A 72,089-nucleotide genomic window follows, 5' to 3' on the forward strand; every position below is an offset into this window, starting at 1 on the left:
GTGAGTCTCGCTGAGAAGAATTTTTCAATGGATTTGGCCCTTAGGTCAATCTCTGTGTCACAGGAAATAATACCCCAAATTTGCTGCTTGAAGATGGTTACATAACCTGCTTCATGGTCAGGTTGCTTCAGGTGACTAGGGCTTTAATCCAATACCCTCTTACCTGAGAGTAAGCCCTACTGAACTTGGTTGGATTTACTTCTGAACAGACATGCATAGGAGTCTTCTGTAAATATATTTGTGCTACTGACTGTACAACTCCAATGGACTGACCCAAGAGAGAGTGGAAGGGAGGATCTCTGACCTGGTTTGGCAACTGGACCTAGGGTGGGGGCCATGGAGAGATGGGCCCACACAAGCAGTGCTGTGTCTCCATGGAGAGCCACGCAGCGACGGCTGATTTCCTGACCACCCGCCCTCCCCTTCTGCTGCTTGTTTCCACCAGCTTCACCTGCTGTACACCACACATAAATGAAAAAAACACACGTGTGATTCAGGTTTTTCTTTATTAATGCATCGGGGGCAAAGAAGTCAGGTCACAAATTGTTGTAACACATTTACAGTGAATATTCATGCCTTCTCAGAAAAGCACAGTTCAGCAGTGTTTGTTTATGCTTTGATACGAGGTCCCCCCATCATCACTTTCAGCAAGATACGTTGAATAATGTACTGAAAACAGTTCCGATATTGCACACAAACGAATATTTCAACTTCTTGTGCTTGACTAACCCATGGAGAGAGGTTGTGATGCTCAGAGACATCGTTCTACTCCTGGCATAAAAGAAATAATGGTTTGGCGTAACTGAGAGGATGTGGGAGAGCTATTGAATATAGTAACCTCTGAGCTCTGCTTTAATTATGTTTTCTTCAAGAGGTTCATAATAGACATGGAGTATTGGAGCACTGAGGGTAGATCAGTAACGTTAATTGTGTTGTTTAGAGAAGTTGGCTTCTGGGGCTACTCTTGTGTTCAGTTTTTCATCTGATAACAAATAAGATGCTTCCAATAATAATGTAACATCCTTGCAAGAGTCATTGGGCTTTTCTTTAGAATTGAGGAGCCTTAAGATCAGCCTTGCCCAACATGGTGACCTCCAAATGTTGTTGGACTACAACTCCCAATAGCCTCAGCCAGAATGAGTCAGTGATGATGGGAGTTGTACTGCAAAACATCTGGGGGACACCAGATATGGGGAAGCTGCTTAAGACAATGGCCAACTGCTGCCTAGAAAATAGTTGGGCTTGCAAACAGCCTGGTCAGAGTTATATCTATGGTTTGCTAGTTCAGTCTCCAGGCCAAAGACTGGTGCTGGTTTGCATGTTTGTTTCCTGACTTTCTGGAGTAAAGAAAGTGCTTTGTCCCTTTTACTATTAGTACTGAAACTTGTCTTTTTCCACCTGTAGAGCCCTATCCCCTAACTGTAAGAAACTGGGCCTGGTTTGCATTGTAGATGGTAGGACTCTTTCTTCCCATATATCAGGAATTGGCTGAACTAGGGTGAACCAGCTCACATCTGTGCAAGGAAAACTTTTACATGTTGATTCTCAAAAGCCAGATTTGAGGATGCAGATGCATACTGTGCTGGGCACTTTACAAACATACTTAAATTAGCTTTAATCCAGGGACTGACTTGCCTGGATTCTGTCTGCGAGGGATTGCAGTGTTTCAGTAGGTCTAATTAGGAGGCCAAGAGTGATGTAAAACAATTTACAGAGAGATCAGCAGCAGCCTAGTTCTCATCAGCTGTATACACAACTGGTTTGCTGTACAGTATTTGTTTGTTATTATCCTGCCTTTCCACCAGATGGTGCCCAGGCAGTCTCCTTGTTGCTGATGGCTGCCCTTTGCTCGCATACTTTGCTGTTAGGAATATAGGAACATAGGAATATAGGAACATATTTAGTCAGGCAATTGGTCCATCAAGTACAATACTGCCTGCACTGCCTGGCAACAGCTCTCCGTGGTTTCAGGAAGGCAGGTCTACCTGGAAATATCTGGGAGCTTCTGCATGCAATACTTTCCCACTAAGCTACAAACCTCCATGTTGTTTGATATTTTATGGAAGATCACATTTTGTCCAATGCATCGCTGAACATGTGACCTTGGACTTCTTCTTGGCATAGATGGGAAAAGTTCTTCTGAAGCTCTTCTGCTAAGAGGACTGCCATTTTTAAAATTATTATTTTTTTGCTTGCTCTGACCTGGCCTAACCATCAGTCTTGGGACTAATCCAGATCTTAACCTGAGCAAAATTATTTTCTTTCTGATTGAGAATGCTCTTTCCTGACCTTGGATTGGTGCTCAGTCCAATACCTAGGATCCTATGGACTCTTGGTCCAGAGCCTGCACACCTGTCCCAAAACAGGTCCATTCCTGTGAATTGCTCTTTGATGTTAGGCACAAATCACACTTTGCAGGGCAAATGGCTTGTTGCCCCCAGTGAACACCTGGAATGCTTGAAGAGAAGGAATGGTGTCTGTAAACATGCAGTTGACATTCACCATGGCCAAACCATAATTTTTGCATTTGTGCGTCCCTGTGTGCTTATTATAGCCACATGCCCCCACTGTTAAATAAATGTTCTCAAGAGGACCTTTATAAACATGGACCTTGGTCTCCATTTTAATTTTGCTTTCTGGGATTCATCCAGACCGTTCCTCACTTAGCATGCTCCTCAACAACCTACTAGGTAGTATGCTGTTTTTGCAAAATCTTTCCCAGCTTCCTTTGATGCCGCTGCTTGCAACAGCAATATGTCCCAGTGAGGACACCCCACACAGAGAAAATGCAGAGATTTGTAGGCAGTTGAGAGCCTTTCCTGCTTGATCTACAATCTAGATGAACCAATACTGAGTGATAAAGGATGAAGCCTTGTGTTGTACATACTAACACACTTGTATGCATAGGCAGGCCTTTTGTTTGGGGGGGGGAGGAGAACCTCACTTTGCTGTGTATTTTTATTGATTTTTATTAATTTAGTGGGGGTAGCTGCCCCTCCCTGCCCCCCCCCCCAGATATGCCCATGTGCACAGGTGACAGAAAACACTATAGAATTAACTGTTGCCTTGATGGGTGGGTTTTAGGCCAGTATATCTAAATAATGCATAATCCCAGTGTAAAAAAATAAAATAAAATAGGGAATCTCTAAGTTACTGACCTGCTTCCTGTTGAAGACACTCCCCCCCCCCATTTCTTTCTCCCTCCACCCTTCCTTAGATTTTACCACTCTTTTCTCTCTTTCTTCCTTTGAAGGTTGATTTGAGCCTAGTAGCTTTGATGGTTGGTTAGGTGGGTAACTTCTAAAAATGAAAGGTTGGGATGGTGTTCAGCTAAGTTTTAGTCTGAGTGAACCCACTGAAATTTCAGTGGGTTTACTCTGAGTAATACTCAATTCACCACCAGTAAGAGCCAGTGGTTGGGGGAATGATTTGGTGCAATGCATTATTTTGTGTCAAAATCGGGAAACAGTTAGTAACATCAACCTGCACGATACATTTCAAAAAAACTGGTTCACCAAAGGCTGAAGCTAGCAAAAAAGCATGATTTCAAAAGAGAATTAGGATGCAAGAGAAAAATAAGGCACTTTTTCATACATGTTTTTACATAATCATGTACACGTGGATACAAAAAACTAAGGTAACTTGATCTCACTTTTAAAAGTAACTGAACTTCATCATCTCAGTCAGGATGAAGAGCAGACTTCCTTTTTTACACACTAAGCAGATACCACTTCCACAACTGAGCAGAGCAGCAATGAAAATGCAGTGGCAGAAATTTTTAAAAAGAAATCATGGACATGATTTTTCTTTTTTAATGCACACAAATTCATCAAAGTGCTTTTTGCTTCCTGGGTAATTTTTGACCATTTAATTACAGCACACATTAAACAGCAAGTAGAAAATGATATAGAACTACAAATTATCTAGACAATTATTACTCTTGCTTATTCTGGAAATTAGATCCCCCCCCCCCCCCGCTTTTTACAGAGTATGCTTTTGTAAGCTGTGAATTATTTTTGCTGCTATCATATAACAGAGGAGCAGATGATGGCATTGGTAACAGAACAGAAAACCTTATATAATATGACTGCCCATCTTTTAATTTTAAGCAAAATCTATAATTTCCTGCTACATAATTAGTAAATCAATTTTAAGTATATTAGAAATGCTCAACTACTTTACAGGTGTAGTTATTCACACACACAAACAATTATTTTATGCACATGTAATAATATATGGATATAATTTATTTCCTAATCTATCACTGAATATACAAGTACTGACTATGGTATTTTACAATATTTACAGTTGTCTTCTGTTTTTATACATACATTCAACAACAACACAAAAGCTTTTGCAGACTCCATCTGCTGCCTCACTCCATAATTTTGCACTTCAAATATTTTGTAAATGTGTAAAGAAGGAGATTGTTTTTCCAAGTCAGCACAGAATATAGATGAAGAATCTTCTTTGGATGAAATCTTAGTGAAATGGAGGAGTTCAACAGATGAGGGTTACAACCTCCACTAACACTCAGAGGTAGCTTTGATCAGTCTTGTTACTGCAGCTAGCTTGAAAATAATTTTTTTCTCACTGAGAATGATATGTTGGAAATAATTGTATGGGAGGAGGGAGAGAATCTGCACATCTAAACACATATAGATAAAAATGAACTATTTCAAGTCCTATGCAAATGCATTGGATATATACCGTATTTTTCTGTCTATAAGATGCCCCCTACTTTTGGGGACTCCAATTTAAGAAAATGAGGTGAGATGGCCCAGAGTTTTTTGGGGGAGGATTGCCAAAGTTGTTGAGCCACGAAAATCACTCACCCGACGCTGAAATCTCACGAGTCACAGAGGAAAACAAGCGCCACCAGCAGACACCAATTCACTAATTGCCACAGCAGCAGCCAATCCACAGCAGCCCTTGTCGCAGCCACCAATCAGCCACCCAATTGCCGCCGCCACAGCCAATCCTAAGCAGCCTTTGCAGCAGCCACTAATCACCCACCCAATTATCGCTGACAAGTTCCTGCTCGCAGCTGCAACCAATTGCCCGTCCCGCATATGCACTATCCGTGTATAAGACCCCCCCCCCCCGATATTTAACATTATTTTAGAGTAAAAAAACCTCGTCTTATACACGGAAAAGTACGGTACTTCTGAGTGATAATCTCCACTGGATTCCCTTTTCCCACACCTCTGATCCTTTTAGGGAGTGGAGTAGGGGGCAGATGGGATTCCTCTGGCTTTGAGCCACTTCAGTTTGAGTCTGGTTTAAGGTAAGGCTGTCTAATCTCAGAATCATGTTTCTCAATATTGTAGATGATGAGTGCAAAGTTCCGATTTGGTCAGACTCTCTTTTGAAGTTATTTGTGCAATGGGATTTTGCCACGGGAGCAAATCATTCTGATGGATTCTATAGGCAGGCACTTGCCTTGGGGCGGGGCGGGCAAGAGAGAGCACCAGTCTCCTCCATATCCCCACCACACTTATAGCACAGCCACCCAGTGGCACTGGTTTGGGCCCTGTCACGGCAGAGGTGCAGTTTCAGCTTCCAGAAGTTCCAACTGAAAGGAAAGAAATACAGTGAGATAGAAAAGAAATGAGCTAATTTCTCCACCCTACTGCTTGCAAATGATGCTGGGCGAATTTGCTCAGCACAAGCCATTCCTTTCTCAGGGGGAAAATCAGAGTGGAGCCATTTTGAAGTGGTAGGAATACCCTTTCACATGACAACATGGAGCAACAAAGTCTGAGGAACCCAGGCTGGTTCCAGTGTAAACCTTGATGCTTCATCTCTGCAATGCATGCAATGTATCTGATACATCACTAGTGTATTTTCTTAAAATAGGTAACCCAATCTGAGGCAATAGAGGCTTGGTAGGAGACCCAAGCTTCCAATTCCATTCACTCCCCTGGTAGTCATGGAGAAGCCATCATCATGCAGCCTCAGTTACTCCTGTGTAAATGGTAATCAGCCTGCCTCTCTGGACTCCTTTTGATACTGGATGAGCTAAAAATTGCACAACAGTATCTGAGTGTAAAATACAGAACTGCAGGATGGAAAATAGAAGCAGTGGACATGGACTCTTCTCCTGACTGGGTTAGGGCTGCTTCTCAGTGGTGAGGCATCAGCTTTGCATGCAGAAGGTCACAGGTTTAAGCCCTAACATCTCTAGGTAGGGCTGGGAGAGCCTTTTCTGATTTCTTGGAAAGTGGTGACAGTCAGCATGGACAATATTTAGTTGGATGGACACAAGTGGCCTGACTCATTCTAAGGCAGCATCCCATGTTGCACTTCCCTTAAAAGACTCTACTGCCCCACAGGCTTGGAACTGTCTCTCAGATCAGCTGGGTGATTCAATTTCTCTCTCTTACCTCAAAACCTTTCTAAAAGCCCATCTGGTTGGAACTGACCTATTATCCCAGAAAGGAGGTGGGCAGTTGCAAGATTAAAGGAGAAAATATCTGAAGGTGCACACAAAGAAACATATTTGCTTTTCAGGTTTCAAGTTAATAACCACCAATAGAACCACAATGTTTACAAAGTTGTCAAAATCGATCTGCTTCTTAAATTCAAAGTGTGGATCCATTTTAAATGTGGGGATTCCCACCCCACTCCAACACACACTGTGCATCCCCCACAACTTCTCACTAGGAATGGAAGGTGTAATGGTTCTAGGGGTTGCTCGTGCGTAAATCGGCGCCACACCTGGGTGGGTTGCCTGAGTGAACCCTTTCTGTCTGGACAGCCACTCACCCATGGCTGTCTCAATCGCTGGCAGAATCCGTCAGTGGGCGTTTTTTGAACTTCCAGCATAAAAGTTCTTTGACGCCTAGTCTTTGCCTACTCTCCCTGCACGGAAGCCTTCTGCGCAGGGAGGGTGTGGGCATCGTGCTCTCCCCGCTGGTCCCCAGCGAGGAGTCTTGGAGCCACCTCGCCGATTCCCCCATCTGCCCCCCTTCTCCACTGGTGCTACGCTGATTTCCTTCCCCAGAAGATGTGCTGCTTCTCTCCCTCCCAGGACGCTCTCCAGAATCCCTCTGGAGCCCTCCCTCTCCCTCTGGCTCCGATGGCAGTTCCCTGACAGAAGTAGTTGTCAGTTTTTGTTCTTAGTTTCCAATCCTAAATTCAGTTCTCCACATTTCTGCAGCAATTTGCGAGTTTTATTTTTTAAAGTTTCAGTTCTCATATTGTTTCAGAAAGTGTGGATTTGTTTTTCAGTGTGAACTGAATCAAATTCCGCCACCATTCCTCCTTCTCACCCATGCAAACCTCCCCTCTCCTCAGTTGCCAACATTTCACACTCCATAAGTTATTTCTAACATTATCTTCGCTTTCTCTAGCAACATGCCAACATGAGATTGGTTTGTGGGAAAAGTTCATTTGGTCTTTGAAACTGAGATGGCAGTTTTCTTTGTGACAAGCTTTTGGTCAACTGTCCAGTGTCTGCCTTGTGGGTTCATGTTACCAAACTTGTAGTTGAGAACTTCAGAAGATTCTTAATAGTGAAATATTCTACCCAGAGGACTGGGGCATGCTGGGCAGAGCTTCATCTTGATATCTTCACCGAGTTGAACAAAGTTTCATTAACCTACACCAATTGAAGATTTGGACCTACACATCCCAGACTATATAGAATATAAAAATACAACACACACTACGTTACATAACATATCAAAAACAGAGTACAATTGTTCCTTTGCTTCAATGGGTCCTTTGTAGACTGCATTAATAGATATTCTCTTTTTTGTAGCCATTGATGAAAAACTATTGTTTGAAACCTGACCCTATTTTTGAATGTAATGTAGCAACAATCCTATCCTCAAGCCACTAAAATCCAGTTGATTTCAGTAGTATTTAAGCATTTTTTGTTTATGACTGCAGATTCACATTGCTACTGCTAAGTAAAAACACCCCCATCACTTTTAAGGTTTTATTTTTAAAATTGAAATGCTGGGAAAACAAACAAATTCAACAAAAATATGAGGTAGTTCTCATTTCCTTCTTCTAGAGGAGCCTGCTAGAGGGCCATGGAACAGTTCTGAAAATGAGTCATATAAATAAGAGGTATAGCAAGCTGAAAGGAAATGATCCCAGAATGTCCCTACACGCAATGGGTTCTTTTTAAATCTTGGAGTATTCTGAAGAGCTGCAGTCCTATGGGCGTGTGTGCCATTCACAAGATTTAGCATGCATCTGTAGCTTTGGGAAGCAGCATGGTCTGTTTCAGAGCTGTTCTGTATCTTTCCAATTCAACTCATTAATTGGGACCAAATTCCATCTGCTAACAATAAAGCTTCCCTCGCCCCACTTTCACTATAATGGGGAATCTGAAAATAGTGATTCTTTTCTTTTCACAGAACTAGATGAAATTTGCAGGAATAGCAGCCCTGCCCCCCCCCCCATTGGATCACACCTGCAAAATTGTAGGCAGATATATCCAGGGGGTTTGCATGCAGGGTACCTTTGAAATTTGACATTAAAAAAGAAAAAGAAAATCTTTTTCATTTTGTTCCAGAATTGGATAGAATTTGCAGGTATTATCACCTCCTCTGATAGGGTGCAGCCTGCACATTTCAGAATGATAGTTGCAGTGGTTCTCCCAAACACCCGAAACTAGCCTGCTGCCCTCAGGTGCAGTGAAGGACACTATCCCATTGCCAGTATTGAAATCAGAACTGGCTGTCAGATCAGTCAGTTTCTGTACGTGGAATTGGGGGTTGTTGCCATTCCACCACTTGCCTCAGATACTAAAATGCCTTGGGCAAAATCTCCTGGCTAAAATAAATACTGGAAAGGATGCATATGTGGCATTTTTGGACTGACGCAGGAGGACACGGTCCTTGAACCTGAATCTCAGAACTACTTCAAATGAAGAATGTGAATAGAAATGGAAAGCTGGAGAGCTGAATTAGAGTAGTGGGAGGACTCAGTTTAATTCCTTGTTCAGCCATGAAACTCATGGAGTCACCTTGGACTGGTTCCCTATCATGCCATCCAGCCAAACCTACCTCACTTGTTGTGGTGAGGATTAAATTGCAGCAGGGGAGGGGAGAACCACACATACTCACCTGAACTCTGTGGTTATGAATGCTATAGATAAGAATGTAATTTTACAATATTGACAAGTGCCCACAAGTCGCCATTTCAAGGCAAGGTTCAACAAACCACACAGGCAAAGTGGGAGGACTTCATAAGTATTCCTAGATTTTTCACCTAAGTGGGTCTTTTCTTAGAAACAGGCACATAAATTCCTTTAATGTGCCAATTTTAGAGTACTTCTGTTAGACAAGGGCACTCAAAGTTCTTGTTGAAACATTAAGGCATTTAGGAGGCCTCCATAAGTTTACCATATTTCCATACCAATATTAGTAGTGTGACCCCTTTCCCCACCCTCCGAGTCATCGAATTTCAGTTCAGCCACAATGTTTGTCTCAAGATAATGAAGTAACACTTTTAAATGATCTTGATATCTTTGCTTGCTACCTAGAGTTGGTAACTACACTTCAGGTAAATTCTGAGCAGGACTTGGTCGGAGAGATTTGACACCTTTAGATCTGGGGACCCAAACCAGCTTGCAAAAGAAGCATCTATTCCCTTCTCCTGCTGCTCTTTACCAACAGCAACCTTGTTAACTCTCTGATCAGCTGTCCCTTATTTCTGCAATGATTTCTCCACCACCATTTCAAATGCCCACTATGCATGCACAATGAAAATCTGTCATGGAGCCCCAGAAATGTGGTCTGTGGTGGAGGACAAAGGGGAGGAATTACTAAGAAGAGGAAGAGAGCCACCATGGAGGATAACGAAGAAATATGCAAACGGGCCAGACTTGGAGAAAGGGTTGTTTGAACGATTCTGAAAGCAAGGGGATCTGTGTATCACGTGAGTGGTTGATGGCTGTGGTGGGAATCAAAATGAAGGTGAAACAAACCTGTACTTTGGGTAGTTCACAGGGCTGGGATATTGGGGCAAGTACTGTTGGGCACCGACAGATGCTGGACACTAGTCCTCTGTCCTGGACCTGCTGCCCCCTCCCCATGGTGTTGCTCCCTCTTCACTTGCCCCCTCTAAGCTTATGAACAGTGGCAGGAGCAAAGAGAAGAAAGAGCATCCTTCAAGTGCCTTTTCTTTCCCTCTGAATATTTGTGTGGATTGCGCCCAAGGAGCACAACAGAGGGAATCTTTCCCAAGAACACCCTTCCCCAAGACACACACACACATGCCCCTAGAATGAGCACCGGGAATACCTCTACTGAATAAATTGTGAATACTCAACAGATCGGGGGCTTGTTGTGAGTTCAGTCCAACCGAGCTTGCTCACAAAAACACCTCCCCATTGTGAATTTCCATATGACCCATTGCAAAATAGACAGCTATTTCAAGGTGAGAGCACAACCAAATAATTCTATAGGTTACTTGTTCACAAAAGCCATGGCAGGAAAATGGATCATCAGGGTCTGCTCATGTAGTTTGAATCATGGTGATGCAGACATGTCTAAAAGTATTGACTGAAAGTCTATTGCTTGCCAATCAGAAGTCTAAAGAAGGAGGGCTATCAAGGGCCCTGTGGGCTGGCAGTAAGGCCAGGTGCTAGAAGGGCTGATAGACCTTAGTTACATTGATTCTGACTGGGTACAAGGCAGTTCTTAAAATATATACAGTTCTAGAATGTTAAGCAATAGCAAACATTCTGTTGCTTCAAAAACTATGAAAGCATGTCCTCCTTTCTCAGCTATGGAATAAATATCACAATGATACACAGACAAGGGCCTGGCCATGCAAGGTACATCTGGGAGCTCTCTAGTTTCCCAAAACCCAATTGGGACTGATGATGTCTGGATTCATCATTCCATGACTCCCCAGCTAGGGAAGATAAATCAAAAAGAGTGGCACATCTTCCCGAAGCTACACATCAGTAAAGACTGTAATTTCAGAATTCATGTCATCTCCAGGAGGGATTCCTGAATCCAGAGATGACATCTCCACTGCTAGTCATACCTGCTGGTTAGTCCTATCCACCGTGTTGGCGGTGGAGGCATGCTCGCGAGTGTTTTGTCGGATGTGGGTGGAGTTTTGTTGCTCCATGGTTGAAGCTGTTGGGATGCAGAACTCTCTGAAACACCTTTTGAAGTTCTCATCTAGAAAGGCATAAAGGACGGGATTAAGGCAGCTGTTTGTGTACCCTAAAGCAATACAGAAGTGCCAGGAGACGGTCTGGAAAGTAGTTTCTGGGATATGGATCAAGGCTTTAATGATAACGTAAATATGGATGGGGGTCCAGCAGACGATGAAGACAGCCACAACCACGAGGACCATCCTGGTGATCCTTCTAAGATTCCTGTCCTTCTCCTTGGAGCCAGAGAGCATTCGGACACTCTTCAGGCGTAAAATCATGAGCCCATAGCATACCGTGATAATTAGGACAGGCATAATGAAGGCAAAGATGAAAACACAGATTTTCAGCAAGTTCTCCCAATACCATGCTGGGTGAGAGAATACAAGTGTGCAATCAACAGATCCTAGGAGGAAAAGAAAAAGAAAGAAATGAGGTTTGAGAGAATTATTTATTTACATTTAATCCTGTTCTTCCTCTTGCCCCCTCCATCCAAGGCCATAACTATGTTCTACTGTGGTGCGAGCCTGTAAGAAAACTCACTGACTTTTAGTGTGATGTTTACAACATAGAATTTTTAAGGGGGGGGGGGGATTCAGTGTTCAAAAGGTCAATAAGGGCAGGGCCACACATACAAGTCCCACTCCAAATCAGTGGTGTAGCGTGGGGGGTGCAGGGGGGGCGGCCGCATCGGGCGCAACATCTGGGGGGTAGGGTTAGGGGGCACAAATCCACAGTTAGGGGGCGCAAATCCACGGGTTAGGGGGCGCAAATTACTTGCCTTGCCCCGGGTGCTGACAACCCACGCTACGCCACTGCTCCAAATGTCCCTATGTATGTCTGCCTGTTCAGTCCCTGAAGTTCTCATGTTGACTGGGAGTTGTCTGCAGAAGTTTTATTCATGTTTGCTTGAAAATGAGCAGAACCCTCTGCATAATCAGGGACCTTGATAAAGTGCTTCTGTGCAAGGAAAATATCCCTGAATAGAGTCTTGTTGGCTTAAATTAGCCTATTTTCCATATAAAAGCATTTCTCTAAAAAGAGAAAATAGGAGGTAAGATTCACATAACTAGGCTTCCTTAAGCTGACCAGCAATAGTTTTGGGCAAAAAGCATCACTTTGACTGTTAGATAGCTTAGTGGAATTCATTGCTGTCTCCTTCCTTCCTTCCTTCCTTCCTTCCTTCCTTCCTTCCTTCTTTCCAGTTAGGAGCAAACGAAAGTCGGAGGTAATTTACTATTTAATAACAAAAAGTGTTGTTCACTGCTATTAGAAAAAATCATGTTAAATATCTTGCTTTTTCATTCCCTGTTATAAGTAGCTATCTAATTCTAAAATAATCTAAATATAAAAGTGTGCCTTTAAATCACAGTGCCACCACTTAAATTGGGTCTCCAGCACTAAATGAACCGCAACTTATATACATTAACTTGGGAGCAAGTCTTACTGGAATGGATCGGCTTACTTTATAGTAGACAAGATATAACCCCATTCTTAGCTGATTAGTTTATTGATTAACAGCAAAACCTTATATGTACTTATGTAGATGTAATTCCCACTGTCTTCTAAGGGGATTACTCCCAGGAAAGTGGGTGCAGGATTGTATCCTAAACTGCTTAGTTCCTATGGGTTACATAAAGAGAGATAGATGTGGCCAAAAAATAAAAATAAAATGTAGATGCACTACTTCTAAATGAGGCTCCCTTTATGCAACCATAATGTTCTTTGCAGCTTCTAGAAATTCTTCTTTCTACCCACATAATCACAGTTTGATGGAAGTGTGTGAAGAACCAACAAACCTTCAACAACTCTATTTTGCATTGTACTTGTGGCCTGGCTTGTTCTTTACCAGAGTGTCAGCCTCTGTTTTTAGGTAAACATTATTTCTCATTAGGTATTAAAATATCCTATTTTGATGCATTCACAGTAATCACTGTGACTCATGTTTTATGTATGTGTATACCAAATTTCGTACTTCTGGGTGTTCTGGAAGTACCTTAATGTTTAGGAGGGTATCATTCCTCTCTTTCTTGATATTAATTTGCAAAAGTCCTCCCTTTAAGATCCACTTCCCATTTCCATAATCAGTGTGTCTCAATGTGTGAACCAAATGTCATATTTCTCACTAGGGTGGAAGTATCACCATTTTTTTGGGGGGGGGTGGATGCCTTTTGAGTCCCCCATTTGAGTGTGAGGTATAGAAAAGTCTCCTTTTCATTGTAAATTACATGTACTACTGAATTTTCTGACTTTCACTGGAAGGTAACCTGCATGAGTTTCTCTCTCTCCTTCATTCCCTGCCTTCCTGCCACTGCTGAAATAACTGAGCATCTGGAAATGGTGTGTGAAATCCTTACTCACCATTGCTCTCCTTGGTGGTTGCCATCACCATAACTGGGATGCCGATGGCTGAAGAAACAATCCAGTTACAGACGTTGACAATTTTGGCATTTCTGGGGGTGCGGAAATCCAGAGCCTTGACTGGGTGGCAAACTGCTATGTAGCGATCCACACTCATCGTGCAGAGGGTGAAAATACTTGTGAACATGTTGTAGTAATCTATGGAGATAACAATCTTACAAATGGCGGTACCAAACGGCCATGTTCCCAGGAGGTAATTCACACTTTGGAATGGCAGCGTACTTGTTGCCAAGGCATCTGCCAGGGCAAGGTTGAAAATATAGATGTTGGTAGCAGTCTTCATTTTGGTATATCTAAGAAAGTCAACAAAGCAGAGGAATGAAAAGCTATAACAAGATCAAATGCAATTATAACCAGACTAATGTCTGATTTGAGGACTAGGGATTAAGAATATTGTATTTTTGTGCCTTGGTCCAGCAATATGGTACAGAAAGATTTTTTTGGGGGGGGGTACTCAATATCAAGCTTATCTGTAGATATTTTATCTCTAATTCCCATTTTTCTCCTTGATCTTGACGAGAAGCATGCTATTTCCCCCCACCTGTTCTAGTAGTAGAAATATAAACATTTCTCACGTATTATACACATAATTAGACAAATAATTTTATGCACATATTTTGTACCTATACTTTCTGGGTTTCCTACAAGAACAAGCACATAAACAGATACATACAATAATGTATATAGGTAAAGGTAAAGGTACCCCTGCCCGTACGGGCCAGTCATGACTGACTCTGGGGTTGCGCGCTCATCTCGCTTAAGAGGCCAGGGGCCAGCGCTGTCCGAAGACACTTCCGGGTCACGTGGAATAATGTATATAACTGTATATAAATACTTATTTATTAATACTTATAAAACAATGTTCTTACAGAGAGGAGAGCGGAACTCTCCATCATGCCATTGGGAAGCTATTCTAGGCAGGGTGAGAATGCCCCTCCTGTATTGGAGTTTTGCTCTGTCCTGTTCTTCTTGTGGGCCACTTAATTGAGGTGGTGAGCAAGGTGGCTATTTCACAGCATCTTACCCAATGAGAACCAAAGTGATTTTAGATCTCTTCTATGGACACAGCCCCAAAGCTCTGCTTCACCCATTGTAGTTGGGATGCTCTTAAGTATCAATGGCATAAACTCCTGTTTCTGCCACTACAGCTAAAGCAGTCCCATAGGACAAGGCTGCCCGTTCCACTGAACAGAATTCAACTGAGGCACTTGGGTTTAACTGCCCTGTATGCCACCAAAGATCAACAAATTAATGTCTACCACAAAGCGTCGTTGAACCCAACTCAAAGGGCAAAGGGGTCCGCATGAAAGGCACTTGATACCTGCGTTTTGAGATATCTAAGAGAGATCAAGAGCAGGAAGGCATGGCTTAAGAGGAGTTGTACTCTGGCTGGTTGCATAAATTCACTTTATATGCTTCCTGTCCTGCACTTGGCAATAGTCACTTGGATTTTGCACAGCTTTAGCATCCACACAGGCCTCTTTATATGTGAAGAGACTGAAAAATAAAATGAGTATTAAAGAAAATGCACTAACTCATAACATGGTTAGCACAACCCTTGTCCAGAGCCTTTATCAATAGCCTTAATGGAGGGGGGGGGGTCTCACTGAGGACATTCCCCTTCTCAAACCTGAGATCAGCATGAAGATAGTAGGGATGTGTGAGCATAAGGACAGTTCTTTTTCAAGCTAGGGCTCTGATGATGGCTCAATCCCATCTAAATCTCATTTTTGAAAGAAACCCCTTTCTCTGTCTCCCTAAATTTATGGTGCCTTTTTGCATATGTGCTCCTGCTGTGGCAGAATATCCTGGAGCTTATTCCTTTAAGTCACTAGAATTAAATTATAGGTTGCCCCACTTGACTATGCTACCTGCTTGATATTCAAAGGCTGCAATCCTATCCCTGTGACTAGTTATTTGCTAAGTCAAACAGGCCAGACCCTGTTACTCTTGACTTATACTGTATGTACACACGATTCATAAACCAACCTGAATTCATAAACTGTGCTAATGATATTCCTGAGGAAAAGAAGCAGGCATAAATGTTTCTCTGGCAAGGTCTCTTCTATCTGATGCTGCTGTACTGGTACCCATTATAAATTGCTACCCTGGGCAACCATCTATGCAGCTATTGGGAAATCTGGTTAAGAAATATGTGCTGTCCAGCTACTCAAATAGTATCATTTACATTTTTATTAACCTTCATTTTCTCCCTATTACATTTTATATTCTTAGGTTAGGCCATGTTGCATTTTGTCCTAGCTTTATGATGAAGTTGTCTCATTTTTCCACACCTATAAAGAATAGCATATTTCTCCATTTAAGAAAGATGATTTCCTGTTTGCGAGGGCAGTGTTTACATTGCTCCTTTATTGTTAGCGAGTGAGAAAAGGACAGATAAGGAGCCGTATTCAAGATGGAATATGTAATACCCACCTCCAGAGTTTTTCTATGATTAAAGTTATTTTCGCTTTGACACTTTCTCATAATTTTGTTTCATGGTTTTTATTACATATTTATGACAGGAGCCAAAGCTAAATGAAAAAAGAGGCGATACCAAGCATTTTATTTGTATTTCTTTATTGCAATCCTAGCAGTACAACTCGAGATACTTGGCAGAAGATCTATTATTTTCCTTCCAATATAAACTCATAAGATGCTCCCAATTCTCTTTTATTTGCCTTCCCCAGATGGCTGCTAATATCTTTTCCAAATGAAATTTCTCTTAAGCAACGTTAACATTCAGGTACATAAGCAACGCCAGCAAGTGGCTGTGCTAAGGCTTTTGACCATTAAGGGCAGAATTACATTTAGTAGGGCTTGGAAGCCAGGATGGATTGAGAAGTCCTGCTGCAACTGAAAGCTTTAAGAGATGTCACTAGTCAATGTAGACAGTCAGTATGAGGCAGGAGATGGCTTGATTTACTGGCTACAGTATGGTCTGTGTTTGTTTTCCATGCTAAAAAATCAATCTACAACAAGATCTGTATAAATGATGCACGGTAGTTTATATTTTCTTATCTTGTATTATCTTTTTTGCTTCTTCTACCCATTTTGAGGGGCAAAGTTCTAGACAGGCATTGAAGGCTCACCCTTAGCTACTAAAAATGTTGCTTCACCCCTTCCAACTTCCGAGACTGACAGCACAATTCTCTTCATGCTATTTAGAAGGAAGCCCCATTGAATTAAATGGAGTGCCTCACAGGTGTGAACATAGAATTGCCCACTCGGTTTCTCACTGTGCAGCTCAGAAGGCTTAAACATTACATTTTAAAAGGGAGGGAGGGAGTAGTAGTAGTAATAGTAGTAAATTGTTGTTGTTGTTGTTGTTGTTGTTGCTGTTGTTATCTGCCTGGGTTTCCTCAGCCACTCTTCTAACTCTAGAAGGGAATTTCTCAAGGATGACAGATCTTGGACATTATTTGGCATTGAACCCCAACTTCTTGAATTTTTAACATTGTCACTTTTTTTTGCATTTGAAAATGTTGCAATATAATAGACACCCCTGGTTCTACTGCTGTGGAATCTCTGCATGTTTACCTGTGAAAGGTGTGCAAAACGCTACCCTACTCCACTTCTTTCCATCTCGTTGTTGTAGCCCTGACCTTGGTCATTGGGCAGCTGATCATATGAGACAAAGAGTGCCTTTTGGTTTGGGTATCAATTATAACAAGACATCAAGGAGCACCTGTACAAATTTTGCAAAACTAGTGCCTAGAATAGTGCTTCCCAAACTCCAGCTGTTTTTGGACCACAGTTCCCAACATCCCTGACCACTGGTCTTGCTAGCTAGGGACAATGGGAGTTGTAGTCCAAAACCAGCTGGAGACTCAAGTTTGGGAAACACTGGCCTAGAAGATGTGGGATGAGGTTAAAAAAGTTGAATCCTGACAAGAAAGACACGATGCTATCAAGAGCAAGATCCTAGGCTCTTGAGTGAGGGTTATGTTTGTAATAGGAAGGGTGGTAATAATCCTTTGCAGACATAGTGCTCAATCAAAGCTGATTGCTAGAATAATAATAATAATAATAATAATAATAATAATAATAATAATAATAATTTAATTCTACCCCGCCCATCTGGCTGGGTTTCCCCAGCCACTCTGTTCTTTTGTTCTGATCTATTGCTGAAGAGTGGGCTTTCCCTTGGGAAGGAGTGGGGGAAGGGGAAAACCACTTGGACCCATGCTTTCTAGGCATGGCAAATGGAATTGTGGGTGAGCCGTGAGACTGACTGCTTCAAAATGTGCTTTACATGGGACTGTCCTTGAAGACACATTGTAAGTAGTTTTGGCTTGCCTCCTGAGAAATATTAAGTGATGACAACATATTTAGCCAATTCTGAGCCAAGCTAAATTGGCTACCTTGAAACCACTTCTTGGTTAACATCAAGAAATATAAACCTATTTAAAAATAACTATGAAAAAAATTGGCTTGAGGTAAAAAGAAATTTAGAAATATGGAACAGAATGAATCTCTCAATGTTAGGAAAAATATCAGCGATTAAAATGAATGTGTTGCCAAAAATGCTATTTCTTTTTCAATCAATACAGTCATCCTGAAAGATGAATGCTTTAAAAAATGGCAGAAAGAGATTTTAAGATTTATCGGGGGGGGGGGGGGGGCAAGAGGCCTAGGATAAAACATAAAATACTTACAGATGTAAAAGATAGAGGTGGGCTTGCCCTCCCAGACCTTAAATTGTATTACGAATCTGCTTGCTTGGTATGGATCAGGGACTGGATGAGATTGGACAAGCAAGAGGCATTAGAACTAGAAAGACATGACAACAGATTTGGTTGGCATGCATACTTATGGTACGGGAAAGGGAAGATTCATAGAAGCTTTTACAACCATATAATTAAGAAATCATTAATGAGAGTTTGGGAGAGATATAAAGACTTATTGGAACAAAAGACTCCGTGGTGGCTTTCACCACATGAAGCATTACTGCTCAAACCACTTGGAAAGAAAGGAAAATGGCTCACATATGTTGATTTATTAAAGGACCATGATGGAAAGTGGAAATTAAGAGATTATGATGAAATCAAAGACCACTTTCAGAGTTGGTTGCATTATCGACAACTACATGAAACATATAAAGAAGACTGTAAGAAAGGACTTAGTTATACTAGATCTAGGTTTCAAACGGAAGTGATTGAAGGGAAAGTGAAACTACTGAAGGCCGCATATAGCATACTATTAGAATGGGAGACGAAAGATGAAGAGGTAAAATCAGTTATGATTAAATGGGCACAAGATGTAGGTCACAACATTATGATAGAAGATTGGGTTAAATTATGGAAAACTGACTTAAAATTTACAGATTGTTCCCTATTGAAGGAGAATTACATGAAAATGATGTACAGATGGTACACAACACCAGTGCAGTTAGGGAAAATGTACAAAACTAGTTCAAATAGATGTTGGAAGTGTAAGGAAAAGGAGGGAACATTTTATCATATGTGGTGGGATTGTAAAGTAATTTTAAAAATTTGGGAAATGATATACAATGAATTGAAGAAAATGTTCCATTTAACATTTGTTAAAAAACCTGAGGCATTTTTGTTGGGGATTGTAGGGAAAGACCTGCCAAAAAAGTTGAAAAACATCTTCATGTATGTGACAACGGCTGCGAGAGTTCTGGTAGCACAAGGATGGAAGACTGAAGAAACTCCGAGTAAAGAATCATGGCAAGAAAAATTGATGTGCTATGCAGAACTGGCAAAACTGGCACATTAGCTACGAAATAGGGATAACCGTGACTTTAAGGATGAATGGGAACCTTTCACAAAGTATTTGAAGATGCAACAAAGTGAACTGGACTCCTTGGCAGGTTTTGAATAAACATTCACAATTTTTTTACTGATAATAATAAGCTAAACAGTTGGAGGATCTATACAATTCTGCAACATGCAGAAAATAGCATTATTGGAGAAACCAAAGACTGGAACTGAGGGAAGTTGGGGGGTGGGGTGGGGGGATGGGTTTTATGGGGGGAGGAAAAATGGGGGGGGAATAAGGATATGTTTTTGGAAAATATGTTTTGTTATAATTTTGAATAAAAATTATTAAAAAAAGAAGAAGAAAGAAACCACTTCTTGGCCTGGGCTGGAAGTGACCAACCAGAGAGTCTTTAATTTCCTGAATGAGCCCCTGCATTGACAGATTATGGACTGCATTTCAAGCCTTCCCTATAGAGCCTCACTGTATGAGTTAAAACATCCCTGCATAGACTACAGCCTTTGCCACAATAGCTTAGCATTACTTCCCCAATGAGGTCAGAATCCACTCTTCCCTCACAGCCGTCTTGGAGAGACTGCAAAATCAGGGAGCTTTTTTGGCTGCTGCAGCAATTGATAGGTTGCCCAGATTTCAGCTCACAATCATTGAGTTTTGAATTGTATTTTACTTTGGGTGTTCTGTGTTTAATTATTGTTTTAAAAATGCTTTCTTACATTTTCTTTGAGCTGTGTGAAAGTGCTATACAAATATTTTAAATAAACTGACAATTCATTTTCTACCTTAGCAGCAGACTAAGAAAACCAAACATTTCATCTGAAAGAAAATCGCTCAGAGATGTTATTTTTAACTATACATGTTTTAAATGGTGCTTTTAGCAAACTTTACTGAAGACAATATGACTGATTACATCCATAGCAACTAATGCAACATTCCAGTGATTCTCAGTACGCAGCACTGCCTGGTCTACTTCATATGTGTAAAAGGCTGCTATCATTTTGACTGAAAGCTCCATCCTAAAAATACTCATTGGAAACAGACTGCATAGCCCCCAATGCAGCTGTTCAAACACTTTGATTCTACTTCTGTTTAGATCTAGCTCATGGCCTCTCTTCCTTGACCCTCCCATACAGCAAACAGGCTTATGGGGCAGGGGGGTACACTTGGCATTAATGGCAGCTTCCCTCCAAAGCCTAGATAAATGTTTATTACAATGAAAAAACCTGCAATCCCTGGCCACCTCACAGTGCTAAAGTAAGCTCAAAAATCCACCCCCATCCAATTTCTAAAGCATTTCTAATGTGCCTTGAAGATGGGGCATTAAAACCGAAGCCTCCTTTTCAGAGGAAGAAAGCTTCTGAGAAACCGAAGGACAATTTTTTGGCACCAACACTAGACATGACAGGAGAGCATGCAAATCATTTGCTTTGTGCTTGAGATCATTTTAATGGATTTGCAAAAGCAACATATTGCATCCAGATGAATGTTCCTGGCAGAACTATTTCCAGGCCTCTTGATATCGTACGACTCTGACATTCTGGTTTCTTTTTCAGGCCTTTGTTTACAGATCACAATAACTGTGCAGTCTCAAACAAAGAATGTCTCTAGGGAACAGGCCCAAGTTCACCTAGTATTTAAATGCCAAGAAGGTAAATGGAAAGATCAAACAATCCTTCCGTCTGTTAGGGTAAAAAAAGTGCTGGCTCTCAAACTCTGTTATCAGGTCATATAATCAAAGTATGCAAATACTTTTGCAAAGCTTATACAAAGAAAGCCACCTGCTCTCCTGGAAGGATGTGTGTGGATCAACCAGGCCAGGTTCAAGGTACCCTGAATAACTTAGGCCCAGAAAACCTTAATGACCTCTTTACCCTGTATACCCCAAGTCAAGATCATTGAAGGGGAAATCAACATTGTGGGCATTGATCTACGGAACTCCCTCTCACAATAAGTTAGATAAGCACCGCCTCTACTGAGTTTCAGGTGCCTGGCCAAAATGGCCGCTGACCGGACCTCACTGTGAGTGGTGGTTGTGGCCCACCGCAGCACCTCCACTTTGACCCACTGCACCGTGACATTTTCCTGGCTGTTATCATGTTTCTTCGGCCTCCACAGAGGCTCATGGGTTCCCACCAGGCCCTCTATTCAAACTGGCCAGTCTGTGGCAGCCAAGGGGGCATGGCTAGGGGAGCAGAACTGGAGCAAACAGGCTTCGCTCAGGTTCGCCTAGGATATGGCCCTCCAAGCCTCTTTACCTGTCCGTAAGGACCCTCTCCAGGCCACCCTGCCCCCAGCCACCCCCATCTGTCCAGGCCACTCCTCAGCCCTGTTTTGCAATCTCCATGAGTGCTTTTTGCCTGGCTGCCATAAGGCCATGAACTCTGCTAATGCCTCTCATGCGCTTGGATGAAAGGGGATGTGTAAGTGTGTATAGAAATTAGCCTGCTGTACAATGGTAAACATTTACCATCCATGGCTCCACCCAGTGGCACGTGGCCCCAGGAGGTTGCCTAGAAGGCGATGTGGCCCTTTATCTGAAGAAGGTTCCCCACTCCTAATCAAGAACAGAAGAAGTGTCTCTCAGGATCCAACCAAAGGCTTATTGTATCTGTTTACAGTAGCCCATCAGATATGAAGCTCATGAGTAGAAGATGAGATCAATAGTCTTTCTCCACTGTTGTTTCACTGTAAGTAGCACGGAGTGGTATGCTGAATATGAACCTGGAGGTGGTTTAGCCATTGTGACTGTATAGCCTTGTCCTTCATGAATTTGTCTAATCCCCCTTTAAAGTCATCTCAATTGGTGGCCATTAGCACATCAGTAAATACCACCATTTAACAATGCCCTGAGTAAATTCCAGCCCATGATTTAGGGAGGCTGAATGGACTTGTATGCTCTTCTTTCTCAGATGTTTTGAGCAGTCTTGGATTAAACAAATCCTTTCAGTCGTTGTATTAACCTAAAATAATTGCCTGTATGGATCTAAAATAATCTACCAGAATGGAAGCATTCTGCATATACTTCCTTTTATGCAGGGTCCTCACACTGTGCAATTTTCAGGCAGGGTGGTCTTTGTATAGCTGCAGACATAAATTGGGATACCCAATTTCTACCTGTTGCAATAATGACTTAATTCTTTGCATTGCGGCGGCAGGGAGTGTAATCAAACATGACTCATAATCAAAATTTCAGAAAGTGAAAAACACTTTGGGGACTGTAACTCTATCCACCTTTATGCAGAGACAAGGCTTACTCAAATCCAGTCAATGGCAGTCATCTTTGAGAATTCCTGGAGAACAGGCGAAGTCCCGGCAGACTGGAGGAGGGCAAATGTTGTCCCTATTTTCAAAAAGGGGAAAAGAGAGGACCCAAATAATTACCGCCCAGTCAGTCTAACATCAATACCAGGGAAGATTCTGGAGCAGATCATTAAGCAAACAATCTGTGAGCACCTAGAAAGGAATGCTGTGATCACCAATAGTCAGCATGGATTTCTGAAAAATAAGTCATGTCAGACTAACCTGATCTCATTTTTTGACAGAATTACAAGCCTGGTAGATGAAGGGAACGCAGTGGATGTAGTCTACCTTGATTTCAGCAAGGCATTTGACAAGGTGCCCCATGATATTCTTGTAAAGAAGCTGGTAAAATGCGGTCTTGACTATGCTACCACTCAGTGGATTTGTAACTGGCTGACTGACCGGACCCAAAGGGTGCTCATCAATGGTTCCTCTTCATCCTGGAGAAGAGTGACTAGTGGGGTGCCACAGGGTTCTGTCTTGGGCCCGGTCTTATTCAACATCTTTATCAACGACTTGGATGATGGACTCAAGGGCATCCTGATCAAATTTGCAGATGACACCAAACTGGGAGGGGTGGCTAACACCCCAGAAGACAGGATCACACTTCAAAACGACCTTGACAGATTAGAGAACTGGGCCAAAACAAACAAGATGAATTTTAACAGGGAGAAATGTAAAGTATTGCACTTGGGCAAAAAAAATGAGAGGCACAAATACAAGATGGGTGACACCTGGCTTGAGAGCAGTACATGTGAAAAGGATCTAGGAGTCTTGGTTGACCACAAACTTAACATGAGCCAACAGTGTGACGCGGCAGCTAAAAAAGCCAATGCAATTCTGGGCTGCATCAATAGGAGTATAGCATCTAGATCAAGGGAAGTTATAGTGCCACTGTATTCTGCTCTGGTCAGACCTCACCTGGAGTACTGTGTCCAGTTCTGGGCACCACAGTTCAAGAAGGACACTGACAAACTAGAACGTGTACAGAGGAGGGCAACCAAAATGGTCAAAGGCCTGGAAACAATGCTTTATGAGGATCGGCTAAGGGAGCTGGGCATGTTTAGCCTGGAGAAGAGGAGGTTAAGGGGTGATATGATAGCCATGTTCAAATATATAAAAGGATGTCACATAGAGGAGGGAGAAAGGTTGTTTTCTGCTGCTCCAGAGAAGCGGACACGGAGCAATGGATCCAAACTACAAGAAAGAAGATTCCACCTAAACATTAGGAAGAACTTCCTGACAGTAAGAGCTGTTCGACAGTGGAATTTGCTGCCAAGGAGTGTGGTGGAGTCTCCTTCTTTGGAGGTCTTTAAGCAGAGGCTTGACAACCATATGTCAGGAGTGCTCTGATGGTGTTTCCTGCTTGGCAGGGGGTTGGACTCGATGACCTTTGTGGTCTCTTCCAACTCTATGATTCTATGATTCTATGATTCTATGATTCAGTAAGAAGTGTTTCTTCTTATTGACAGTCTTTACGTCTAGCATACCATTATTATTCTATAGAACTGTTCACAGTACCAAGAGAAAGTGAGTTCCCCATGGTCATTCATACTCAAAGTACACATGTTCCTCCACTTGATCCACATTTTCTTTTTTAAAAAAGGAAAAAGCAGTTGTGGGATACTGGTATTTTTATCAGAGCACCAACAGAAGGGAGCTAATCCATTCTGCTTCACTCTTACCTCTCCTTATGCCACTTTCCCCAACCTCATGTTGATTTTCTCTCCAGAATGGGAGACCTGCATGTCCCAATATATTTGTTCCCACAGGTGCGGAAGCTACTGGGGTGGGAATCAATGAACAAACGCTTAAAAAGTAGGAGTTATGAAGTCACCCACTCAAGATTGTCTCTCCCAGCAGATACTTTGCTTTATTTCTTTTTTTAAAAAAGGAACAATGTCTGGATTATGCATTGTCATACTATGCCTGCTGTACTTTTTAAATGTTCTGTAAAAAAAAAAAAAAAAAAGATTTACCAAAAAATAGGGGGGAATGTTACTTGTGAATGAGTATCACATGTAATTTGAGCCTTAGAGAACTTCATAGCCAAGTATAGATTGAAATGCAAGTTCCTCACACCAAAATTCATCTACTCTTTCCTATAGACCTAAAAAGGATGCCTGTTACTTTTGGTTTTTTGTATGTTCAGTATTGAGGTTGCTGCTGATGTGCTTCTCAAGGAGCCTCCTAGAGTTCAAATCCACTGCCTTCAATGAAAATGTTGCTCTTGGTCATTATGGGGAATGGAGTGGGAAACCATTCATCAGCTCAAATACACACCCACACCTATATATATATAATTTCTATTCTACCCTTCCTCCAAAGACCTTTCGGTAGCTCACAATGTTTCTTCTATTTTATTGTCATAACAAGGCCAACTAGTTACCTCAATGGCTGAGTGGAGATTTGAATTGGATCTCCCTGGCACTAATCAGGCACTCTAATCACTGTTGAAAAAGCAATTAAGTCATTATGCAATGATGAGAAGGAAGGAAATGCGTTTGAATAATTAGTCTTATAGCAGTGTGGGACTTTGGATTCAACTCCTGGAGGTTCAGTGGGAGCCCCATACATGCTGTCCTGAGTCCCATAAAGGAAGAACAGGAGATAAACGAAAGAGCAATGACATTCTAAATGTGTCTACGAAGAAGGAAGCCAATTGAGTCAAGTAGGGCTTACTCCCAGGCAGATGGAAATAGCATTGCAAAGAGACAGAGAGAGCAGATTTCTTATTGCTGCTGCTGAAATAAACAGCAGATGTTGCTGAAATAAACAGTAGATAATCATTGTCAAAGGTGGTGTTGCTTCTCAGTCACAATCCCCACTTGTGCAACCTGAGTTAGCTCAGTTCTTAACCAAAGGATGAAATAATAATAATAAAAAAGGCAAAACAGGTCAGCCTGCAAGGAGTTCATAGCGCTGTATAAGTAACAACATGCACCACTCCTTCCCGCTAAGAGCAGACATAGGTGGTGAGTGCAGGGCTGGTGTCCAGTGTTAGCATGACTGGACAGCTGCTGAGGGTGACCCAGCAAAGAGTTCCCTAATAAGAGCTTCCCTGGACCTGTTCCTCTTCCTGTTTGATCACTCACCTCTCTGGTTCAACCAATGGTGATGGTGGGGAGGAGCAGTCGATGCCACTGCCTGCTTGCACACTGGCTCTCTGCCTGGCAAGCAAGCGGGTCATCACAATGATGAAGAGGATGGGGAGAGCAGTAGGAGCAGCTGGTGATTATGGTGGTGAGGAGGTAGGCTCCCTGAGTGCTGGGGGAGAGCAGAGGATATGTCTTGCCTAAGGGCCCTCTAGAACCTGAAGCCAGGGTGATGCTGGTGGTTATGTAGTCAAAACTGGGCCATTGAGAGAAAAAGAGGGTGGTAACAGTAAGCTTTGGAGAACTCTGAGGTTTGTTGAAATAGAATGTCAACACACAGACCCAAGGGTTGGGGGGACACACACCCCAACAAAAAGAAATGAAATTCAGTTGCCAATGAATTTTGAGTGTCAGCTGGAAAAAAGAGGCTGGCTTCAGCTGCTTATTGCTTATATAGTTTCCCAGAGAAGTAAGTTAAGGGAACTTTTGAGAAGGGTACACTGCAAGATTTTTTTATAGGTGCTACTAAATCTTAAAATATGACTGAATACCTTTATTACTTGCAAATTAAGATTTTGCTTCTTTAGGTTTTTGTCCATCCCAGGTGGAATTTTTCAGATAAATAAACTGGTTTCCGCCCCCCTTCCAATGTTGTCTCAGAAGCAGCCGTTTCCACCTGTTGTTATCAATCGTTTCAATAGATGGTGCTGTGTTCTTTTAGATATTGATTGTAATCTCGTTTCTCCTAAATGTTAGCCGGGTGCTAGGAGCAAATTTGATTGCTGCCCTACCTGGCATTCATTAAAGAAATCTAATTTCACAAAGGCAACAAGAAAACCCATTCCACATACAGAAGAGTGTTGTGTCGCCCCCCCCCCCATGGGCAACAAGTCTCTTTGCAGTAAACTTGCATCTGACAGAAGTATTTCTGTGGAAGAATATTGCACAACATTTCTTTGGAAGAGGAGCTTACTTGCCCAGAAAATGCAAACCTTTAAAGGGGGGTGGGTGGGTTTCAGATCTTTTCAGAACTGAAATAAAGAGGGAACATTTGGTATGAAAGTCAGTAGGGCAAATGGAGGGGGGATATGACCATTAAACTCTGTTATTTTTTTCTGAAAGGATTGTTGGTATTCATCTCTCTCTATATAAGTGATTTATTAGTTGGGAGGCAGGCAAAAGAGTACAGACATGTATTTCTAAGACAGCAAACCTGACCATAGAAGGCACTGCTTTTGAGCTACTTGAGAAGGGGTTATTGTTTTGTTCTTTTCTCTCTCCCTGGATATAGGAAGAGCTATGACTCAAAGTTTTTTCCCCTATCTAATACATATATTAAGTTCTTCACCCGCAAAAATTCATATTCTCACTCAAGAAGAATTTCTTCTCTTTTTAAAAATCCAAACCGATTTACTTGCACAATCAGACATGCTCCCTGTTACAACTTTCTTTTTCCAGTTACACACTTCTTCATGCTGCCAGCACAGAGCCTTCAGAACTGCCATGCATACCAGTCCTTAGGCATCAAAACAAGAGGCAATGACTGCATCTCTTCTCAACAGGATTCCCCACCACCAAAGTCCCACGAATACAGTTCCTCCTGAGGGAAAAGGCATCAACATGGTGGCAGCATAGCCAGGGGTTGGTGAGGACGAGAAGTGCCACGGCACCTTGGGCACCAATTGGTTCACTGCAGTTTGGTCCACCTTAAAGGTGTCCAACAAATATCTCCTTTCATGAACTGTGCAAAGGGGTTTCTGCAGAAAATGGGTCCCACATGAAAAAGAATCCCTGGTTTTGGAAGGTCTTCCAAAGAGCACCTCCCAGCCAAACCTTTAGGTCTGCCTTCCCCAACCTGGTGCCCCTTCTGAGACTACAATTCCCATCAACCCCAGCCAGCAGGGTTGGGGAAGGCAGCTTTTGGGTTCTCAAGGGCACACTTATGTTCTCCGGGTCTTTCCTCACCAAGGAAAAAGAACTGCACTTCTCCTCGCTGCACCTTCTTGAAGGAGCACCCTGAAAATGACCAGAGAACAACCTCCCTTTCCAGTCTCCTTGATGGGGTGGTGGGGAGAGCCATCGCCCCGAAAGTTGCCCCAGCCCCCCTCCTTGCCTATTTGCACGAATGGCCCTTTCGCTGGATCCCAGGAAGCACCCCGCCGCCGCCTCCCCGCGAGCCCCGCTTCCTCTTACCGGATGATGACATACATGACCAAGAAGTTGCCGAAGAGTCCCACCACGCACACGACGGAGTAGAGAACCATGATGACGATGGCCGTGACCATGGAAGGGCTGACGCCGTGGGCAGAGCACAGGCTCCCTCCGCTTGCCTCCATGCTGCTGTTGGGGCCGCCGCACGACAGCTGGGTGCTGTTGGGCTCGCTCTGGTTCCAGGGTTCGCCCCCCATGGTCCCGGAGAGGGCTTCTCCCGGCCAGCGGCCGCCCGACCACAGCGAGACTCCAAGGGGCTGCGGGCGCTGTCCTTGGTGCTGACCGGACAGCCTCAGGGCAAATTCCCCTTTGCAGTGCAGGAGGGCGGGACCCCTGCCGCCGTCGAAAGCTGCCCCAGACGCAGGAGAGAGAAGGAGGGAGGGAGACGGACCAGTGGATTACACCTCCCAGCTAAGCCAGTGGCGAAGCGGGAGACGAAAGAAGCGCTGCCTTCTGCTCTGAGCTGCCGCCGCTTCCTTCGACAGGAGCGCACGGAGCAAAAGGGCCGGAGAGCGCAGAGGAGTCACCAAGGAGCCCGGGACGAAGGAAGCAATACAAAAGCTTGCGCTCCCTCCCTCCAGATATGCGCGCGCTCCCGCACCCGCACACACGTGCGCTCCCACAGCTGGCTCTGGCACACGCGCGCTCACCTGTGTCAGGGGGATGGCTAAGCATGGGGAGGAGGAGCCTCCAGCTGATGGGACGAGGAGGCGGGGAGGGACTCTTTTTAACCCAACCTGCACAGAGGCAGGAGCGCTTGAGATCAGGCGGTCCCGCTTCGCGAGCCAGCTGTGGCGCTCTCCTCACCCCCACCTCCGCCGGTCTCTCCCTTCTTTAGCTAACCAGAGCAGCCGCCAGGACAAAGGTGGTTTAATAATCGTAGGAAGAGGGTTAATTGTTCGTGAGAGTTGGGTTCCAGCACAGGGAGTGGCCGGAGGGCTGAGTTCACGGTGCTTTCTAGGTTGAGGGGAAGGGGGTTTAGCTACTATCGGTCTGCGGTCCGAGTCACGGGCTGCGACTATCTTGGATTATGTAACGAACTTGGAAAGTTTGTTCTTTCCGTTCACGCAGCTTTCCTGGAATAATGAGATGGCATTAGGCTGCAGTGCCCAATGGTTGCCAGCAGATTGGTGCTTTGTTTGTTTTAAATAAAGGAAAAGCGAAGAGGGCTCTTATCCGGAAGACCAATGACCGCGTGACTCAACCCTTGCCAGAAGTCTCCCTCGCATAGTAATCACAGGACAGTCTTTCTGCAACGGACACAGTTCTACTGCTGCTCACTGCAACGAAAAAGAAAATTAAAAATCTGGTCAGGTGTGAGCTTCCAGTACCAGAGAGAGGAGAACACATGGCCTTCCATAAATGATATCAAGCATATTTTTTTAGAAGGGGAGAGGTGCGCACAGCGTTGGAGTAGAAGTGGTTGGGAGGCTGTTGCCTTTCTGTTGCTTCACCACATTTTTATTGTTTAAAATGTTCCGTCATTAGATTATTATTTTTTATGCTAAAAGCTGCCAGAGATTTAGTAGTTAAGTGCTAAAAGCAGGATCAAATTATTCCAGTTTTTGGAATACAACAACAATTAAGAAAAGTAAGCAGGTCTCCAATGCACCAGCTTCTTTTAAAAGAACAAATAAGAACTGTCCGTTAGATCCATTTCCTTGTTGCAGCCTGAGTTCCTACACAGAATGCTTGCCCTTGCCCATCATAATTCATGGCCGGTAAAATCCAGTAGGAGAGGGTGGGCTGGACAGTCCAGTGAGTGGCCAATGCCACAAAATGGGAGGGAGTTATGACCACCACATTGAAAGAGGTGTGGTGAGGCCCCTCTTAAAGAGGCACTCCTTGGATCCAGAGGTTTTGAGAAAGCTGCTGCTGCCCAATCTCTTATGGGAAGTCCATCAGCAGGACTTGAGTGCAATTACACTTTCCTCACTTGCGATTCCCATCATCTGGTACTCAAAGGCATATTGGTTCCGACAGCAGAGGCATAATATAGTGATTGTAGCTAGCAGCCACTGAGAGCACATATTTGAACAAGCTTCATCCCCTCAGAAGGTGCTCTCCTGTGTCTGCAAATTTATCCAATTAGTTAATAAACAAATTAATAAGTAAAGAAGCTATAGGCACTTCTTGTAAACATTCCTTATGTTCCCTAATGATGACCGTTGTTATCAAGAAAACATAGGTCAAATGAAAGGCTGCTTTCAGTAGTACACATTGTTTGGAAACCACATTATTGTTACCTTGGATTTTCATGGCTGCATGCTCTGTGTATATGACTGTGGTCAAAAAACAGTCAACAGCATGCTTTGAGCTGTATATATTACCTTGTTTGATTACACATGCTGAGTAGTAGAAAGTGTTCTTTGAAGCAGCTCCTGCGTTTCTCCTCTCTAAACATAGAATTACAATTATGTTCCAGCAATACCTGGGACTATGGCTTGATTATTTAATGGAGCTATCCATTTGGGGCTGATATGGCAAACTGCAGAAATGAAACTCCACGAGGTGCAGATCAGTCATGCAAAAATGTCAAATAAAATATAGTGATTTTAAAAATTGACACTCCCAATGGGGTAATTCATGAGTTTCTTAACTTCAGCTGTGGTTTGACTTTGTTAAATGTAGGTTTGGGTTTTGTGTGTGGTAGACTAGGCGGAGAAGTGGCAACTTGCTCTATTTTTTCAGTAGTCTCTTTGGTTCATCCTGTTTGCTTGGTCCATCTTGTGCTTCCCCTTCTACTGCACCTTAGAAACTAAGTTCTGGTCAACTAAGGGCTCTGTCAGAATTTGTTGTATTGCACATCTTCGAATGGACCTCACAAGTGCAGAAATTCATATGATATACTGAATCCAGCATCCTCAGGATTTCACTTTTTAAAAATTCAACACACACAAAGTTTCTAGTCCTTAGGATTGCAAAGTGAAGTTCAAAAACATTTTGTGGAGCTATGCCTGGTGAAATAAATTCTGCGTGTGTGTATCTGTGTTAGAAAAAAGAATGATAATGGTTCGGGTGAGAGGAGTCAGTGGTCGGTTTGAATGTGCTCCCCCAAATTAACAGCAACAACAAAAGAACTGTGCAGAGAAAGAAAACTGGTGTGTTGATTTTAACTTGCACAGTTTGTTCTAGTCAAAGCATAGGTGCTACCTTTTGCCATCATTTTCATTTTCGCTGTGCTAATTTCACTGTTCTGCTTGACTGCAAGGCAAAACATACGGACTGCAAAAGAAACACAGAGAGCGGCAGGGCTTGTGCCTGACCGTATGCAATTATTTGCTATCACAAAGGCTGCAAGAACAAAGCCAAAAGAAAACAGACAGCTCTTTGCAAAAGATTGCAATGGTATCTACAAGGAGGGATTGGGAACTGAGAGAAGGTAAGGCCTTTCCAATAGCAGAGACAGATATCCCCTGCATAAGGTTTTTGGGCGCAAGAACAAAGTTCTTATTGGACTTACCCTTGACAGAAATACTTGCTTTCAGCTGATTTTCCTTTCACAACAATGAATACTCCCAAGAGGAAAGTGTTCTTTTCAGAGCTCCTCTGCAGAAATTGTATGTGCTGGAGACAGGTAGAAGAAAGAAAGGTTGCTGTACTTTTGCAGGCAACTATAGCTCACTTCAAGAAGATTTTGGACTGCATCCCAGTTTGGGTACTTAAAAAAAAGTTAAGCGGGCAGAGTCCAGAAGAATGCATGAGTACTGAATATTAACATCATTGTCCCAAGCATTACTGGAGGGATAGCTCAGTTGGTAGAGCATAGAAGCCTTTTTCACAGAATTGCAGAGTTGGAAGGGACCATGAGGGTCATCCAGTCCAACTCTCTGTGATGCAGGATTTGCCCGCCCCCCCTCAACATGACCCTGAGATTAAGAATCTCGTGCTCTGACTGAATCACTCTGGAGACTTTTAATCTCAGGGATGTGGGATCCTGTCTGGGCTAGACTAGATGATCCTCATGGTTCCTTCCAACTCTACAATTCTGTGATTCTATGAAAGGAGTTGAATTCCATGTAAATGTGCTTAGGATCACAAGGCAACACTTCTCTTCTAGGAGGGAAACCAGGAGGCAGGCAAGGGAAGACTTGCTGATGGCACCTATCACTGTGTGCGCCCTTGTTCAGAATCTTGTCTTTTCCTAAGGCACTTTAGGTCTCAGAGCTGGTGACAGATTTACCTGTAATCAAATCTTTTGCAGCCACCCTCAGGGAAACCTGAAATGTCATTTCTGCCCAAGCGATGACTAATTTGTTTTGGGAGAAAGCTGAAGTTATGTAGACAGATATCAATGTTCAGTGTGAAGACAGATTTCCTTGGGTGAAAATTTTGGGAAGCTATTCTGGGAGAGGGAGGGAGGGAGAGAGAGAGAGAGAGAGAGAGAACAACAACAACAACAACAGACAAACTGCCACTTCATGAGATAACTATGTAGGGCTGCAAACTGCTATCTTGGCATCCTCACCCCAAGGAAAAAATAGAAGCTGATCTCAAACACAAAATATCTAATTTTCAGGAAAGTGTATCAGTGCTAAATCAGTGGCTGCCCTTCCTTCCTTCCTTCCTTCCTTCCTTCCTTCCTTCCTTCCTTCCTTTTAAAAAGTAAACACTGGTTTAGATACTTTCCTAGTCATCTATTCTTCTGTGGGGTTGAAGAAAGGCTGCATGCCCCTTTCTCCGAAGCAACATATCATAGAAACTTGATTCCTTGAGAACCATGTTTGGGCAATCTCTGCACTTCTGAGTGGTACCAACAGTGTGAGTTGGGCCATCAAATGTGGAGAGTCCACATCACAAAGTACTTCAGGAGGCTGTTGGAAGCAAGGGCTTAGCATTCATTTTTTACATCCCATAAAAGGCTTGGCCAGCTGAGTAAATGCCTGAACCAGGAGGACTCTGACTCTCCTTAAGAGGTTTTGACTTCGTGGGTTGGGTCGCAGGTGTCCTCCTGTGAATGTGAATGGAAGGAGTCAGTGGGTGAGACCATTTTTGCCAACCACTCCCTCCTGCTGCTGTGGAGGATGCCCCATCTAAAGCTGATTTTCAAGGTGCACAGGGGAAGACCGAGTCAGCTAACATGGTGTTATGAAGGTTGTGCGCCACCTTCAATCTCTGCCAATGGGTAGCAAGATTCGAAGGGGTTTCAGGTGCTCACCCAGGGTTGTGTTTCCATTGGGAAAACCGAGGCACAGTGGAAGCTAGTGATGTATTTTACCCATATTTACATCTAAAGTCTTCAATATAGAGGGTGCAGAACATTATACTCCATGAGTAAGGTTACCAGACGTCCCCATTTCCTGGGGACAGTCCCTGGATTTACAAATCAGTCCCCATACAAAATCCATTGAAGTTGAAAAGTGTCCCCGGATTCATTGAAAAAAATCTGGTAACCTTATCCAAAACTCTCTCATTCTCCTCTCATAGCTTCAGGAAACCTGGGTCTAAAGCAGCAGTCAGTCATGGCCCCCAGTCTCTCAGTGCAGCCTCCTCCAGTCAGCACATGGAGTTCTGCCCACTTCCTCCCATCACCTTGGCAACCTCAGAAATCTCCTGCCTCTGTCCATGCCTCAGGGCAGAGGGGAAGGATAGTTTTTTTGCACTGCCAGTTTCCCTTCATGGCCAGGTACCTGGCTCCCCATTGTTTCTCAATGGCTCTGCAGTTAGCTAGCCAGGCCAGGCTGGTTTGCATAAGCTAACCCAGGAATTTTTTGTCTCACACAGTTCTGCAGTATGCATTCTCCCTTCATATTCCAAATATTATCTAAATAGTACCATTTATTAATTTCTACCATTCACTAACAGACTCTGGTTCCCTAGATCTGTGACAGTAGCCCCTCCTGCCATTAGGAGGGCTTTTTCCATGAGCGCATACCATAGGATCTAGCCTTATTTTGGCTTTTAAAGCAAGCATTAGGCCCTGAGTGGCCTGAAATTAGGGATGGGGGGGGGGAATTCAGTTTCGTTCACATATAAATTCAAACATACCACATTCACAGTTTTTGAAATGGTATGTGAACTGGAGAATTTGCAGTTCTCCAAATTTTGGCAATGCAGTTCTCCAGTCAAGTTACCAAAAAAATGGCAACTATTATAAAAATGTGTATATTACAAAAAAATAACATACAAAGATGTATTATGTTATGAAGCACTGCTTGTGAAATGTGAATCTCAGTCAAAACTGCATACAGCAATATGTTTATGAGGAGATGCTGACAATTTTCCATCAGCATTTATAACAATTGCAAATCACTGCAGAAATGTGGAGAATTGAATTTATGATTTGAAAAAAATGAAAAGTTGGAAAAGCAAAATCGACAGAGTTCTCAAACACATCCTGGAATACAGGAGCATTGCTAAGCAGAAGTCCATGATACAAATTTGCATACCATTAGCAGATAGCTAGATGCCTCTGGGTGACCAACTGCCCTGTAAGCAAAGGTGGTTTTTTGAGGGGGGGGGGACTACTTTTTTTTAAAGGGGAGTCATAGGGTCAGGAGACCTTGGGCTCTGGCCCTCTGAGCCACCCACTACTAACAACAGCCATGCTGGAATATAACTAGCAGTTCAAAAGCACGCCAATGCAAGTAGATAAATAGCTACCACTGCAGTGGGAAGGTAAACGGTGTTTCCATGCACTCTGGTTTCCATCACAGTGTCCCTTTGCACCAGAAGTGGTTTAGTCATGCTGGCCACATGACCCAGAAAGCTGTCTGTGGACAAATGTCTGCTCCCTGAAAGTGAGATGAGTGTCGTACAGTCATCTTTGACTGTACTTAACCATCCAGGGGTCCTTTACCTTTTACCTTTTATAACTAACAAGATGCATCCTGCTGCATTTGTGGAACTGAAGTCTAAGCACGTTTTGCTAAGCTGGAATTCTGAGCTCATTTGGATCTGCTGCTCGTCTCTGAAGGCAACTAAATTTATGTGCCTTAGCTAAGAGCATAATACCAGTACTGATCTGTCAAGATTATCTTGCTATCATTTGATTTCTTTCATTCTCTGTGCTTAATGCTATGCCTCTATTTTCACACACTGGGCATGATTTTGCCCAAAGTTCAGCATGATAATGTCCAACTAACTGGCTTTATTGGGAGAGATTTATAGTGCAATCCTATGTATGTCTACTCAAAAGTAAATTCATTGAGTTCAGTTATACTTATTCCAAGGTAAGTGGATTCAGGATTGTAATTTTCAGCATATAATGTACCTCTTGCATCAAAATCAATGGCATGTGAAGTAGCATCGATTCACTTCAGAGCAAAAGACAAACACAGACCCCTTGTAACTTCATGCTTTCATAAAAAGACTGCATAGTTGCCTAAATACCAGGCACTGCTGCAAAGTAGTATCATTTAGGTGACAAAATGCTGTATTTTGGTATGCAGAACATGCCATGGTTTATTTTTATAACCCTTTTATGTGCAGATGCCAAAGCCAGACACCCATTTTGTGACCTTTGGGCAATCTGTGATAGTGGGTTAAAATGTTGCACTGAGAATAAAACTGAAAATGTGAGCAAGTGCTATTGCTTTAAAATGCAAAACAAAGCAAAACAAAAAAAAAAAAAAACCAAATCTGATCTGGCAGCAATAAATGACTAGGCCATCAAGGAAATCAACAATTGGTACCTGGTCTATAATTTTTTTCATAAGAAAAAAGCCAGAGGCAATCCGTTATATTTACGTGCCTGAGGACTAGACAACATTTCCACACTGAGAGATCAACTGGACTGGCAGTGGGACAGTTTAGGGGGACCTGGACATGACATGTTGTAGGTACAGTTCTGTCCTCCAACAGAGGGGAACAGCCAGGGTGTGGGGGAGAGAGGAGGAGGAGGGGCCTAGGACCCAAACCAATGGATTCAAGTTACAGGAAAAGGGATTCCAACTAAATATCAGGAAGAACTCTCTGACAGTAAGAGCTGTTTGACAGTGAAGCAGACTCCCTCCAAAGGTCATGGACTCTCCTTCCTTAGAAGGTTTTTTTTTTTCCTTAATTGATCTTGATATTTTATTAAGGATTTTCTTGTTTTACAGAAGTAAGTGTAATGCCTCGTTGTTGTTTTTTCCATGTAACATTTTTACAAATCCATTTCGTTTGTTGAGGCATTAGGGGGAGAAGAAAAGAAAAAAAGAAAGAAAAAAGAAAGGGGGGGTGGAGAGAGGGAAGATGGATGGGGGTGGGGTCGGGTGGCGGTGTTTCTATTATGTTTAATGTATGTAGAGTTTGGGGTCAGCGTTGTTTGTGTTGTTCACTTATGTTCCTTTGGTGGTGAGAGAGGTTGGACCAATGGTACCAAATAGTATGGGAAACAGCCCTACTAGAAAAATTAACTAATAAACTGAAACTGACACGGGGACAAACAGAAGAAGATGCCTTCACCCTGATATGGCTCCCCTTTATCACATACACAGCCCAACAGGACAATGACAATAATCCACCAACAGCATACAAATCAATATGGCTAACCTGATCCAAAACACCCACCCACCTCACTCACACACGAAAACAAAGATCACCACAGCCAATCACAAGCAAACAATCACACCCTAGGCCAATTCCTTAGAGGTTTATAAGCAGAGGTTGGATGGCCACCTGTTGTGTATGACATACTTGAGATTCCTTCATTGCAGGGGGTTGGACCGAATGATCCTTGGGGTCTCTTCCAACTCTATGCTTCTGTGATTCCGTGAAATGAACAGTTATCACTGCTTTCCAATATTTGTTAATGCAACTCATAATAAAAAATATTAAACAGAAATTGTACAGAATTAGTGTTACGGCAGTTGTTCAACAGACACCAATTCTTCTTGTCTTTCACACATTTTCAAATGTCAGCATCTAGTTCTCTTTCAGTGCGACATTTTTGCAAGTAAGTTGTTTAATTAGGCCTGGAGGGCACAGCATCAAATGCACAGACACCATTATGGTTTGAGAAAGCAGATGTGTTTTCCTCAATATGATTGTGGCTGTTATAAGTTTGGCTTACTCTAAATGGGTTTATCAGGAAGGTTTTGCTCAGGGTGCTGAAGTGAACTGTAAATGTAGCTTAAAAGCCCTAGCCTTTGGCATATGACATCCATCAGACACCCATTTGGAGGAGGGGCTGAGAGACAGTTAAAAGCAAATTTTATTGTATTGAAGGACAGAGGAACGAGATTGTCAGAGCTGTGAATTAGCTGAAAAGGAAGCACCTTGGAGTCCAAGGGCCTTTCTTCAGGGAATATGATGCAGGATTCACATCTATGCTTTCTGTTGAGGGAGTTAATTGGCCCCCACTATGGTCTACCTGTTTATTTGGAAATAAAGCAAAAACAACAACAACAACAACAACAACAGTATCCAGTGCTAATGCATCCAAACAGTTGCAGCCCCTTGATTTTCATTGCTCAGGGAAGCAAGGAGCCCCTGACAGACTGGTGTCAGTGGCGGGATTTTTTTCCTATGAGATAAATGTGTAAGCACAGATGGAGCAAATGTTGAAAGCAACCAAAGCATCCCAACAGCAAGCCTATCAGCAAAAGGAGCATTCATTTAATGTGGAAAGGGATGTTTTCAGGACCTATAAAGTGAGCCCAAGAGGACACTGCATATATGGAGAAGTGAAAATCATTTGATTGGCAGCTTCCAATACAGAAGCCCAGACCAGGATGGCTGAGGAAGTCCAAAATGTGGGAAAGCAGCTCTCAGACTTAGGCAGCTGGAAATTGCCACTGGATAGGGAAGATTTCTCCAAGAGCCCTTGATTTGTTCAGCAGCAACACTTTCTAACTGTAGGTATTTTATATTGTTTCAATAACTAAGCACAATTCAGTTTCTTGAAATCAGGTGGTTTATGGGGTGGGGAGGGGGGAGAGTCCTACACATAGATACTGGCAGAGGCAAGCACTGGTTGTTCCAACAGAAGAAAAGGAGTGCTGGATTAAAGGCCCTGACTAGGAGGGCAGCAAGGCTTGGGGGGTGAGGCTACTTCAGTGCTTGGAAGGTTCCAATATCCAATGTTAATTGATGGTTCTCCTGTCTAGGAGTTTCCCTCCAGAACTTTCACAACTCCTATACTAGCATCATAGTAAGTGGAGGTCTGAGGAGATGTAAATTCCCCTCCGCTGGAATAGAACATAGTTAGGTGTTGGATAAGGTTGAGGCAGCTATGAATTGCTACAGGGAGGGATTGGGATTTATAGTGATTTGTGCTAATCTGGAACTAAAAATCCGTCTCTTTAAATACAGACAGACAGTTTTGCAAGTTCTGCAATTATTAATTACAACACCAGATATGGAGAATGCCAGGGTGGGGTGAAGGGGAGAACAGACAAAGGGATGGTAGATGGACTTTGCTCACTGACAGCTCTTGCTAGAATCTCATGCCAAAAAGTTTGTTGTCTATGTTTTCGTCTCCATTACTTAGGCAGGGCCTTCTTCCCATCCCCTGGCCCCCATCTGGGCCCTAGTTTTTAGATTAGCTTCGCATTTTATTTACAGCTGTGTTCTGTTTTCAGTGTTTTCAGTATTTTGGGACGTGTAAGCCTTGTAAGTACATTTTATATTGTCCAATATATTATATACTGTCAGTGCACAATCAGCACTCATACAGCATAATTTTACACTGGTTCTCGAAATCCATTCCGGAAACCCGTTTGGCTCCTGAAATGTTCAAAAACCAAGGCACTCAGTGGAAACTGTGTCACACATTTGGTTTCTGAAAAACGTTCAGAAATGGAAACATTTACTTCCAGGTTTTCAGCATTCGAGAACGAAAATGTACAACAATGGAGGTGTTTGGGAACCACCCTTCTGGGGGCTACCATGCCTTCTAATATTATGTACCTATATGGAAAAATAAGAAAATTATGGCCATTTAGGATTCCCAATGCAAATCAATTGGATTTCTGATGGGGGGGGGGGGGCATTGCAATCCAGATCATCCAAGGTCAGGGTCAATCTAAATAACTATATCAGACCCTGAATCAGATTGGGTGTGTGTGTGTGTGTGTGTGTGTGCGCGCACACACAGCCTTACACCCACCCACACCCACCCACCAGCTCTGTGAGCAACAGTTACAACATTTGTTGTGCATTAACATTCTGAGTAACTTCATTGCATTGGAAAATGTTTTGGCCACTGTTTCGGACTGGGTTACGGCAACTGAAATCAATAGGTCAAGTAGTGCCTTACTGTTCCCAGTAATATGACTAACTTCTACAGTACATAAGGATTCCTGGAAAAACCTTTGCATAAAAAAGAAAAATGCTATTCATATGATTTTGAAATATGAAAGTTCCCCAGAGATGTGCCTAGTTTCACTCTACTGTGGCACTTTATCACCTCTTCAGTCGTGAAATGACACTTGGTATATATGAGTTCACAATTCCTGGGAATCTTATTCATAAATCCAGATAGTTAGATGAGATGGATTTTTTAAACAGACATGATATAAAAATGCTAGCAGGCTTACAATCTATTTTCTACATTTTGCAAGGCTATTTTTCTTAGATCCCCTTTCTCAAGCTAATACCACATGCACAGCATTTACAAACTATGTATTAAAAAAGCATTAAAGGAATCCATAATCTAGAGTATGTGGCATATTTCTTTAATTGCTAAAGAAATATTTGGTCAAGTGTCCACTAGTTTCATAATCAATTGCAGAATGGAGAAGATGAAGTTAACATTCTCATTTGCAAGTGATTTAAACAGAAATGACCAGTAATATTGCAAGTACAATTTGGATGTCTAGGGACGCGGGTGGTGCTGTGGGTTAAACCACAGAGCCTAGGACTTGCCAATCAGAAGGTCGGCGGTTCGAATCCCTGCGACGGGGTGAGCTCCCATTGCTCGGGTCCCTGCTCCTGCCAACCTAGCAGTTCGAAAGCACGTCAAAGCGCAAGTAGATAAATAGGTACCACTCTGGCAGGAAGGTAAACGGCGTTTCCGTGCGCTGCTCTGGGTCTCCAGAAGCGGCTTAGTCTTGCTGGCCACATGACCCGGAAGCTGTCGGCCAATAAAGCAAGATGAGCACCGCAACCCCAGAGTCAGCCACGACTGGACCTAATGGTCAGGGGTCCCTTTAAGTAAAGGTAAAGGTACCCTTGCCCATACGGGCCAGTCTTGACAGACTCTAGGGTTGTGCGCCCATCTCACTCAAGAGGCCGGGGGCCAGCGCTGTCCAGCAGGTCCCTTTACCTTTACCTAATTTGGATGTCTACTGGAAACCAGGTTCTCAGGAGTGCCCACTTGGCCCAGCAACCATGGGTGTCCGGGGCCATGGATACCAAAATTTGTGGATGCCCGGCCCCTTCATGGGGAATTTTGTGGGTGCTTGGGCACCCAGGGCCCCAGGAGTTGGCACCTACACAGGTTCTAAACTAGCTCAATCTAATTCTTAAGCCTGTAACACTTACCTGGAAATCCTACCCTTTGGAATCCTATCCTATTAGGCCTTTTCTAACCATACACTTTGCAAACAGGAAATTCATGTGCATGCCACAAAACATTTATAACAATTTACATTCCATCAGCCACTTTATATCAGTGAGCTAGTCAATGCACATTTCCCCAGGTCTTAACTATTAGCTCCCAGAGGTATGTTTACTGCAAGGAGGAGAAACATGCCTGGCTCTTTGAAAATTTGAATGTTCAGTGTCAGCAGTTCCATCGCTGAGACAGGGAATTTGAGAATTGTGGGCACCCAAGCTGGATCTGGACCACTGCAATAGAAAGCTGTTGTCTATTCTTCTGAATAGGAAACCGAAATTTTTTGCTGGAGATTTCACAAGGCTAGGCACAGAGAAATATTTTGCAAAGTGTAAAGGCCTTTCCTTGAATATATCCACTATTAAATTGCACATGCACATATCTAGGACAGAATCTTTCTTGCTTCCTGCAATCTCATCACAGCCTAAAGGGGAAGCGAAACAATGGAACAAGAACTTTTGGCTCCCACTGTGCTAATTGCAGTGCCAGAGCAGATGCAGGAGGGTGCGGAAGGAGGGGCAATGAGGAGAAGAGGCCTGAAGTTCCCCCTATTAAAATGCATTAAGAAAAAGAAACCAGGAATTTTCTTCATTGCTGCTGCCTGCTGCTGAATCTGTAAATCATTTTAGGAACTCCACCTCCCCTTTTTCAGGAGGAGACACAAAAGAGAGCAAACATTGAAACTTCACAGTTTTGCTTTGTTTTTAAATCATAATAGTATCCATGTGCCTTTTTAAAATCCCCTTTAAAATTGGCATCTTTTTCTCTCTTTAGCTTTGTACATATTAACAGTTTAAAATGTACCAGTGTCATTTTGCCACCACTACATTTCAAGTCAGTTTGGGTGAGAGTGGGGTTTTGTTTGTTTGTTAATTTTTATTATTTTTTGTTTTACAATTTAGAATACTCATTAAAACGTCCTTAAAATATCAATGACTTCTGTTCTTCTCTTTCCATGGTTCATTCTGCATATCATAAATCCCTGCATATTTTACAAAAACTAAACTGTTCAGTATTCCATTATTACATCCATCAAAACTTATTTACACTGTTGAATTTATCTTAATGCTGCCAACATTTTCAAGTGTACACAATTTTCCCCCATATATTCAATAAACGTTTTCCAATCTTCTCTAAATGTATGTTCTTCTTGTTCTCTTATTCTACATGTTAAGTCTGCAAGCTGCCCATATTCTATCAGCTTAAGTTGCCATTCTTCTTTAGTTGGGACCTCGCTCTGGTGAGCTAGTGATAGTCAAGCTGCTATGCTGTATAAAATTAACTATGGAAAAAGGCAATTTTGAAAGAACACGTGATGCATTCAGATGGGTAGCTGACCTACAGGGATATTGTGTGCCCCACTTGTTAGGTTAGCAGAAGCCTTTGGATATGGACAGTTGGGAGAAAAACTTGGAAGAGACAATAATCTGCTGTGAAAGTTGTGATCCAAGGAGACGTTAACATCCCAATCTGAAGAATATTCATCCATCCATCCATCCATCCATCCATCCATTTAATGTTTCCTATCCTATCTCTCTCCCAAGATGGGGTCCAAGATGGCTCTTGGGATTCAAGATGACATAAGTCACCCTTCTCTAATCTGATGCTCTCCAGCTGTTTTGGATTACAACTCCCATCACTCCCACCAGCTGCAGACTTGAAGCAACTCTTGGGGGCAATGGGTGGCCTCCCTGAGCAGTGAGATTGTAAAGGGAAATGATTTCATGGTCAATTTCAATGCTACCCTCTAAGGAGGAGAAGCCAGTTGCATCAATAAGTGCTCTCCCTTTGTCCTGGGGAGGAACAAAGCACAGAAAAGATATGTAACACTTATCCTGTAAGAAGCCTAAAGCAGCCTTCACACCAACTATGCTGGCTCGGGCTGATGGGAATTGTAGTCCAAAAGAGCCCAGGTTGGGGAAGGTTGGCTTTAGCCCCCAGCTAGGCTAGAAGGGCTAGGCCAGTGGGAGAAGTAGTGCTTCATCCCAAGGCCCCTTTTAAGGTTACCAGACATCCCCATTTCCTGGGAACAGTCCCTGGATTTACAAATCAGTCCCCTGACAAATAAAGAAGGCTGATCGCCGAAGAATTGACGCTTTTGAATTATGGTGCTGGAGGAGACTCTTGAGAGTCCCATGGACTGCAAGAAGATCAAACGCATCCATTCTTAAGGAAATCAGCCCTGAGTGCTCACTGGAAGGACAGATCGTGAAGCTGAGGCTCCAATACTTTGGCCACCTCACGAGAAGAGAAGACTCACTGGAAAAGACCTTGATGTTGGGAAAGATGGAGGGCACAAGGAGAAGGGGACGACAGAGGACGAGATGGTTAGACAGTGTTCTTGAAGCTACAAACATGAATCTGACCAAACTGCGGGTGGCAGTGGAAGACAGAAGTGCCTGGCGTGCTCTGGTCCATGGGGTCACGAAGAGTCGGACACGACTGAACGACTAAACAACAACAACCCCTGACAAAATCCTATCATTCCTATTGAAGTTGAAAAGTGTCCCTGGATTCATGGGAAAAAAACCTGGTAACCTTAACTTTGATGTACAGCTGGGAAGCAAAGGAGGGAAGGCAAGGAGGTTTTCTGGGCAAGCATAGCAAGCATCAATGGACAACATTGCTTTCAGAAATTATTTCAGGCCTTTGTTCTGCATATCCATCTTGAATACATTTGTCCCCCTGACAGCTGAAACCATGAAGAATGGGTTTGACTCGTTGTGAAGGCAAGTTCTTAATAGAAAGCTTCCAGCTTCCATGATTGAATTCCAATGTGCTTCTCCCTTGTTGATGCTTACTGCTCGCTTCACTCATTTTGCATTCCACATTTCAGCTCACTGAAGTCAATTGGGGGGAAAATCTTATTAACTTCAATGGGCTCTGGAGTGGCCCCTTAAGATAAGCTACACCTGTCTGAGTAGATAGCGAGCAGTTCAGAATACTCTTTATGCTGCCTCTGAGATTCCATACTTCCGTCTCTTTAAATAGCCATGACATCTAAAAACCTGAAAAGCTGAGATTGCATTGGGGGAACAGAAGGGATATTTGGGGTTGCCACCTTGCTGAATGGCATCTCACTATACTTTCAGGCCATTAATGTGTTTGCCTGAGCAAGTAATAAGGCAGCATTAATACAGGCCAGTTACTACTGTCCAAACTTTGCCCTATAGAAGTCTTCTCCAACCTTGGTTCCCAAGATGTTGGACTACATACCCCATCAGCCCCGACAATTAACCATGCTGGCTGAGGATTATGGGAGTTGGAAGCCAACAATGTCTGAAGACCCAAGTTGGAGAAGGATGCCCTGCAGGTTTCTTAGATGGGATCCAATCACTGAGCAGTTACATTCAAAGGCAAACGTAGCAGTGCTGGCATTCAGCTTGTAAACCTTGTAAACCCCTCCTTAATTTTCCAGCCACCTCCTTTCATTGTGCTATTTTCCACAGCATGTGCACAACCTTCCATGATGCTAGCTGTGATGGACTGATAGTGCTAGAGGGGAAGAAAATGCCTAAATATAATTCAACCCTCATCCATAGAATGTCATCTAATCCAAATTAATCCATTGCACCCAGCCTTTAGATCCACACCTTATTTAAAGTACATCCAGCACAGATTTAAAGCACATGACTTCCCCAAAGAATCATGGAAACTGTAGTTTCCCCTTCACAGAGCTACAATCCCAGCACCCTCAACAAACTACAGTTCCCAGGATCCTTTCATGAATCACATTTGCTTTAAATGTGTGTTGGAAGTGCTTTAAATGTATAGTGTGGATCTGCCACATTTTTTTCAATGGGTTTTTGATCCATGTCTTTAAAAAATAAAATAAAAAAATCTGAATAGTTTCTTGTGGACTCATTTGGGGCCTGGAAAAAAAGGCAGAAAAAAACGAGTGTGTTGCAATAACTTTCACCTGAAATTTGCAACCTAGGGATTTTAAAATAATACAGCACTGCTTGAAATACATAACTTCCATGTATACATATGTACATAAACAATCAGACACAAGGCTGCTTACCGTATATAGTGGGATAGCACTTTATTTCAGTTCAAGGTTTTGCTTTTAGCATCTAAAGCTCTGTACAACGTGAGGCCAGTTTATCTGACATACCACCTTGCCCATATGTTCCTGTAATGGGGGTGGTGCCCCAGTCATTAGCTGTTAGTGTAACATCTCCAGCTCTGTGGGATCAGCTTCCAGTCAAACTCAGTCTTTTTGCTTTTAGTTTTTTGCTGTTGGAAGTTTATCTTTCAGAGAGGGCTTTCCCTGAAAGGTGACTTGCCTATTTTATATTGTATACTATACAGAACTTGTGTAATTAAATGCTTTTCAGATCTTTTGCAAAATTGTTATGTAGATACCTATTTCCCTCTATTTATTGTTCCTTTACATTTCTATTGTACGCCACTTTGGAATCATTTGTGGGGCAGCTGTTAATCATTCCTGAAATAAAAAGGAATGATAAACTTATCCTACATTCTTAGAGCGCCAGTGCATTTCTTCCTCATTATTGGCAATGTGTATTATGCTTTCTCCTGACACAGAACTGGTTTGCAGGTGTATCCGTGAGCTTTAAAATCTTAGCAGTGCAAGTGATCCTAAGACTAGAAGAAAAAACATCAAAGAGGAAAACTTAAGGATGAAACAATAAAGCAAGCATATGAAGAAGGAATGAAGTTCTCTTGCAATGAATGCTATTTCGTCCCAAGGCAACATGAGAGCCAGTGTGGTGTAGTGGTTAAGAGTGGTCGACTCGTAATCTGGGGAACCGGGTTCGCATCTCCACTCCTCCATATGCAGCTGCTGGGTGACCTTGGGCCAGTCACACTTCTTTGAAGTCTCTCAGCCCCACTCACCTCACAGAGTGTTTGTTGTGGGGGAGGAAGGGAAAGGAGAATGTTAGCCGCTTAGAGACTCCTTCGAGTAGTGATAAAGCGGGATATCAAATCCAAACTCTTCTTCTTTCAAAGGGAAGTGGGAGGGGGTGCTGCTGAATATACTGCTCCAGTTTTAGTAAGCGACTCCCTCCCCCGGTTTCATTAGAACTTAACAGCAGATACCGTCAAGCTTGGGTCGGTGCCTGAGAAATCATTAAACAAATGTTATCACATATTGAAGGAAGGCACAAACAACCATATTGTGCATAGCATGCTGGAAATATTTAGACACAGCTCCTAAAAATATGTTGTGCGTATCATTAGCCCAGGGAAATACACCCACCCCACAGCCCTTCTTGCATCATCATTCCAGTTGCTGAAATCCACAGGTGGGGAGAGGGCTCTTGTGCTCAAACCCTGCTTGCAGGTGTCCCACAGGCATCTGACTGGCCACTGTGAGAACAGGATGCTAGAAGAGATGGCCCACTGGTCTGAACCAGCAGGGCTTTTCTTATGGTCTTATTTTAGGAAAGCAAGGCACAAAAAAACAGGGTTTGCCTTTCAGAAGAAACAATTGTGGTACACCCAAAAGGGAATCACCACCTTCTCCTTACCATTCAATGAAGGATTCATAATCCCTTTTCCTAGGGATGGCTGGATCTGTCATTTTTTGTTTCTCTGTTTCTTAAGCTGCCATTGAATCCTCTAGAATCCCACATCAGTTTATGATGATGATAATTGTTTTAAAAAAAGTCCTCCAGAAAACTAATTAGCATTTTAACATTATATATATATATATATATATATATATATATATATATATATATATCGATGACCCTATACCCAGAGGTCTCAGGGCAGTTCATACAATAAAATCAAAATATAAAACCACAAAATACATAATCAAAATAAAAACAATAACAATTATATACAGGCTTGCATGTAATTTTGTGTAATATACACATTTTTTTAAAAAACAATTTCACCTAATACAATGCATTTTTGTATGCTATACTCCCTAATATATACATTTTTCTATGCATCACTTGGCTGGGGAACTGCATTGCAAAATTTGGAGAAGTGCAGTTTCTGAAGGATTGCTGTCTTTCAGTTTGTGTATAGTTTTGGAAACTGTGAATTACATAGGTTTACTTTTAAATGTGAAACGAACCATTTCCCTCTCCCCTCTACCTACATACTAGCATTTCTGCTCATCCTGTTTTTCTTTAGCCACTGAAGCATTTCATGCACATTGGGACTTGATCACTCCATGCTCTCTGCCTGTCGCTAAATAGTTTCCATGTGAATGGGTTTGTGGAGAATTGGTACTCTTAATCATGCTGATGTTCATCATCCGCAGATGATTCACGTAGGCCCAAAGGACAGTACAAGTTCTTTTTACTGCTAGTTCAGAAAAACTGGCAAGATTGGCACCAGAGACAAATTACCCCTGCACCAAAATAGCAATGAGAGATCTAAATAGGTAGTAACTTGTTTAATGAGCTATTTCCCATTGCCAAGTTGTTGTTTTTTAAAACTGCTTCCTACTCCAATGCCTTTAACAAATATTGTTCTTCAAAGAACAGTGGGCTTATATCCATCCTACAAAATGTTTCACCTGCTGTTTTCGGCAGGTTGTGTTACTGCGAAAGGATCAGGAACAGATCACCCTCTTTCCTTCTGGTCAGTTGGCAACCCTATCTATAGCATTTTCTGTTTACAGTAGTACCTCAGGTTACATACGCTTCAGGTTACATACGCTTCAGGTTACAGACTCTGCTAACCCAGAAATAGTGCTTCAGGTTAAGAACTTTGCTTCGGGATGAGAACAGAAATCATGCTCCGGCAGCGTGGCAGCAGCAGGAGGCCCTATTAGCTAAAGTGGTGCTTCAGGTTAAGAACAGTTTCAGGTTAAGAACGGACCTCTGGAACGAATCAAGTACTTAACCCGAGGTACCACTGTATTAGCTAAGTGAGGCAGCATCTTGCGACATATGGAAGCATTCTATGATTTACATTATAATATTTGGATGGGGCCAAAAAATTGCCACCCTTTTGTCTTTGTGTCAGGCAGAAACTTTGCAGGTGAAGATTTCTTCATTGCTGCACCCATCCATGCTCCTGTTGAATTTCTGCCTGGCTGTTAAGGGACTTGCCAGAAATTATGGTGGAAGACTCAGAGCATTAACTGTTATAATACTTTGTGCAACAAATGAAACTTGGTTGGCTTTTTGCTCTTTCCATTCTGCGACTCAGCCTTTCATGAGGGAAAACAACCAATTTAAGATGAACAATTTATTACTGGGGAAAGTTACACACAGCTATGGGGCAGAAGTATAGTTCAGTAGTGGAAGCTGGTCTGTTGGGGCACTGCTCCACTAAACCCAGTCCGCATTGAACCAGCTCCTTAGCTTCCTCTGCTGTCATACTTACAACCAGTCTAGGGCAGGGTTGCCATGCCTGTCCTTCCTCCTCAGTCTCAGTATTGGCCTGGTAAAACTCAGCAGGGAAGAGGAAGGTCAAACTAGAATTAGTTGGTTCCATCTATCCTTTGCTCTGGATCTGCCTATTGTTGGGCTCTCTGCCTTCTGCCCCACCAGTGCCAATGGGCATCAGCCACCACTGGTAGGAGAGCAAGTGCTTTCCATGCAGGAGCTGGAGTCAGGTGTAGGTCAGCAATAAAAAGCACGGTGTCAGTGAAATCAAATCTTTATTCAGAACCAAGCAGGTCTAGTGATTACAGCAACTCTACCCCATGGGTCTTGCCTCAATGAGGCAGTTGTGAGGACTGAATGTCCCCCCCCCCTTTCCACAGCTGCCTATGTCCCCTCCTCTCCAGGGTTTTTCCCCAAGCAGTCTTAGACTGCTTTTGCATGCAACCAATCTCTCCTCTGCTCTTTTCATTTATGAAATGTTCTGCATGGTCTAGGAGACGGGGGGGGGGGGCAGAGGGGAGCTGGTTGCCGCAGGAGGGGGGAGACTTCATGCATTCTTAAATAGCCTGCCTCATTGCTGTCTCTTGGCACCTCTCCTCTCCAGCCTCTGAGTCTGGACTGCTCTATGCCCCAGACTCTTCCTGCTTCAGCTTCCGACACCACCTCCTCTCAGTCTGCCCCCTCTCCCCTCCCCTGACCTCGCATCCTTGTCCCACCACCAATCCCCTGGCTCTGAGCCATCTTCCCCTGGGGCTTCCCTTGGGGGTTCCCCAGTTGGTGCCTCTCACCACTCCTCTGCTTCTAGCCAGTCCATGACAAGAAGGTCCCAGATTTAAGTCTCTAGAGATGCATGGATGAGGTAGCAAGTGATGGGAAAGAGCTCTGTTTGAGATCTCCAGCCAGTCAGAGTGGACACTACTCTAGAGGGACAAATGGCCTGAGCTGGCATAACTGTCATGTGTGGAGCAAAACTTAAACATATTGCAGAGTTCCTAAAAAATAGACCACAGGCAATTGTACTCCATCCAGCAGAGCTTTACTGCTGTTGGTTTTGTTTAGTCGTGTCCAACTCTTCGTGACCCCATGGACCAGAGGCACCCCTGTCCTCCACTGCCTCCCGCAGCTTGGTCAAACTCATGCTGGTAGCTTCAAGAACACTGTCCAACCATCTCGACCTCTGTCAGCTCCTTCTCCTTGTGCCTTCCATCTTTCCCAACATCAGGGTCTTTTCCAGGGAGTCTTCTCTTCTCATGAGGTGGCCAAAGTACTGGAGCCTCAGCTTCATGATCTGTCCTTCCAGTGAGCACTCAGGGCTGATTTCCTTCAGAATGGATAGGTTTGATCTTCTTGCAGTCCATGGGACTCTCAAGAGTCTCCTCCAGCACCATAATTCAAAAGCATCAATTCTTCGGCGATCAGCCTTCTTTATGGTCCAGCTCTCACTTCCATACATCACTACTGGGAAAACCATAGCTTTAACTATACGGACCTTTGCTGGCAAGGTGATGTCTCTTCTTTTTACTGCTACTGAAGGCAAATAAGCATAATGGTCACAAATCCAATACATTCAGGATTGGCACAGTCCATAAGAAATCCAGTTGCAGCAGACTTAACTTAAACTAACAAAAACTTACAGTAAGCCTAAACCTGAACACTGCATATAGAACACCACACCAGAACAAAGAGATAGAAAGAGCAAGTGTGAAAGCCAGGCTCCTCCTGGCCTGACTATTATAGTCAGAATGACCATGACAGAAAGGATAACAGAACCAGTTTAAGCCAGCTGTACTCAGCTTCCCTGAAGGAATAACCCAAACATCAGTAACCTTCTTTCTTACAGACAAGCATCCAGAACCCTCTTGAACTAAGCAGAACAGGAAAGATCTCTACACATCAGATCAATACTAAGAAATGCAAACTGACAATAATACCACTTCCTATGTTCTACTTAGCACCCACCTCTCTTCTACGGAAACAGAGTAGCAATGAATGGCAACAAAGGTTCCCAGGCTACTTGTTTACACTGAAGACATGCCATCAGATGACTCATCTAAAACATAGACATCTTGAAGAATGTAGGAAAAGTTGAAAATGGTAGTATTTTCCATAAAAGCAGCAGAATTTTAGGGCTTAGGGCCCTTGTAGCTACAGGACCGCCTCTCCTGGTATGCCCCGCAGAGGACCTAAGGTCAATGAATAACCATAGTTTAGAAGTCCCGGGCCCTAATGAAGTCAGACTATCCTCCACCAGGGCCAGGGCCTTTTCAGTGATGGCTCCGACCTGGTGGAATGCTCTGTCCCATGACACTAGGGCCCTTCAGGATTTAACCTCCTTCCGTGGGGCCTGTAAGACAGAGCTATTCTGACTGGCCTTTAATTTGAATTCAGATTGATCTTTTATTTCCCTTCTCTTCCCTCCCCCTCCCCTTTTATGAAGATCACCCACTCTGAGACCCCACAGCTAATTCTCCCCTGGCCTCCTTGCTGGCCCAAGTAGGACCAATTCAGCCAGCTAGCCCTGGGGATTACCTAATTGATTTTTGAATTTTATTGTTATTCATGTTTTTATACTGTATTTTATGCTGCTTTTATAATTAAGTGTTTTAAATTTGTTGTTGAGCCTGGTTTTTGAACTGGGAAGGGTTTTTGAACTTTGGAGCGATATGGGCAACCACTCCATCAAGTCATATTATTCGCCCATCGCAGCTCACAACACTGTAGTTACATTTTCAGACCCAACAGGTGGCAATCACACACAGTCTCTTCATGCTTGCAGAGTGTGCTACAGGAAGCTATCAGGCATCCTTAAGTCATCTAGAAAGAACAAGAGAGCACCTGGGTCATCCTGCAATCCATATTCATTTAAGAGAAACTGGATGTTCCTTCTGACTCTTGAGATAACTTTGGCTTATCCATTGGAAGTCAGTCTCCATATCAGATAGCCACACATTACTCCCAAGTGGTAAATTAACACCCCCCCCCCACTAATCAAAAACTTTCACTGCAATAATCGAATTTGCAGATGTGTTCTGCACAAGAAAAGATGCAATCAGCCACGCAGTGTTCTCAGCTTTGTTTGGGCTTAATAATAGTGAATACACCTATACGCCTTGAGCAAGCATGGTGAGGTGCAGGAGGGAGTTGAGAGCGAAAGAGAGAGTTCTGTTTGTTAGCTCTGCTAAGTGGTTTGCTTATTGCCATGGAAACATCCACATCCTAGCAACAGCTTGTTGGTACCAAGCTGACAGGGAATGATGAGCTGATGCTGCCAAAGAAAAGGAAGAAGCAAATGATTTGGGTATCTCCATCTTTTTCAGAAATGTTATGGTTTGTTAAAAGACATGCCACAAGGCTCCTTAGCACCCTCCCTTCCAAATCAAATGGCATAATAATGAGGAGAGATGGGAGCTGGGGTTGTGTCACTTTTGAACACCTGGAGTGAATCATCACTTATAATAATTTGATTCACTCACATAGCAATCATGATTCATTAGCAGAGGTTTCAAGAGCATATTAAAAATTAAATTAATTTTAGAATGCTTAGATATTGGGAGTCTATTTTTCTAGATCAGAACAAAAACACCCTTTCGATCTGATAGCCCTCCTTCCCCAGCTGCTGCACTGATTTATGGAACTAATCCTGTTGATATTGAAACTACTAGTGGCTATTTTTTTTTGTAATGCCTTGACACTGTATACTTTAGGCATCCTGTAGCTAAAAAGAAGAAGGGGAAAGGTGTACCTTTGCAAGTGATCATTGATATAATATGCACTCTGTTGCAAGCTTGGTATGCAATGATATAATATGGGCACAGAAATTGAGAACAGCAGCAGTTTCAATATTTTTCTTTTATCTTGATATTTTATTAAGGATTTTCTTGTTTTACAGAAGTAAGTGTAATGCCTCGTTGTTGTTTTTCCATGTAACATTTTTACAAATCCATTTCATTTGTTGAGGCATTAGGGGGAGAAGAAAAGAAAAAAGAAAAGGGGGGGTAATTGACTCGTGCCTTCTGACAGATCATAGTAACTATGTATTTGTATTTGTTCAGTACACTGTATTCATCGGCCAAAAACATTTGGTTTTAAAAGTGTGCAGCTGCACAGAGGATTGTAATCAATAGATGAGCAAATAATGAAATAATAGTGATATTGACAACCAAAAGTATAGGGCAATTTTAGGTGTGAAGATGCATAGCAGCCTGCTTACAGCACTTTGCATCGACCATTTATATCAATACCAGCATTGATATTCCATGCTTTTATGACTTTCACTTGTTCTTAGGGGCATCCATATTTACTTGGATATGTTTTATCCAATGGACCTGTTACACCATATTTGTACGGTGTTTAATGCCTCACCACTTCCTTGAGCAGTAGGGTGCTCCATAGAGAGCACCTTTGTGGTTACTTCCTTTGAAGCAGAGAGTGCTGCACACATTTTGCATTTTTTTAAATATATTTTTTATTTTCAAACATACAGCTAGATAATAGAGGTGTAGGCAACAGTCAGCGTGCTTGTCTTTAAATCTTTACTATTTCCTGGAAAACAAACAAGATATTTTAAACCACTGCTTTTACCATTCTATTCTTAGCTTAATTTGTGTATCAAATAAATACTAATTCATAAAGTTTGTTTTAAATAAATAAATAAAAATTATTTGAAGCAATCAAAACTTGACCAAAGGTAACAGCTCAAACTATTCTATGACTCACCACATGTTTCAGGTGGTTCAAATCCAAATTGTATCATATATATTGGAGAAATAAAATACCATAGTTTAATTTAAATTCAGTAAAAGCATGTTCTGAAACAACAATAAAGACTTTATAAAGTCTCGGCAGTGTGGGGCAGATATTTGAAGATAGATATGTGGTACAAGGAGAAGCCTTGTGGCCAGAATATAGAATTTGGGAGCCAGAACAAAAGCCTAAGAAGTCTAACAAGATACCATCTCAATTCACTAGTAAAGTAGGTGCATAATAACTAGAAATTGTAACGAAGAACCTGAACTCAAGTTTGCTTATTTCCTCATTCCTTCTAAACCACTTTCCATTTGTGTCATGCAGTTTTAGTTTGTAAACCTGAGAGTAGGGGTGTTTTTCTGTAGTGATTTGAAATTTCTGGGCAAAAATTCTGTGAATAGAAATATTAAAAGGCTTGGGAATTAGATAACAGCACAATCCTATACATGTCTACTCAGAAGTAAGCACCAGCTCTTCTGAAATGAATGGTTATTACTCTCAAAGTAAGAGTGTATAGGATCAAAGCCTAATTTACTTTTCAGATCATAAGACGGCTATCATTACACAGTCCCCATTGGAGTATTTGTAGTGCTGCACCACAGTGGTAGTTTTTAACAACAGCAGACATTTGAGTAGACCAGGGATGGAGGAGAAGTGAGGGGGGGGGGAGTGGTAATTTTTAACAATGGCAGAGGTTTCAGCAGAGTGAATGGGAAGTGACACTGAGGGGGGAAAGAAGTGGCAGTTCAAAACAAGATGTGAATACTTTCTGTGTTCTCTCAAGGCCACATAGAGGACATAACCATTGTTGTTTTTCTCAGTGGATAAGAAATGTTTGAGTGACTTTAAGACTGAAGATAGAATCTTTTAGTAGCCCACAGTCCTTTATAAGAAACTCAGAAAATAAAGCACTCAAGGTGAGGCCCAGCGTACACACTGAAGTCCCAGTCTTTTTCAACCTGTCCGTAATTACTGATAAACACAGCCAATCATATTTACTAAATGAGTTTTTGACTTTCTTTCCCTAATAGATAAAGTCAGTTCCGCACACAAGCCAAGATCAATTTTTCAGTTCAATTCCTTCAGGATGAGACCACCAGTCCTGACAGTACTACTGGTAATCTAACAAATAATCTGTTTCCATAGGCTGAGATGGTTGAGGAGCTAGATGAATAAAAAGAAGTGCTTAGCCATTTACTGATGCTGTCTTACTGTGAATGCCAACACGGACAGCAACAAACACATCGACTTCTTTTAGTTATATATTACGAAGAACTTCTTGTCCATATGCTGGACAACAGATAAGACTTATTCTTGCCTCTGTTATGTCCACTGCAAATACTTGTCACAACAGACAGCATCCTTAATTAATGTTGCCTCTCTTTTGTTTATTCTTATATCCTGAGGGAAGGTGTGACTCCTTTACAGACAACAGTCAGTCCTCTGTTTTAAATTTTCTTTTATTTGAAGGGCAGTCCAGTCAAGTCCACGAGTAGTAAGTGAGGAGCTGTAAACAGGACCTCCTGGCAGTGGAGTCACTGCAACTTTCTGGGAGGGAGAAGGTGAGGCAGCAGGGAAGCTGGTGCTGTGTGGGCACATCAGCAGGAGTATTGGATTGCCTCTGCCAAAGCACCTATGCCGTTGAATCTGCCTGCTGCCTCACCCCCCCTAGTATATGGTAGTGACTCCGCTGCTGGGAGGTCAGGGGTGTGGTGCCACCGATCCTTACCAGCCCCTCCTGGTCCAGTCCAGTTCCAAATTAAACATAAATAACTATAAGAAGGGAGAGCATGGGCCCTGTAGTCACCCACCAACTGTTAACAACTAGACAGAACCCTAAGTAGGCCAGCAGGACCCTTGGGTCTTTCCCCAGAGGATGAGTTGTCTTGATTTCTGTTTAAATTATTGTAATAATTTTTGAATGTGCATCTATAGCTGCAAATAAGCACATGCAAATTGCATGCAGATCTGTGCACTGTTTTGTCCTCTCTTGTGAGGATGCATTTGCTCTTCTTGAGTGATGTGTAGCTGGCCACCTTGACATTATCCCTGAAATGTAGAGTGAGATGACATACTTGCATGTTGGGGTGGCTAACCTCTGGTCCTCCAGATGTTGCTGCCCTTCACCTCCAAGGAGTCTCAACCAGTGTGACCAATGATCAGAGGTGGTGCAAACTATAGTCCAGCAACATTTGGAGGGTTGCAGGTTAGCCACCCATGCCTGCATCAACCTTCTTCACCATGGAACACAAATCCTCTATAATGTGAGTGCATGACCCAGATGGAAACTTTCAGTCAGCACCACCATAATCATAATAGTGATAATAGTGCCCGATCCTTGCCCTGTTTGTGCCCGACTTGCATAACAGAGGAAGGAAGTCATAATATGTCACATTTTCTTGCATGTGTTATTTTTCTGGGTAAAGCGTGGACTGAAATCTCTATATAGAAACTAAGAAGAACATAACAAAATTTCCAACTTTCTTTATTACTTTCCCTCTTGACAGTTCCCACATTTAGTAACACAATATTCCCACATAAGCCGGATCAAAGTGACAAAAAAAATGACACAATTTTTAATTGGTGTGAAAGGGCACAATATACCACATATATATAAAAAAGATATTCCCATTCACTCCAAAGAGCAGGAAAATTTCACAGTGGATTGTGCCTAAATTGGTTTCTTCTTTCAGGCTGATGACTCATTAAGAGTCCAAGGGTAATTGATTAATGATTCAGTAATGGGAGCTATTGACAGGAGATGATTTCTTGGTAGCTAGGGTTCTCTCTCAGGTTTGAAGGAAGAGATCCTGTCAAAGCTCGGTGAAGGTGATGTTCTTCCAGCTGAGAGCCGAGAGAGCGCAAAATGATGTTGCATGTAAAAGCAATACCCAAGTATGGTTTAACAAGCTAAGTTCCATACCCCTGCCTGCACCATTATTGCCATTCTCTCCCCCAGAGTTGGAGTGTAAAAGTCTGAAGCAGGAAAACTCCTCTACTTCTGAAGGCTCCTTATGAGATTTAGAACCCTGCAGACCTCTAGCAAATACCGTAGTTCTTCTGTGCTTTTTAACGCAAGCTGACACATCCTCATTATGTTGCACTGGTAACCAATATGGACTTCTACCTTGAAACTCTGGTGATAGGCATTCACACTTTGTAGAGGTTGGCAATAGTAATGGCTGCCTTCTGGAATGGTTGCAGCTGCCACAGTCTTTCTCCCTCTACCCCACTTTGTAATTTCATTGAGCAACATTCATCACTAAACGGATAACACATCTCCCCCTGTGGAACAAAATTAAAACTTAACCAGATTCACTAAAATTATACCACTATTTCTTGACTTAACTCTCTACCCAGTGGACAGATCTGCAGCACTTGAGGGAACATGCTGTGTCTCTTTCAGTGTGGCCAGACAGCTAGAATTCAACTTGTTGTTGCGAGCCAAAACTGGAATAGCAAATTGAGGTGGGGGAGAGGAAAGGGCTCCCTTCAGTGTCAAAGTGGAAAAGTTGAATACTGCAAGAGAAGGGAGTTTGATGCCTTCTTGCCCAGGGAGGAACCCCAGAGCCTCAAAAAGAGAGCTGCTTAACACTTGGTGTTGCTACTGGAGGAAGGGACAACTCTTTGAGGAATGGCAGTAACTCATGACACAACATCTGCTTTGCATGCAGAAGGTCCCAGGGTCAATGCCCAGCATCTCCAGGTAGATATGGGAGAGAAACCTCTTTGAAACCCCGGAGAGCCACTGTCCATCAGTGAAAACAATACTGAGCTATGTGGACCAATTGCCTGACTAGTATAAGACTATGCACCTATGCTTGTTCCTATGTACAGAATGTAAGGGGCAAACAAAACATTTCATTTTTTTCCAGAGCTGTGGAAACCAATTGATCTCCAAGAAAGAACTTTGGTCTGGTACGTTCTCACCCACCTAGGAATCAAAGGATCTTCCAACTTTGTTTCTCCCTGTTTTTCATTTTTCCAGCCTTAAATACAGTTCTCCACGTTTTTGCAGCAATATGCAGGGGAAAAATGGGAGCTTTTTATCACCCTTAATTTTCCTTTCTGAAGAAAAGAAAACCTCTCCTAGACTGTTACCCCTGTCTTTCTATTTAGAGTTTATCTCCTCTCCAGTGCCACACAACCTGCAGGCTTCCTGGAGCCTGTTCCACACAATTATTTTTAGGCTGTGGGTGACATGTTCATTGAATAAATGCAGTTTTCTCCTGCCCTCCCTCCTCTGGATACCCGGTGACGCTGTTGTGTGATTTGTTTGTTTCTATTCGTAGGCTTCTCTTTCACAGGGGTTCAAAACAGGCTGCAGCAATCATTGTTTCAAAATCTTCATTTCTGTACCTGGAGGGCTTACCACCCGAGTCACTTTAATTAAACAGCTTGGGAAATGAAAGAAGTCAAATGAAGTCATTAAAATTCTGTTTTTAAGGAGATAACTTTTAAGAGTTATACTTTAGCAATACCGAAGACATTTTAGCTTTCTGTTGCTAAACACTTGGAGCTGCTTCATTCTGGTACAAAAAAGGGGCACTCATTTTAAGGAACAATTCTACTGTGTGGTTTAGGTCTTCTTGGACCCCCTTTGCATGAAATGGAAGTAAGGTTGAGAGCTACTTTCAAAAATCCTATTTCTAATATTCTTGTTTTCTCCATGCAGGGATGTTTGTAGAGAGCATGGGGCTTCTCCACCTGTTAAGTCTGAAGTAGCATGGTCCAGAAATAACTCCATGTGGAGGTCAACACCAAGCTGTGCATTTAGACTAGCTGGGTGTCCTTTAGATGTTTTAGACTCTCCCATCACCTCCTTCCATCTTGGCCAATGGTCAGGGAAATATGGGAATTGTAGTCCAACAGCATCTGGAAGGCAACAGGTTGGGAGAGACTGGCTCAAGAAGTCTGTCTCTTCTGGGTTAGAGCAGGGTCAGTGTTCTACTTATCCCTTTTCTAATTATTCCTGTTGCAGCAGTGGATGTAATGGGAAAAGAAGCATGAATTGGAAACCTCTCAGTCTTATCCACACAGAGTATCATTCCCTGTCATTGACAATGCTGGCTGTGGCCTACTGCAGAACTGCCTCTCATTGCTCCAGAGTATCATCAGCTGCCTGCTGACTTTATGTTGTGCAAGAATATGTTATTGCATGCACGTGTGAATGATACCCACACATTCCAAAAGGAATTTATGGACCCATCACAGCCTCTATTTTTGTAGGAATGTTCTTTATTTCAAAATATTATGGCTCCTGATTGGACATAGGAGCTTCTCTTCTTTTTCCAGAGACTGCAGCTCTGGGACAGCTGTTTTCTTGGAATTTTGCATTTGGCAAACTCTACTTTAAAAGGCCTTACTGGCTTACAGAAGCTGTGTCCTTTGATAAAGGATTTGGCTGCAGCCCTGGACTCAGTTACTCACTTAGTCCCAATGAACTCAGTAGGCTTAACCAGGCATAGCGGACTGCAGGATTACATTATTTGTCACTTATCTGGATGCGTAGAAGCATTATGAGCTTTTAATTCAAGTTCATCTTTATAAGGAAGCTTTATGGGATCTGCCAGATGAGATACCAACTGCATGCTTAGTGACTACATTAGAATTTTTACAATAAACAGTTGCAGATTACCCAAGGGGATGTAACCAGATTCAAATAATGTCCAAGACACGGTATTTTTAGTTTTAGTTTTTTGCTGACACATTTCCAATTAATGTTCCATTACTTTTGCTGGAGGCATGTAAGTTTTTGCATACAAGGCACAAAGGAGGCACTAGCTTTGGCGTCGTTAAAGTCAATAGGCTGTTTTCTCCCAAGTTACTTCCATCGTCCATTTGTGTGTATCTGTTTCTATAATGGACAATAGAACACTCAGATTTTCACACTTGGCCTCCACCTTCCCTTTAAAACAGGCCTATGATTAAGTAGAGACCACTTTTGTATCTCTTTTGTAAACTTTGTGAGGGCTGAAGGTGAGCTCACTGCATTCATTTTACTGTAGGTTTTCCCCCCAGAATTGTTTTATCTCCAGGTTTCAAAATCTTGATTATGATGGTAGAGTTTCTGTCGCATTTTATAACGTTCCTTTCGCACTGCAGTAACTACTGTGTTATGGAACTGTGGCTTTTTGACAGATAAACCAGCATGTTGCACTACATTGCATTCACAGCAATAGACATGGTGTGACACAACAAATGCCATTGGACAGTGTTGCTACTCTGTCACCTTGCCAGACATGTGTGCTTCTCTGTTCCTCCATGATTCACCCATGAAAATGGCAGGAAAGAACTGTAGGCTGGTATATACCACTCCACATTTTGTCACTTTACTCCAGTGATTTCCTGGGTTAATGGGGCTGCAGATTGATGTTTTGTGCTGGAAGCGATTAACACAGAAATGAGTACTAAATTTCCACTAGATTCCACTAGCTTTCTGGAACTGGTTTTTACGTTGTGTGAAAGCTCAAATATAATGCAGGTATTAAGTTAGGAAACATTGCAGAAATGGTGTGTGAATGCAACCTCTGAACCATTCTAGGTAGGTGTCATCAGGGATAACCATTCAGAGAGCACACCTTCTGAGCCTTAGTAGTGTGAAGAAGTCCTGACCAAAATTAATGCCTTGCAAAAGGAGAAAAACATTGATCTGATTCTTAATATTTCTTTGATGTTGGAAACAAAGAAGAAGCCCACTTTGCAATCTGTAACATGCAATTATTCTAACTGTGAGAGAAAGCACTTTGGGTTGTTGATTAGATTTTCACATTAGATAGAAGCCTGCTCTTCTCCTTGTCACCTATCAGTTCTGTCATATTCTACAAAGGATGTGGTGCCTTTGTTCTGTTGCTTATGAATCTGTTTGGTAGATTAATCTCTCCTATGTGCTTTGCATTTAAAGCGTGTTTTCAGCTTGGTTCTCCCTTGCATTTTCTGCTGTTGTCCAGAGGTGGTGCTGAGTGCTCAGGTACTACATTGTTTAAAATGGTCAAGAACAGGAAGAAGAATCTTCAGTCTCTCTTTAGTGATCATTGCACCCTACAAGTGGTAAGGAAGAGGAGGGAAAACACTTTTAAAAATGGAAATGCAAACCAGTACAGTATGTTTAATAAGCACTGTGCACTGATGAGTCTCTAAGACAAAGGCTGATATTCCATGTGCACTCATCTGGGGAGTGCTGTTTTAAATTCTTATTTTCTTCATATTTCCTTTTTTGCATTGTTTGAATTCTTCTTTTATCTTGCTGCATCCCCTGCATCTGCTTTAAATTATTATTGTATATAAGAACATTAAAGATCCTTGCCTGATCAGACCAAAGGCCTATCTAGTAGGAATGTGCACCAACCACAATATTCAGTTTCAACTCAGAGCTTCAAAAAACAACACAGTTGGACTTGATGCTTCAAATCCACTTTGTTTCCCCCATCCATATTCACTATTGGGAAGTTTTAAAATGCTTATAACTTTTTTTATTTGACAGAAGTGGATAAAATTTGCAAGCATGGTAGCCCCTCCAGATTTGTGCAAATTACAAGTAAATAATTGCAGGGACTTTTGTTCAGAACAACTCTAAAATGTGATCACCACTCTTCCCCTGCAGAAGGGAACCATCTCAAACTTTTTTTTGCAGAACTGGGTGAAATTTGCATGCAAGGCCATCCCTCTGAGGGCATAAATACTGCCAAATTTGAGAAGGACTCCTTCACTCCTGCTCTTTAAAAGTGAGATCAGTCAGTTGTGCATGAGTGCTTCTTCACCTTTCCCCATTCTGACATCTTACCTCCGCTTAGAGACATAAAACTTAACCTTGCAGTGCTGCTCCCTGCAATAACTACTGGGATTGTAGAACACTGGCCAGTTCCTCTGATTACAAGGCAGACATCAGCCTTATTCCTCTGTGTCCTTGCCCCACTCTGTATTTGCTCTCGTCTTCTCTCCGTTATCCCACCCTGGTGTTGTGGAAAGCTTAGATACATTGCTTTTGCTTTCAAAAATGACTGCAGCATTTTTCAAAATATCTGGATGACTAAGGTGCCACTAAGTGATTCAGGGTTATACACTTTGAATCATCGGGCACGTCATCTTGTATTGCCCATTATATCGAGACTCAAGAAAAGAGCTGATCAAGCCGATTCTGAGGAAAATACCTCGTAGTACAGACGACACCTATATCAGACACCTCTTAGCTGACAAAGATCCCGAAATCAACAGGCCTGTGGTAAAGTACTGTTACATTGCAACAAGAATAAGACGAGCAATGATGACAGCAACGGAGTTCAAATTGCAAACATCGAAGGAACGATAATAAACATTAGTGACACTTGAATTGAATCCTTAAAACCTTAAAAGTCGAAACCTGGTCATAAACATAAGTACCAATTTTGTGATTTGGCCATATCTCCACTGTTATCTGTAGTACAATACAGATGCCATATTTTATTTTATAAATCGCTTGCTGGTCATTGACCGTATTAAAGATATTTGATTTGATTTGACTTTGAATCATGTTGCCTTGTAGAGATTCCAGTACAGCTAGTACCCATTGACTAGTACCCATTGCTTGCCTTATCTTCCATGAATTTGTCTAAACCTCATAGATAGGTGATAGATAGATAGATAGATAGATAGATAGATATAGTTTGACCCTTAATTTTTATTCAGCCTCAGAATTAATGTACTTTTATTGAATTTGTCTAAACCTCTTTTAAAGTTATCCAGGTAATAGAAAAGTAGGATCTAAATTGTTAACTATTCACCTGTCAGGGACTGGACTGAAGAGGAGGAGGAATGGTGGAGGTCACCCCCCTTTCTCTGGTACCTCTCAGAGAAAAGGGAGGCAGTCTCAAATTACAGCAGAGCTTTGAGGAAGATAATAGCTCAGAGACAGGTGAACAGCAGAGTTATGAGGTGTTAGGAGGAGGAGGGGAGGCAGAGCAGCTAGCCGACATGTCACTGGATAGCATAACTGACCCTCCTTCCCCCCCAAATGTGGCGTTCATTACGTGTGCAAGAACGAAGGGCACAGAGGCAGTTGACCATGGACAGAAGCTGCAGAGGAAGGTGTTGTTGCTAAGAGTGAAGGGGGAGGAGCTCAGTGTGAGCAACGCCATCAGTGAGGAATGACAGGATTATTTGTCTTTCACCGTGATACTGAAATAAATCATAAGTAAGAACTTTCTTGTTTTCTCCCTGCTCCTTGGTGCCATCAGGGGAGGGAAAGAATTCTTCACACCTGACATCACCTAACTTGGGGAAAAGCCTCATTGAATGTGTGAAGACTTTTGAATAAACATGCACAACATCATGTTTCACAGCTTCAATGGTATTAAAACAAAGACAGCAGCTTGAAAGGAGACCTGATTGCATTAGAACGATCATGTTCTCTTTGGTGTTTTCTTCTATCATTCTGCCCCCCCCCCCCCGTCAAAAACCCAGACACCCTTTCAGGATATGTATAATTGGGATGTGGTATCACAGTGGCTCAAGAGTATCTTGATGTCAAAGGTAGAGTGATATCCAACTAATTCATACCCAAACGAGACCCACTGAAATAAAGTCTACTTTCAGTGGGTCTACTCTATGATTGATTAACACTGGATATCACACATAGTTTCTGACTTCTTACAATGAATGACTACTGACTGTGAGTATTCTTGGTGGTGGTGGAAAATCACACTGTGCATATGCTCAGAAGTCCTGTTTGGGAGTTCAGTTTTGCATTTAAAAAAATCAGACTGTGACATTACCACAGCAGATTTGAAGTGAAGGCATGTGGCAAAATATGTTCAGAGAAGGAGAAACACTGTGTGGGTTTAATCAGGGGAAAAAACCATGGAGATAATTTTCATAATTAGTTATACTGATTTAGATATAACTCTGATTATAATGAGCTGCATTGTGTCAGTCAGCACATAGCTGGTTGTGCTGTTTTCTTGGGAATTCTTGAAATAAGATACCTCAGTCTGAATCCTCCCCTCCTTTTTTATTCCATGTGAAAATCCATCATGTTATGTGAGCAAATCCTTAGGACAATAAAGGGATCGTCATTTCTTTCAGATGTCTCTTCTATGGAAGAAGATACTCAACATGCATCTGGAGCTCAGATTATATTTAAAATGCTCACCTCACTTTGGGTACTCTAAGGATGGATTACCAAGAAATAGTCCACCTGGAGAAATCCTCAAGCACTAACTATTACTGGCAATTGAGAATTGTATACTGTAGATGTAAATAAATGGAATATTTGTATCCTGGTAAAGCTGATTGGAGTCTATACTGCCATTTTTTATTAAGCAACCAGGCTGTTGTAAAATCACCTCCACATAGTAATGTGGCAGTGTGGCATGCTGAGGTATGTTGACAGGGTGTGTGTGTGGAGCTGGGAGAGTTTTCAGATTCAGAAATGTCGTGTGTGAATCTGCCTTCAGCTGCCATGTTATTAATGCAAACCTGCATTTGTTATGTTGATGTGTATAGCTGTAGCTGTGTATGTATGTGTGTGTCTGTCTGTATCCATGACAAATCTATAAATAGATACATAGCAATGCACTAGGAGAGTTTGTGGTGATTAAACATCAGGCAATGACTAGATGAACTGCATTCCAGTCACAGAGGAGTAGGGTAAGCCAGGGGTACTTGACTGCCATTGGTTAAGATGGTCAGATCTTAGAGACGTGTACAATGGCAGAAAGGCTTTGGGAGACCAAGCCGTTAGTATATGGGTCATCCAATGAAACGTGAGAAAGGAAGACATTCTTTGCAGAGCACATAGATGGAGGTGGATGGACGAACTGGGTAAAGTATGGTTAATGCTGTCAGGGTTGTTGTTGCTGTTGTTGTTTGGTAGACCAGACGCTAGCTTTGTGACAAATGACTAGCCAGAGATTAGTTGTGTTATGGCTATGGTTGCTGCATTTTTTTCTACCATTCTCCAACAATGAATGAGAAAAGAAATTGCAGGTGAAAAAATGTTAAAGGTGACAGGAAAAAGAAGAGATATGGGGTTGCGTTTATCTTACTTCTGAAGTGGCCATGGGGTATTTGTGGGTGCCCTTCCTTTCATTCTACAAATCATCTCACCACTGGCCTGTATTCTGCAGCCTTCCTGGGTGCCCACACTTCACTTAAAGCCCATCCTGACTTCCCATGGGGCACTTTCCCACCAGGAAGCATGGCCAGCTGCCAGCCCAGCCAAGAGGTTGCAGAGTGCCAGATAAATGTTCAGTGGCTAGAAAAAACCACATACACCACCCTCAGCCGCCTTGCAATGACAAGGTAAGCTCAAAGCTCTGCACCTTCAGAACTTCTAAAGAAATTATTCATTGCACTGAGAATGACATAGAAAAGAGAAGCCTCTATTTAAGATTAAGAAAACTTTCAGGAAATTGGAAGACAGATTTCAACACAGCACGATGCAGAAAACTAGTAATACTACATGAACAACAGAAACATTGGCTGTGAGTGTAGAGAGAAAACAAATGTTTGCTCTTTTCATGCTAGTTCCTTCACCTGAGAAATCGAAGTTGCCCTTCCCAAGACATGAATTAAGAGTGGGTTGCTTTGATGTATTGATACTCAAAGCTGGCAATGTCATTATTTAATCCTAGCCAAATTTGAGCTGCTTCTCCCCTCTCCCCCTGCCTCATATTGAATGGCATATATAGTCTGAAGGTCCTTGTCAATTTTTTTGTGCCTAACTGTCAGGGGCGGGCTTGGATCTTTCAGATTTCAGCCTTCTGCTCTGCACATGCACTATATCATAGTTGTGACACCATATGGCGGCCCCTAGGCTTGGTGCCCAGTGTAAGGCTACCATATTTTTTCAAAGAATCTGGGGTTATTCTTAAAAAAATATTAAGAAGTAATATCTTCTCTTCTGTGGTCTCCCCTGTCGTGCGGCCATCCTCTGGGCCCTGGCCTGCTCTCTTGGAGTGCTAGCTGCCGTGGAGCAGGCTCAGGTCAGGCCTGGGCTTGGTCATGTGTCCTTAACCTCCCGGAGCTCTCCTCCCCCTCCTCCTCAGCAGATGGGGTGGCAGCGCGGCAAGGTCGGGGCTCCCCTCTTTTTTCTCTTTGCAGCAGCTCTGGGGTTTTCCTGGCCCCGGAGCACCACTGGGCAGTCGGCTGGGTGGTCAGGCACTCTTGCTCCAGGCTAGATTTGGGTTGGGCGGGTCAGCAGTTCCCCCAGTTGATGCGATGGGCGTCCCCAGTTCCCCCTCGGCAGTGGCAGCGGCAGTGGTAGTCTCAGCAGCCTGGTAGTACAGTTGGCTCTGGCTGGCTTCAGCAGCTGCTCGCTGCCATGGCGCCTGCCTTTTTGCCTCGCCAGAAGTCCCCATATGATGTGTCTTGTGCCATTGAACCAATCACACAACATTCATTCCCTACTAATAAATCTACAACACTTAAAATATAAATCCGGGGACATTAAATGAAATCTGGGGACAGATTTTGTCTGGGGACAGATTTGTAAATCCGGGGACTGTCCGGGGAAAGTCCGGGGACTTTGTAAATGGGGACATCTGGTAACCATAGCCCAGTGTGGTGAACTGGTAGCCCTAGATCTTCATCTGGTAGTAGTCAAGATTCTTGATATGGGAAATTGGGAAGTTACGTGTTAATCGTCAGAAAATGTGCAAGCTTGACCTTTTGTTTTACCCCAATCTCCCTCACCCCACCCCATGTTCCTGCCTGCCTTTGTGCCAACTTGAGTGGGCAATCAGGGCTGACCTTCCTTTCACCCCTGCCAACACCCTGAAGCAGATCACACTGCAACAATTTCACAAGTAACAATCCATAAATACTTCTCCAAGTCCTGTGCATGGGCCATGCTGTTCATCTGCCAGGAGGCCAGAGAGAGAGAGGCCAATTCCAAACTCAGCAATTGCTGCCAAAAGTAGCTCACACAGAAGACTTCTCCTGTCTATCTAGCAGCAAGAACAAGTTCAGAAGTCATAACAAACTTTTCTCGTTTATCGTGGTGGTACGTTCTGTATATTTTATTAATAATTGTTTGGCGAAGGTACAGCAGGTGTGATCCAAGAACAGTATGAGCAGCCTGATTTATTTCACCCTACATCTCTGCTTTGAACCTATTACCCAAGAGAATAGTATAGTCCTATTTAATTTAAAGCTAAGGTGTGTTGCAAAGCAGGTTCTCCATCTTAGTCCAAGGAAGGCAGGCACAGCTGTAAGGTTTAACAAGGTTGCTTTACTCAAGAGGATCAGCTATTAGATGTTACAGACAGAAGCAAGCAAGGAAGGCAAAGGGGAAATGAAGAAAGCCACTCAGGCCTCTTTCCCAGATATGTGGCCTTATTTCTTATGTGGAATAGTTGTGTACCTTCCAATAGTAAGCTTACTGTTACCTTTGCTTGTCTATCTTTCTTGTCCCATTTGTAGGGATTTTTGGGGAAACAGTATTTCAACTTTAAATTTCCACAATTAAAACAAGGGTCAGGATACCATGCTAGCTATGCCCTCGGATCTGAAGGACCCTTCTGTATGTTCCATCTATGGTTTGACTGATAAACGCTGAAGAAAGGGCCTTCTCTGTGGCTGTCCCTAATTTGTGGGACTCTACACCATGGGATGGGGACGTGGGTGGCGCTGTGGGTCAAACCACAGAGCCTAGGGCTTGCCGATCAGAAGGTCAGCGGTTTGAATCCCCGCGACAGGGTGAGCTCCCTGCTCCTGCCAACCTAGCAGTTCGAAAGCATGAAGTGCAAGTAGATAAATAGGTACCACTCCGGCGGGAAGGTAAATGGTGTTTCCGTGCACTGTTCTGGTTCACAAACTCCGCTAAATCAGAAGTAGTACCTTGGGTTGAGAACTTTGCCCTAGGATGAGAACAAAAATTGCTCACCGGCGGCACAGCGGCAGCAGGAGGCCCCATCAGCTAAAGTGGTGCTTCAGGTTAAGAACGGTTTCAGGTTAAGAAAGGACCTCCAGAATGAATTAGGTTCGTAACCCGAAGTACCACTGTATTTTATGGGTTGGATAGTTTTTTATCTGATGCTTTTGTTTTATTAGGCTGCACTGTCCTTGCTTTTTTATTATATTGCCTTTTTGTAATTGCACAATAGTTTATGGCTGGTTTTAATTGCTGTCAGCATAGGCACCAGAAAGGCAGGATATAAAATGACATAAAAATAAAATAAATTCAGGAGGTGGCAGCAGCTGGCAATCCATTTGGGTAGACTATTGTGCATGACAAGGGTCAAGATGCCTAATTTAAGTTGACTTCAGTTGTGCCCTTTCTGCCCCCTTTCCAGGAATGCCAGGGTAAGGGATCCCCACGGTATGTCATGGTCCTCATTTAAATTTGGGAGGGAGAACCAATAAACCGCAATTCACTGAAATGCCTTCATTTCTTGTGGAGTGCATTCTCATGGACCATTATGCTGAAGCCATGAAAGTAGCATTTGTTCTACTAAAGAGATGGATGCTATGAAATTGATAAGCCATATGCCATGCTGCAGAGCCTACCTGCCTGTAATGAGCTCTTACCTGCTGGCACAATTTATCTAGCGAATTGCTATCTTGCACATGCAGAAAGCTGGTCCATGACAACCTGCTATTCCATTTTATAACCTTTTCTGTTTCTTGTGTGCTATTTTCACATTCCTCTGCCAAAGCTCTCGTGCCATATGCTTTTATGCTCTTAAAATGGGGTATGCGGAGCCTGAAGCCCTCCAGATGTTGATGGATGCCAACCCATTATCCCTGGTCATCATTCTATAAAGATGGGAAATGACTGTGATACACCGACAGTGCTATTTTTCGAGAAAAATAGGGGCCAGAACTCACCATGAACACCTCCCTAGTTCGCTTAGAATGGCAGTGGTGCCCATTTGAGAGGTGCTGGAACTGAGTTCCAGTGAGTTCCAGCTGGGGGAAAACCCCGGAAACACACACGCACATGTTATGGCAAGGTGGAAGTAGGTGGCCCATCACAAGGTGAGCCATGAAGGGGGTATGCTTGTTTTTCCAATCACTATCTGTTGAACATAACAAACTCAGCGGAGACTTCAAACTGGCTGCAGTCGATATCAACTGAGATTCATGGCCTTGAAAATTGTTGGGAGCAAATTGATGCAACTGAATCATGTTGTCAGGCAGCAGCGGGGCCGGGGGGGGGGGAGGGGGAGAACAGACTGCTGGTTATTATTGCCAGCAAGTTAATTAGATCTCAAGGCCATTGCTTGAGTGTGGAAAATGCCTCCTCTCCACTCAACCATAAGCTGAAAACATAGAAGATAAAAGCAGAGCACTACAAGTGGAGGGAAAGCACTCTGCTGTGTATTTTTCTCTTCTTGATAATTGATTCTCCTAAAAGCCACTGGCAGATGGCCTGGTCTACCCAGGGCTGACTTTTTAGATACCACCACTCTTACTTTAAATGAACCATATGCCAAGGCTCACAGCATTAAAGGTCAGACCTGAATGTCTTCATCTCTCTGCTTTGTTCCTCGAGGTTTTGAAAAGGGGGAGATGGCAAGCAACTGCATAAAGCTGGATCCAGATATTTGATCCTGCAAATCCAAAATGATTAATAGTCATGGGTTCTCAAGACAAAGGCATTTTGTCTTATTTTGGAAGACGAGACAATGCAATGCTAACATAAGACATACTGGATTGCTTTTTTCTAATTTAATGATGTACTGCTGAGGGTTGCTTCACAGCTGAATTTTGCTCACTTGATGCCTTCCATGTGTGTGAATCAGCCACTGGAGATCAGACATCAGAGCAACTAAAACGTAATGCTTTTCAATAGTTCACATACTCAACTGTGTTTCATCAAAGTCCAGGACAAGTTTGAGCTTCTCACATTCCATGTTCAGAAGGTGACCAGATAGACAAATGACTTCAGAATTGGTGATGGGGCAGAGTCCTCCACACCTGAGGGAAACAGAGTGGCTTAGAAAGCACAGCCCAGGCTACATGCCACACATAGTCTTGTCTGCTTTCAGCCCCTCGGCATCTGTTGCCTGTGATGGTTGCTACACTCTGCCTGATAGTAGGGCCAGCCCTGTCCAAAATGATGAGAAATCAAGTGATCTATATGCTCACCCTAAGTATACTGATAGGGGACACGTGTGGTGCTGTGGTCTAAACCACTGAGCCTAGGGCTTGCTAATCAGAAGGTCAGCAGTTCAAATCCTTGTGACGGGGTGAGCTCCTGTTGTTCAGTCCCAGCTCCTGCCCACCTAGCAGTTTGAAAGCACGTCAAAGTGCAAGTAGATAAATAGCTACCACTCCGGCGGGAAGGTAAATGGCATTTCCATGCGCTGCTCTGGTTCACCAGAAGCGGCTTAGTCATGCTGGCCACATGACCTGGAAGCTGTCTGCAGACAAACACCGGCTCCCTCGGCCTATAGAACGAGATGAGCACCGCAACCCCAGAGTCGTCTGCGACTGGACCTAACGGTCAGGGGTCCCTTTATCTTTAAGTATACTGACGTTTGGTTTTAGCTGTGCTAAGGTTCTGCAAATGGTTTTCCAGGAGCTGCCAAGTGCTTGAGCTTCAGTTTGTTGATGCCCAACAGCTATCATATGTAGCTTCCAGCTAGAAGAGCAAGAAGCAATTTCACAAAGGAGAGACAAATCTGGAAACAGAACACAAAGCATAAAACAATAAATTTGCACCAGTACTGATTGGGAGCAGTCAATAAACTGAGTAATTAATTAACTATTGGCTGAGAGGAGTATGTGTTAATGCATTTTGTTACTGAGACCATAATATGGTGTTCTGAGGCTTTCCTATGTAATTAAAAAAAATATGGATTCCTACCTAAGTTATTTAGTCTCAGCCCTATTGCTTCACTATGTTGAAGACAAAGATCAAAGGTAGGAAGGGTAAATTATATCTAGCAGCACATGCCTCCAAACCACTGAGCACCAGCTTTTTCATGAAATATTTGAATAATTGTAGAAGCTTAAATGAATGGACGTGGGTGGCACTGTGGGCTAAACCACCGAGCCTTGGGCTTGCTGATCAAAAGGTCAGCAGTTCGAATCCCTGCAATGGAGTGAGCTCCCGTTGCTCAGTCCCTGCTCCTGCCAATCTAGCAGTTCAAAAGCACGCCAAAAAGTGCAAGTAGATAAATAGGTACCGCTCCGGCGGGAAGGTAAACAGTGTTTCTGTGCACTGCTCTGGTTTTGCCAGAAGCGGCTTAGTCATTCTGGCCACATGACCCGGAAAAACTGTCTGCAGACAAACGCCGGCTCCCTCGGCCTGTAAAGAAAGATGAGTGCCGCAACCCCAGAGTCATCTGCGACTGGACTTAACTGCCAGAGGTCCTTTACCCTTTTTTTTTTTTAAAGAAGCTTAAATGAGATTGTTGTTGATCATCCATTTATTTAGCATTGAAGGCTGTGGTGTGAAGTGAAGCTAAGGCCCCATCTGGTCTATATGTTTAAGCAGGATTATATGTTTAAACAGGTTTATGCCACCTTAAACAGTTATGGCTTCCCCAAAGAATCTTGGAAACTAATTTGTTAAGATTCCCAAGAGTTGCTAGGAGACTTCTATCCCCCTCACAGAACTGTGCAGGGATTGATACTTAAAGCACTCTGGGAACTGTAGCTCTGTGAGGTGAATGGGACAACCCTGAATAAACTAGAGTTCCCAGGATTCTTTGGGGGAAGCCATGCCTGTTTCAAGTGGTATAGTACCATAAATGTATAGTGCAGATGAGACTTAATGTGTGATATAGTATTAGGCACTGAGGTGATAATGACAGGAGTTGACACTGGGGGAAAGTACCACCACTGCATTGTAGAGGCACTCCTAACAGCAGAGATCCAGTTATGTTGGAAAGAAAAGAGAGGAGATTTCTTCTTAGCTTATACAGGGCCAGTGTCAGCCCTGCTGATACCAGCCCTGCCCCCTGTTATTTCCTAGATCTAGTGTTGCTCTTGGCAGGGGCAGACTTTGGTAATCTTTCATAATATGGCGCCCTGTGTGAGGCTAAAATTTTATGCCAGTGTGAAATTCTTTTGGGCGCAGTGAGAAATTGAATGTGTGGCAAGATCCAGACACCCACCACTGTTACAGCACTGTTGAAGCAGCCAGGTAAACCCACCAGGACCACTAATAGAGGACACTACTGAGTGCTCCCTCAGACCAGCTTCTGGCCTTTCTCCTATTATTAACAGCTAGTCCTGGTGCTGTTGGGAGTCTTGCCACGAAGAAGCTGAGCCAAAACAGCTGCAGTTCTTGAACTTGCGCCATTGCTGCTTATTAATTCCATAAAATAAAATAAACATTGCAGTTCAGTCTTACTTGAACCATGGGATTTTGGTAAACTTTACAATATGCTCCTGTAAATAAACCTGCTTGTCCCAGGAGTGCAACCTGCCTAATAAGTAAGTAATGGGAAATCAAACTAGACATCTTGGAAATATTACTCTGCTGCATATAATGCCAGTCCACCATACACTGTTTTTTTAGAAACCCCAGTTTGTATTCAATCAACATTTTCTTAGAGTCAGGGCAGGTTATTATTATTATTTTAAGTGGGGGAAATCTGTGTCTGTTCTCATCCATCATACTCTTGCTTTTCCACTGCTTCACGCTCCCCAAAAGGCATCTATCTATTTATTTATTTAAATTATTTATATTTTGCCCTTTGGCAAATGGCTCCCCTAGTTAAAATACAAAAATAAAACATAAAATTGCCACACAAAACAGTCGCAGAGTCTCAGCAGAAGGAAATAATGAGATCTCTGACCTAGATATGATTTCCTTCTGCTGAGGAGAAAGGTTTACAGAATCATAATAACTCACATACAACAATATACAGTGGTACCTTGGGTTACATATGCGTCAGGTTACATACGCTTCAGGTTACAGACTCCGCTAACCCAGAAATAGTACCTCGGGTTAAGAACTTTGCTTCAGGATGAGAACAGAAATCGTGCTCCGGCGGCGCGGCAGCAGCAGGAGGCCCCATTAGCTAAAGTGGTGCTTCAGGTTAAGAACAGTTTCAGGTTAAGAACGGACCTCCGGAATGAATTAAGTACGTAACCAGAGGTACCACTGTATATAGATTCCTTGCAGCGTGCATGGTGACAATGTAGGTGTCATTTATTTATTTTAAAATTAGGCATAATTAGCTCTTGCTGTGGTGAGGCAGGATGATGTGGGAAGATCTGCCCTTACTGCCCATAGCACACCCCAGTCTGGGCTCTGACTATATTCAAGTGTATATTCAGAATGCATGGAGACTTAAACGGAGGGCAGCGGGCAGGCAGCAGGTATGGCCACCAGGGGAGGAAGGCGAGTGTGGGTGGTGTGGTGCGCACCGGGTGTTAGCCATGAGGGCGGGTGACATTGCCACATCACGCACACACACACACTTGCTGCATGAGCGGCGCCCCACACGCTCACTGCGTGGGTGGCAGGCCACTAGGGACAATGCTGCTGCAGGCAGCTAGAGGCACCCCTCCCGACGCTCGCCATGCGGGTGGCAGGCGGCTAGGGAAGCTTGCTGCGTGGGTGGCAAGCAGCGCCCTCCCCACGCTCACCGCGCAGGGTGAGGGCTAAAGAGGGCTTGCAAGCACATGAAGGCATCCCTGCAATCAGCAAACCTGCCTTATTGGGGATTCTCAATTGCAAGGAACCTTTTAAGTGCGTTCAGCCAAAT

General features: G+C 42.9%; 1 protein-coding gene and 1 long non-coding RNA gene across 4 annotated transcripts; one reads left to right on the forward strand and one right to left on the reverse strand.

Annotated features, from left to right (window-relative positions):
* Nucleotides 1–5,528: 5,528 nt before the first annotated feature.
* On the reverse strand, nt 5,529–28,706 carry OPRM1 (opioid receptor mu 1). 3 transcript variants are annotated; one of them, XM_083433657.1, is made up of 4 exons: nt 27,880–28,706; nt 13,490–13,842; nt 11,014–11,153; nt 5,529–5,575 (listed from the first exon to the last, which is right to left on the reverse strand). In XM_083433657.1, the coding sequence occupies exons 1-4, from the start codon at nt 28,092–28,094 to the stop codon at nt 5,537–5,539; spliced, it is 747 nt and encodes a 248-aa protein (XP_083289783.1). In that variant the 5' UTR covers nt 28,095–28,706; the 3' UTR covers nt 5,529–5,536. The 3 variants fall into 3 exon arrangements, with proteins under 3 accessions (XP_083289783.1, XP_083289781.1, XP_083289782.1); XM_083433655.1 differs by having other exon boundaries at nt 11,014–11,534; nt 27,880–28,704; XM_083433656.1 differs by lacking the exon at nt 5,529–5,575 and adding an exon at nt 11,425–11,534 and having other exon boundaries at nt 9,932–11,153; nt 27,880–28,704.
* Nucleotides 28,707–53,519: 24,813 nt separating this feature from the next.
* Nucleotides 53,520–56,812, forward strand: LOC310673774. The gene is made up of 3 exons (XR_014509224.1): nt 53,520–53,560; nt 56,319–56,361; nt 56,751–56,812. It is a non-coding gene; the product is annotated as an uncharacterized lncRNA (long non-coding RNA).
* Nucleotides 56,813–72,089: the final 15,277 nt, after the last annotated feature.

Source organism: Podarcis tiliguerta, assembly GCF_965153285.1.
Source record: "Podarcis tiliguerta genome assembly, chromosome: 3".
NCBI classification, from domain to species: Eukaryota; Metazoa; Chordata; class Lepidosauria; order Squamata; family Lacertidae; genus Podarcis; species Podarcis tiliguerta.

Bases quoted from the DNA above. Each gene is read 5' to 3' on its own strand.
- OPRM1 (XM_083433655.1), bottom strand. From the start codon at position 28,094: ATGGGGGGCGAACCCTGGAACCAGAGCGAGCCCAACAGCACCCAGCTG. The intron at 13,843-27,879 runs GTAAGAGGAAGC...TGACTTTCTTAG, and splicing joins GTCATGTATGTCATCATCCG to ATATACCAAAATGAAGACTG. The intron at 11,535-13,489 runs GTGAGTAAGGAT...TTTTCCTCCTAG, and splicing joins AACCACCAAGGAGAGCAATG to GATCTGTTGATTGCACACTT.